The following is a 59,756-nucleotide window of genomic DNA, read 5'->3' as shown; positions in this document are numbered from 1 at the left end:
ACTTTTTGCCGCACCACGCTCTGCAGCAGGTGTCCCTCCACTATGTTAAAGATTAGGGATTTTATAAACACATTTTTTTGGATGGTTCGTTGTAGATGCCTTGTATATGCTCACCTAATATTTAAATAACATTCAATAATCTTTATTAAATGCAACTGAACTCTTAAGTTGAACGTAAAATATTGTCTATTGAATGTAACCTTAACCCTAATGTTAACCTATTGCTATTGTTTTAACCGTACCTCTGAATCAACCCTGAATTCTAATCCTAACCCTACCCTTGACCTTAAGTCTGAATAAATCCTAAATCCTTATTCTAACCCTAACCTTAACCTTAACATTCAATCAACCCATGGTTAAGCTTAGGGTTAAGGTTAGGATTTAGGGTTGATTTGAGGGTAAGGTTAGGGTCAGGGTTGGGATTTAGGGTTGATTTGATGGTAAGGTTAAGGTCAGGGTTGGGATTTAGGGTGGATTTGAGGGTAAGGTTAAGGTCAGGGTTGGGATTTAGGGTTGATTTGAGGGTAAGGTTAGGGTCAGGGTTGGGATTTAGGGTTGATTTGATGGTAAGGTTAAGGTCAGGGTTAGGATTTAGGGTTGATTCGAGGGTAATGTTAAGGTCAGGGTTGGGATTTAGGGTGGATTTGAGGGTAAGGTTAAGGTCAGGGTTGGGATTTAGGGTTGATTTGAGGGTAAGGTTAGGGTTAGAGCTCCAGACCTCTGCTTCTATTCACCACCAAACCCCACTCTGAATGACTTTGTTTAAATATAGATTATTTAATAATGCAGAAATGTTGAAAACCACTGAGATTCAAGTCAAATATTTAGATTTAACTAAAAGAATAACTATTAAAAGCAAGGATATGTGCCAGAAGAAATGATGCCAGATGAAAAACCCATTCAAATCCGACATACTAAAATCAGGAAGTCTGGAAGTAAATATAGATGCTAGAGATAAAACACACAAACAGCCCACTAAAAACTACGGATATAGCATTAGCATGTAGCTTGTTAGAATCTCACAGGGTTCTAGTAGTTTGTTTCATGCAGCAGTCCAAAGGATGCTAACGCTACTTCCAACATCATGGGCAATCTGGTTGAGACGGCCGCGCACACAGTCCACCGTGGCGAACACTTCAGTGCCGTTATGCACCGGGAACGACACCCTGAGGCCTACAGTGGCCCACTCGCTCCCTTCAGGCATCTGACCCCCAACCTGCCGGGCAAGAGCTGTCGGCTGTGCTCCCTGGTGCTTAGCTTGCCTGAGCAAGCTGAGCTTGATCATACTGCAAGAGTGAATCAGCCTCAGGTCAAGGGCCACACTAGCTGTGCCCGCCTCCTTGAAGATGAAGTTTTGGTGCGGGCGATGATGCCCAACACCAGCTAGCTCTACTTGCTCCACTGATGGGGATGTCAGACGGAAGAGGAGGGCTTTATTCCGCACCGCGCCGAACGGAAGACCCTTGCTGGAGACGGTGGCTGATACAGAGGAGGATACGACGGAAGGGATCCACACGAGACTGAGCATGCTGATCCCAGAGTCGTCACCAAAGTAGCGGACGTTGCACTGAGCAGGTGCTAGGATTTCGAAGCTGAGCGTGTCCCCGGCATCTACAGGGGCAGCGGCGGACAGGGATATGGATGTGTCCCTGTAGTGCACCCCAGGCTTGAAAACACGAGTCAGCTCGCCACTGCTTCCGTTGTGGTTGATGAATGCCAGCAAGTAGAAGCCCTCAGACACGCAGGCTTGGCCCATTGAGTACACAGCCTGCTGCAGGACGAATTTCACCGTGCCCCTCTCTGTAAAGCGCACCCCACGACTGTCATGGGTCAAACTCACTATGTAGGGGTCAGAGACGGAGGAGGTGCGGAAGGTAGGGCGGTAATTGGTGTGGAAGTGCGCCGAGGCTACCGCCTGAGCCGTCATGGCGACAGCACCTGTGTCATGGGAGAGCCAGAGCAAGCTGAAGGGGGACACTAGGCTGGTCTCCAGGTGCACTTTCTCATTGTCAGGGTTGCAGTGATGGCTGGCGCTCTTCAGAAACAGGGACAGGACATGACCTGGCTCCACAGCAGATGCCGCGCTCACACTGATGCTCTGCAGAGACTTCCCTTCCCTCTGTTCCACACGGACGCCGCTCAGATCCCGCCCACCTTCCTCGCTGGCGTTCAACCTCAGGCACGCCTGGACAAAACTCCGGCAGCCATGCCTCAGTGCAAGGTTTTGGTCCACCCAGACGAGGCCGTGCTGATGGAAAACCAACTGTCCGCTGAAGCTGGAAACCAGGCTCCCGTCACTGTTGCCCTGGAGATGAAGTTCCATGTTGGGAAACTCACCACCTTGAGCCAAAGTAACATCACCAGACCAGGAGGTAGACAGTCCGGTGTCACTTGAAGGACTTGAGGCACACACAGTGTCGCTCATGGCTGTGCAGGAGGAGATCTCATTTTGGGAATCGCACTCAGAACAAGCCTGGCACTCCTGCAACTCCAAACTGTAGAAGTAAGCATGGCCACACATCCCATCACCTGCCTCTTTCAAGGACATTCCTGTACACCTGAACCCACCTGTTTCAGGAAGAGACACAACAGTGCATTCCCTGTTAGAGGCCTCAAGAGGAAGGGTGTAATAATGGAGATGTACTTGACTCACCTGGGGTGTTGAGACACTGGTTTTGAGCTCCACAGAGGTTCTGTATCTCCAGGCATTCGTCCCTGTCCTATCAGACATATGCAATTTTTATAAAGGCAACCCTTGCGAAGACTTTGGACTCTAAATGGACTGTCTTCTGTATGGACAATGTAGCCTCAATGAAATAAAAACACAATGATCACCTGACACATCCTGTCCGCATGAACGGAGCACTGCGACACCAAGAAGAACCCTGGAGGACAGACCGTGCATTTCTCGCAGCGAGGCAACTCTCCAGCGAAATCGCAGTATTCATCACCTCGACAGGACCCACAGTCCGGAAGAGGTCTACCAACTTCCACTACGCTGGCCTCCATGTCCACTTTGTGCATACTGTAAGCCTCCCGTTCGTGGTTTCTCGTCTGGAGCCTGAGGTTCTCCAGGTGGCCCTCAAGCTCTTTGCGTGGGTCCTGAGAGGACATGTGCCTGACGCTGTCTAGGAGCAGGTTGTACTGGGTCTTGACTTGGTCCATCTGCTCAAACATCTGCCGCTGCTGCTCAAGGATTTCCTTTTGCTGGGCCACAAGAGTGCCCTGTTGTTCTGTCAGCCTGCTCTGGAGCTGCCTGATCTCGGTCTGCTGACTCTGGAGCTCCTCCACCAGTTTTTCCTGTCCCTTTGCCAAGCGTAGCTGTAGCACCAGGGCATCCTCAGACGGCACCTCGTTCGAGCCTATACGGAGTCGGGGATGTAAAAGAATGTGGGAGTGTACATTGAGTTGTGTGTATGGAATAGCTGCCCTTGAATGAGTCTGGTGTCCAGAAACCCCCAAATCTGCCCCGTCTTACCTGGCTTGACATCACAGGTGAGCTGGATTCCCAAAGGAGATCCCTCCCGGTCTGGAAAATCCCGGAGCACATGCTCTACTCTGTCCTGTGCCTTTATGACCGTTCCTTGGCCGCCTCTTCCTTTCGACCCCATGGGGCAGCCATCCCCGGGGCATGCACCTTGCCTGGGCTTGACCCGCATACCAAGAGGGGGCAGTCGGCACTCAATGCCCTTGCACCCCGTAGTGCTATTAACAGGCGAGCGGCAGCCTCTCCCCGTGCAGTCTGGAATGAACACCTCTGCCGTCAGCGTCCTCGGGTTTTCCCGCACGCCGCCATGTTGAGGGTGGACAATTGTGTACGGCACCATGGGACGGGCCGGGCACCGCGAGCCTCTGCAGTTTCCAGACTGCGTGCTTCCAGACGTTCCTGCCATACACATGAGGATCAAAACCACCGTGACCGCCATCTGGATCTTCAGGTTTCACGCAGTATTTAGTCCCTGGATGTCCCAAAATCTCCGCTTGCAGTCCACAACTGGGTTACATTATACTACAGTTCACAAAAGAAACACTGTACATCACGTCTGTGTATCAGAGACAGAGCAGTGAGGCTCCGTCCTCACCGTTCTTATGCATCCTGTAGTAAAGTCCATGTGCCACTGGCTTAATTGGCAACAGGTTTTTGGTTCTCCGCGAGCTTCTGCTAGTGTTAACCCATGGCTTTCCCTGGAGTCCCAGGAGCTCTGCATGGTATGGAGCTTTTTTGAGAAGTATGAGCATTTGCTGACTAAACTGGGGGCCAAGCATGAAGATAGCAGTTTGCAACTCCACTGTTGGAGACTTGCACTATAACACTCAACATTTTTTGATGATCTTCTGCAGTAAGGGAAGTATGACTATGTAGGCCTGCAGGTGGGAAATACTGGTGTAAATGGTGAGACCGTTTTGGTCAGTATCACAATGGTGAGTTCCCAATTCTCTATTTCCTCTATTTACTTAATTTGGTTCCACACAGACAGACACCCCCAATTGGACCTCATGAAGGGTTTGGTACTTCGCTGATGAGCTGAGTCAGCTGTCCCAGAGCAGTAAGGTCCTAAAATGGTTCATTTAGGAATTGAGGTGGACCTCCGGAACAGGACTGATGAAGTGACAGAGCGCTTCTCAGTCTAGTACATTTACGGCATTTAGCATTTAGCATTTACTACTAGCTCTACAGTGTTCATGCCAGAGTCCATCTGGTGCTAATAGTAAAGTCTGTAGACAGTTTACCCAGAAGTGTGGTTGTTCTTCCTGCTTCAGATGGAGGAAAGCTGGCACTGAAGCCCTCATTACACTCACTTTTATGATGGTATGTGAATCTTTGAATGTGCTTGTTGACCATTTCCCCAACCCCCAATCTGTATTGTCCAAGGTCTGCAGTTTTTACAAGTTCTCATTATGAAGATCAGGGCATGTTGCACATTTGAGGAAGTATAACATGAATAAAAAGATACTGTGCAATTAATTCATATTTTAAAAAGGCTCAATTAGGGCTTTTTTATGGTTTGCCGAGATTTCTGGAGCATTGCTTATTCTAAAAGTAGCGGGCTGAAATCGTAAAGTCTGCAGACCAAGCTGGATGTAGGAACTCTGCACACTGCACTCATTCTGGTCTAAAGTCAGCCGTTAGGTCCCAAAAAGCAGTGTTTTGCATCCCTGCAAAACATTAGACCCTACAGAGTTTGTTAAAGCACTGGGTTAATGATCACAGGGTTGTGGGTTCAATACCCAGATCTGCTGAACTGCCACTGTTGGGCCCTTAGCCCTATCTCCATTGGGTTTGTGTCATGTACTTTCAGAACATGGAAGCAAAATGGTTCTTTTACCATCATCAGCTACACTTTAAATACTACACTGAATAATGAAGATCTACTCTACATACACTACACAGACAAAAGTATTGGGACACCTGCACATGCATTGTTTCTTCTGAAATCAAGGGCCTTAAAAGACTTTGCTGCTTTTGTTGGAGTAACTACTGTCTCTACTGACCAGGGAAGAAGGCTTTCTACTAGATTTTGGAGGGGCACAGCGGTGAGGATTTGATTGATGCATTCAGGTAAAAAAAAGTGTTGGTGAGGTCAGGATGATGGACGGTCACCAATCCACCTCATCCTCAACTCCCCAACTCATCCAGAAAGTATTGGATGGAGCACCACCATCATTCCAGAGAACACAGTTCTTCCACTGCTCCACAGCTTCTCAATGCTGGGGGGCTTTATACCCCTCTAGCCCACGCCTGGCGTTAGGCAGACATGGTGGCAATAGGTTCATGTTTAACCATTTAAGAGAGTCCTATTCTATTGGCAATACCTCCAGACAGGATGTGTGTGCATTTGCATTTGTATCAGCAATGGGTCAATTAAAGTAGCTCCAAAAATATATGGACAGTGTATATTTAGTTTGTACAGGAGATGCTCCTGAAGGCCTGGGCTAATATTTATGAACGCTTATCAATAACTTTGATATAAATATGAGGTTCTTGTCTGATGCATCACATCATATCACAGGTCTTTTGCACCCCCTTGTGGTCATTACGTGTAATTACACAGGCTAGAGGATTCCACATATTAAGACACATTCATTGGTACCTTACAAAGATCATCCGGTGTCTTCCACCTCCTCAGACTGTAGTTTGACACACTCCATTTCCACCACAATAGTACAGTAACTGGGACACTTCTAATGAAGTATCACCTACAGGAACACTTCTCCGGGCTAGGCCTGCAGGACTGGGGCGCCACCTACTGGTAAGAAGCATAGTATTCATATCAATGCATCAGTGAATCTATACAGCTAGACTAAACTTTACCACGAGGTAGGGGTTTTTAGTAAAGTGGGCAGGGCAGAGACTGGAAGCACAAGGTGGATGTTTCTAATAAAGTGGCCATTGAGTAGAAGCACAATGTGGGTGTTTCCAGTAAGGTGGACAGTAAACAGTGTGTAGAAGCACTGGGTATATAGGGGTTTCTAATAAAGTGGCCAGCAGGTAGGTGGGTTTTGTTCTTGTTTATAATTAGCTTGGTCTGATTTCTTCCTTTGTTACTCCCCATTTCGGTCCTTCCAAACGACCCACCTGTTCGTACCTCCCTCTAGCACTAGCAATGCCCCAGACGCTAGGAGGGTGAAGACTCCGATACATGCGAAGCCAGATCCTGCTCAGAGGAAAGCACACGGGTCTCCAGCTCTGTCGCACCAGCTAACAGACACATGTGTTGAGTGATAAAGGGGAGAGAGCGCCATCTACCCACCCGGAGAGGGCACGGCCAATTGTGCTCTTCCAGACTCCGGTCGCTGATGGCAAAGCGGCATGGCTCGGGATCCGAACTCGCGACCCCCAGGCCATAGCTAAGTAAGTGGTGTATGTGCCCTAAGCCTGGGCATTTGCTCGATCTGTTAACAAAGTACACTGAATTAAACACACCAGCAGCGGGATCTACAGGACAGTGCTTTATTATAAAAAAAGACTGTACAGAAATTGAGAAAACAGACTATATACAAGATGATGAGAGATCAGGTCATTGCAGAGCACCTCGGGGAAGGACATTTAGACTGCACGTCTTATCTGCATGTCTTATAACAAGGCCTTGCAATGACCGACATTGACTGGTCATGGTTCGGACAGTTCTGAGTGAGCTACATTCTCACGCGTTATTTCATCTGAATAAATAAATAGAATCAAAATGAAAACCCTCGCACGGCTAATCCACCTCCGACAGCACCTGAGGCACACAGATGCCTGGACTGCTGCCTCTGTTTCAATACAGTGATCAGAAAGTCAATACTGTGTTTCAATACAGTGATCAGTCCACGTCCTGAACTGCTTTAACGTGACCGGGACAGGTTCAAAAGTGTCCAGACACCCTTTCCAGGGAATGGCCCAGTGCTAGCATACGGGCTAACATCGGTGCAACCTTGCTAGCTTACACTTTATATATCTAAAAATATCAGAATACCACCATAGCAATGTCTGGTGACCGACTGGAGAAGCCTGGAGCTAGCATCAATAAACAATTAGCTAAACTATGCTCCTGCTAGTCTGCCGGCTTCAGACATTGAGCGCTAGCAAAGATTAGCTTGAGCTCAAATCAACAAACTCGGCAGTGCTGCCCTCTAATGGTGTTACTGCACCTGCTGGAACGAGACTGAGACGTGCGATAAAGCACACCGATTAGCCATAGCATTAAAACCACTGACAGGTGAAGTGAGTAAGATTGATGATCTGGCTCCAGAGGCTCCGGTCAAGGGGTGGGATCTACATGCTAGGCAGCAGGTGAGCAGTGAGGTCATAAAGCAGAATCGGAGACACTTGGACAAGAACCAAACTGTGATGTTCTAGACAATGACTGGGTCAGAACATCTCCAGAACACCTCCAAAACATCAGCAAGCAGGTCATGTGGGGTGTTCCTCGTATGCAGTGGTCAGTACCTACTAAAAGTGAGTGCTCCAAGGAAGGACAACCGGTGAATCAGTGACGGGGACATGGGCGCCCAAGATTCGATGGCATTCATGGAGGCCCCATCCACCCAATTTACGTTGGTCTTGGTGCCAGATACCATCGGACACCTTCAGAGGTCTTGTTGAGACCATGCCTCGACGGGCCAGAGCTGTTTTGGACCTAAACTATATTAGGTTTTAATGTTATGGCTGATCAGTGTACAAAATAATAAATAGAAACGAAGATCAACGCAAGAATGCAAACAGTGCCTATCTGGCCTAAGCCTCTAAGCCTTTTGGTGGAGCCGAGTTGATTCGAGCTGAATGCTCCCACGGCCAAGTAGACTCAAATCCCACCAGTTCGGAAAGCAGTCAAGAGTCAGACAAGCAGGTATCTGGATACTTTTGGACACAAAGCATCAGTTAAAGTGACTGAAAATGAGCGTAACCATCCAACGTGACAAATAACGATGTGGTGGGAGCATCATGTGTGTCGTGAAATGGAAGTGACTAGCATGGAATTTTACGTTAGCGGACAGCAGGTCTGGGCGATGTCAAAAAAAAAGATGAGATTTTCGATAATATCAGTCCAACCCCGCCTCATTTTGGGCGTTTGGGAGCTCCTGCTAATTTCACTTCCATTCCTTGTTTTTTTTTTGTTTGTTTTTTTAAATGGTGCACACTGGAGCAACTTGCATGCTTACTGCGCCCCCTGATGGAGAAACCTCACACTGCGACAATGACCCCTATATTTACACTTCAAGTTCATTCATGCGTTTTTCAAAAACATAAATAAATAAAAGGTGTTTCCGGCTTCGGATGCCATTCGGAAATTAATTTACAGCTCATCTGAACCACTGGGACACTGACAATGTTGAAAAATGTGAAAAACTTACCTCAAATTCAAACTGCAGGTGGTAAATTTATACTCCACCGTAGCCAAAACGGCTCATAACTGACCAGAGGCCTTGCTTGTTCTCCGTCAATTCTGCTTCCTAACACTGTGATCATCGCCTCTGATTCACCTCCATCTGGCTACTAATCAATTCCACCGCCCTGTCGCCCAGGCCTAGAGGCCAGCTGTTCATCTGTTGATCGTTCTTCAGCAGTTTGAGTTACAAAAAGGATCCGAGAGGAACACAGCGTTCTCCCATTCAACAGTGTTACCGTCTGATAAACAAAGTCTTAAAGGAACGGCTCGGCAAGGAATCGAACGTAGGCAGTTGACCACTCGCACCAGAACGTGAGCAGCCGACCAGCCAAGACATGTTTGGTGTCCAAATGATGATACTTAGTGCTGGAGCTACAAGGACAATGTTCCAAGCAAACGCTAGAATTCAGAAGTCACCCAAATCTGTTCTGTAAGCACATGCTTCCTCCAGACCACGCCCAGTTCACTCGAACCACATCCAGGTCTTCATTAAGGTGGTGCGGACGTGTCGATGGAAGTTAGGGCGCAGTATCGTCTACTGTGAACAATGAACATCTCATAACAAAACTGAGGGGAGGCCAGGTCAGACCCCAGACCCCACCTTTACTGCCCCACCTTAATGAAGACCTACCTTGCTGTGGTTTCAGTGGGGAAAACAGAATCTTCACACCACAGATCTGGATGACACTTGAGTTCCAGTGTTTGTCAGCACTGTGAGCCTCATAGCTCCATTGCTAAGCTAATTAAGCAAAATCTGGAGCCCTGGAATTCCTTCCTCAGGCCGCAATAAACAAGACTTTGAGGATTTGAGGAGTAATTTCCAAGTGATACTGCACCCGTCCTCTTCCTCCGCCTCCACCTCAGCCTCGCCAAAGCGACCAAGGCAGAACGTCAGTTACAGTGTAGGCAAACCCTGAAGGCAAAATGGAAAAAACAAAAAAAAACAAAACAAAACTAAACTCACAACGATCGCTTTTCTCGTTTTCTAATCGGCTAATCGTCGGCCAGGCGTGACTCACGTGTTAGAAACAACATTCAAAAACACGTCTTCCCGACACAAGGGAAGAGTTTGGCAGTAAGTTACGGAAAGAAATTACGACGAGCACTTCCGAATAAAAACAAGCCCTAGCCGACAAGTTGGCATACTGCAAAGACTGGCCTCGCTACACCGACGAAACACGCACGAAAACACACCCACCCACACACACACACACACACATACACACTAGTTAACGATCTACAGGCAGCTTCGTACAGTACCGTATGTACAAAATATAGAACAAAACAGACCTAGCTAGAAAGAAGCAAAGACGTTCGGCTGCTGTTGGTTCCGCATTCGTCCCTCTGTAATTCGCTCAGTTCTTCGACGCATTGCGCTCGGCAAATACATAAGCATGTCGGCGCCCAGACAAAGTAAACAAACATTCGGTCATATCCTAATGCACTTTGTAATGTTTGTTTGCACCAGCTAGAGGGCGCTAGTCGGCGTAATGCATGATGGACTCCACGTAGTTGCCGGGGAACAGGCCGGTGACGCCGTTGCACACGCCCTCGAACCAGCCGTCGTCGTTTTTCTTGATGATGTAGATGATGGCGCCCTCCATGAACGAAAGCTCATCATCCTTGTCCTTGGTGTAGTCGTAGATCGCCACCACTAAAACGAGAAGGATTATTTACATAATATAAGCGAACATCATAAAGAACACGACTGATCACTGACCCTCAATGCAGCTGATCAGTCCAGACATATTTGCAAACTAAAATTGCTTAAATTCTTCGGAAACCGGAGATGCTAGGCTAACGTTGCTAACAAACACTGGGCTTAGACTGTCACCAATTCTTTCTCTGTCAATGTAGGGCCAAAAAATGCTTCTCAGCTCACTCAAAACACAAAAAACCTAATTCGTTTGACTCAGACAAAGCCCTGTGGTTTAGATCGAGGTGTTTTAGGCTAACTTTAGTCGTTAAACGCAAAAATAAACATTTCCCTTTCCGGTTTTGCAAGAGTCTATTCATCCCAGTCTACTAACTTTTTGTAACCTATTTACGTAGTATTTGAGATTTTTTTTTAAGACAGATTATGTACGAGTATTTACTGATATAAGATTGGTGACAGTCTAAGTCCAGTGTATGTTAGCAACGTAAGCCTAGCATTCCTTTACGTGAGCGTGAGACACAGTTACCCTTCTCTATGTAGGACTTGGGGGCCCAGTGGGGGTCTCCGTCGGCGTAAGGGTCGTTATAATGCACCAGAGCTGCATCCTCTTCTTCGTAATCCACGGGGGGAGGTGGAGGGGGCGGGGCTGCGTCCTCAAACAGGGGCGTGTCCTCAGGGAGCGGTGGCGGGGGAGGGGAGGGGCTGTCCGATACTATAGAAGGAAGAGGATGGTTAGATTCGAGTGTCAGGAGTGATGCAGGTACAAAGGTTCAGGGCACTTCCCATTCACACAGAGGATTTAGCTGTAGGCTCCGGTTATGTGTGTTAGTTTGATTGACAGACTGGCTTTTTGTGTTTGGGTTGGAGTTGGGCGGGACTCTGATGGCTGAATGGCTCAGCTGAATTAGAGCAGATTTTGCTTTTGCGAAAAGTCTGCCCGAAAATAAAAGCTGGTGGCGTGGGGTTGTTTATGTTGGCATGGTAGCAGCACTCATGAGCTTTTCATCAATCCTTATTATATATGTCTAATCCTATATATATATATATATATTTATATATTCAACCCTACACCAGGCTCGTCACGATGCTCACTGCTCTCTTCCACCCCGCCAACAGTCTATTTTCGTTCCTTCTGCCTGCGTTGTTTAAATAGCAACAGTGCTAATGAATATATCTACGCTGATGGGTGCGGGGGTCTCGAAATGAGGGGTGTTCAGGTCAGTTTCTGGAGTACTGCTGTGTATCTCGGCGGGGTAAAACACGTTCGTTGCTATCTTGGCAGTGAATTGTCAACACAGGCACGTGCAGCCCGATGCTCGTACACCCCCCCCACACACATTTTACACCACTGAAATAGCAACCCGCCAAGGTCAGACAGACCACACCTGGCTCTTAAAGGGAACGGCGAGAGACGCACTGATTGGTTTATTACTGTACGTTATGCCCGAAATACACCCATGATTCATTAAGAGCGCTAGGCGAACCTTTTCCGTCGTTACCATAGCAAAGACACACCAACACGCCCCTAAATCAAGCTTAGACTCTCCTCAGATCATTATAATAGGTCCTGAGGTCTGGAACCTCAAGCAAAGGGTCTCAAAGGCAGAGAGGCTCCTGTTTAAATCAGAGGTCAGGTATGAGTGTCCAGCCGTGAAAGTCTCGTAATCTGAACACAGCTGGCAAAGCTGTTGGAGAGCTGTTCACAGGTGCAATGCAGGCGTTGGCAGTGGCCAATAGCGTGAGATTAAAGCAGAAGTATGTGGTGCAGAGTGTGTGTGTGTGTGTGTGTGTGTGTGTCTGCAGCTGTGTGTAGTAGCAAATGCAGAATACTCACTGTTCTCCTGAACTCTGGCCACAAACCCAGTAAGAGGAATCTGGGGTGTGAGCTGCACCATGGGGGGTGGTGGCTGGGGCACAGACACTGTAGCTACATAGAGCAGAAAGAAAACACACACACACACACGCGCACACACACACACACACACACACACACACACACAGATATGGTGGAAAGAGTGAGCATGTGCCGCACACTGAAAGCTGATAGCAGTCAAAGCAAAGGAGCACAAGCATGTCCATCAATATCTGAGAGACATATTGTTCATCGGCTTGATGATTTATAAGGACAAAAGTATTGGGACACCTGCTTCTGAAATCAAGAGCATTAAAAAATGTATCCTGCTTTTGTTGGAGTAACTACATCTACTGTACTGAGAAGAAGACTTTCTACTAGATTTTGAAGGAGCATTATTGCGGTGAGGATTTGATTCCATTGAGGTCAGGATGTTGGACGATGATCACCTCCCCAGAGAGTCCTATAAAGCCCCCCAGCATTGAGCTGTTCTTTGGAATGATGGTGCTCCAACTATGCAACTAAATCTTCACAGCAATGCTCCAGAATCTATTTTTGAATTCCCCTAATTTCAGAAAAATCAATGAATGAGCAGGTGTCCCTATACTTTTGTCCATATAGTCTTGTGTTTGTGTTTGCAAGGCTAGACAAGAAAGTTTAGGCTGTTAGGCTGTCAGCAGAGCTGGATCTTGTTAGGAGTCACTTGAAAACTCTCACCTGTGGTCTGGGGGTATGTTGGACCCCCGTTAAGGTGCGGCTGGGGCACGGAGAACTGGGCAGAGCTGGAGGGGGCTCGGCGGTACGTGCCTGTGGCCGACACCATTGAGGCCGAGGAGGAGGTGGTGGAGGAGTTGTGCCTGGAGATCTGCCGGGAGATGGTACCGAACTGGGACATCGGAACTGGGCCTAGACCCGGACCAGGGGGCACCACTGCAACAGTAAAGAGAGTTAAGGGTCAGGCGAACAGGCTAGCGGCTGGATACAGGCATCATACAGCTACACCTGTGAGGAAAAGGTGAGGTTCAGAGATGGGCACCATAAATCATGGTGGACCACAGTGGATCGTCGGTGCTCTATACAACCCGCCGGAGTCGTGGTTCCCCTCTGGCATGTTATGGCCCGTGGGGCACCACTGTTACGCCGCTATGAGGCTTTCTTGGTACACCGTCACTACAGTAACTCGAGAACATCCCACAAGGTTAGCAGTGGTTTCTGAGATGCTACCAACCTTGACCCACAGTCACAGTCATATCAGAACATTATGACCACCCCTGCTTTGGAATGAACTGGGTCCAGGACATCACAGATGCCACAAGAAGAATGGACCTTTTGAGCACTGAGCGCCTTCCAATGGGATAACAGTGGTGCCTCATGGGCCACTGATGCCAGAGGGGACCGAATCTTCGGCAAGTGGTGCTGTGGACCAGTTAACCTCTGTAATGAACATCTTCCATCACCTGATGCAGTCCATGCAGCCCACGATGTCTCGCTATGAGGGCTGGCTGCAAAGAAAGCCAATTGGCTGCTGTGTTATCATCAATGGGTCTTGTTTTTAGCTTCAATGCTAGCTAGCATCAATCTGTAAAAAAAAAAATGCGCTCCACTTATCCACTGTTCGCAAGCTCACCTGGGGCCATGCTGGGAGGGGAGGGTGTTGGAACGGCCAAAGGAATGCCCATGTTGTTCCCGCTGTTCTCTCGACCACCGCTGCCCCCGCTGCTTCCACTGCAGAGGAAATGAAGAGGGAGTTAATGTGTCAGGGCTATAAAATGCTAACGCTAAATGCTATTTTGTTATGAGGAGCTGTAAAGACGTAAACCAGGGCCCGGGAAAAGTCACCCGTTCACTCAGGCCATATTGACTTCCTCTCTCTTTCACTGTGCTGAATGGGCCCGCGGGGAGACGGAAGACAGCAGTGAATGGAATTCATGGCCGCCACTCGGCCATAACCGAAAGGGGCTTATTGGGGGGGTGCCAAAGCTCTGACAGGCTGTTATGACTGCACGCAGCCACTGTCAGGACTCATCCCTCTGACCCCTCAAGTGCTGGTCTGGCCAAATTGGTCCAGGGTTCTAGGTAAGAAGCTTCTGAGTCCATCAGTGTCTGAAACCCAATCAGCAAGTCTATTAGAAAAATAACTGAACACCTCCACATGGTCTGAGGCAAATATCTGCTGATTTAGGCCTGCAGTTAGCACCATGCTAACTGGTAGGGTATATGGTTACTCTACTAGAGCATCTTATGTTTCCATGGCTACTCTCCAGCTTCACCCTGAAGACATTTTTGATTTTCTGCAGTATAAAAGTGTCCGTTGTCATGGTGAGTGTGTTTGATCGCCTCTTGGTGGCGTAATAGAGCACCGTTTTGAAAAAGATCAACAGTGTCATCAACAACTCACAGTGAGAGCTAGCCCGGCTAAAGTACAGCCTCCAAACATGGTGGAGGTAGTACCAATAAGAAAAACCCCATATTCATTTAAAGCTGATGTTTTGGACCCAGGTGGGTCAGTCAGTAGCGTACTGTAGATGTGATGGTGGGTCAGGAGTGTACTGTAGATGTGATGGATGGTGGGTCAGGAGTGTACTGTAGATGTGATGGATGGCGAGTCAGGAGTGTACTGTAGATGTGATGGTGGGTCAGGAGTGTACTGTAGATGTGATGGATGGTGAGTCAGGAGTGTCCTGTAGATGTGATGGATGGTGAGTCAGGAGTGTACTGTAGATGTGATGGATGGTGGGTCAGGAGTGTACTGTAGATGTGATGGATGGTGAGTCAGGAGTGTACTGTAGATGTGATGGTGGGTCAGGAGTGTACTGTAGATGTGATGGATGGTGAGTCAGGAGTGTACTGTAGATGTGATGGATGGTGGGTCAGGAGTGTACTGTAGATGTGATGGATGGTGAGTCAGGAGTGTACTGTAGATGTGATGGATGGTGAGTCAGGAGTGTACTGTAGATTAATGGATGGTGGGTCAGGAGTCTACTGTAGATGTGATGGATGGTGAGTCAGGAGTGTACTGTAGATGTGATGGATGGTGAGTCAGGAGTGTACTGTAGATTAATGGATGGTGGGTCAGGAGTGTACTGTAGATGTGATGTTGGGTCAGGAGTGTACTGTAGATGTGATGGTGGGTCAGGAGTATACTGTAGATGTGATGGATGGTGGGTCAGGAGTGTACTGTAGATGTGATGGATGGTGGGTCAGGAGTGTACTGTAGATGTGATGGATGGTGAGTCAGGAGTGTACTGTAGATTAATGGATGGTGGGTCAGGAGTGTACTGTAGATGTGATGGATAGTGGGTCAGGAGTGTACTGTAGATGTGATGGTGGGTCAGGAGTATACTGTAGATGTGATGGATGGTGGGTCAGGAGTGTACTGTAGATGTGATGGATGGTGGGTCAGGAGTGTACTGTAGATGTGATGGATAGTGGGTCAGGAGTGTACTGTAGATGTGATGGATGGTGGTCAGGAGTGTACTGTAGATGTGATGGTGGGTCAGGAGTATACTGTAGATGTGATGGATGGTGGGTCAGGAGTGTACTGTAGATGTGATGGATGGTGGGTCAGGAGTGTACTGTAGATGTGATGGTGGGTCAGGAGTGTACTGTAGATGTGATGGTGGGTCAGTCAGAAGTGTACTGTAGATGTGATGGATGGTGGGTCAGGAGTATACTGTAGATGTGATGGATGGTGAGTCAGGAGTATACTGTAGATGTGATGGTGGGTCAGGAGTATACTGTAGATGTGATGGATGGTGAGTCAGTAGTATACTGTAGATGTGATGGTGGGTCAGGAGTATACTGTAGATGTGATGGATGGTGAGTCAGTAGTGTACTGTAGATGTGATGGATGGTGGGTCAGGAGTGTACTGTAAATGTGATGGTGGGTCAGGAGTGTACTGTAGATGTGATGGATGGTGGGTCAGGAGTATACTGTAGATGTGATGGATGGTGAGTCAGTAGTGTACTGTAGATGTGATGGATGGTGGGTCAGGAGTGTACTGTAGATGTGATGGATGGTGAGTCAGGAGTGTACTGTAGATGTGATGGATGGTGGGTCAGGAGTATACTGTAGATGTGATGGTGGGTCAGGAGTGTACTGTAGTACTGTGTAGTGTAAAATAAATGGACTGTGTGTGATACAGTAGCCTCTAGACCCTATGAATTTACCAGACCATTTAGTGACTGGCACAGCACCCCGCTCAGTCTAGTGCAGTTAACCCCTTTTACAGTAATGTGATTAGTTACTGAATTACCTGTGTGTTCTGGGTCTCTGGTTGAGGGAAGCTGTGCGCCCAGGGCTGTTCTGGCCACCCAGCCGAGCTGGACTGGTCATGTAGTCATTAGGCACCACTGGAGGCTTGACGGGCTCCAGAGTCTTGTAGGGTGTGTTTCGTCTGAGACACACACACACACACACACACACACACACACACACACACACACAGTAATTCTGCTAATAATAATTAAAGATGATTTCACTTGCTAAGATCATCATCAATCATCAAGACGACTTACCCCAGGGTGCCTCGCCCTGCCATGGGCGGGCTTGGTGGTTTCTGTGTCGGTGGATTGGTCCTTGATAAAGTCCCTCCCCCTGCTCTAGCAGGCTGGCTGTTCCCTTGCTGGAAAAACATGGAAATAAGAACTAATAAGGAACATGGATCCAGTGGAATAAGGCGCTGCCACTATGACCACTATGACCACTGAGATCGCTGGTTCGAATCCCAGGTCATGCTGCTTTGCCATCAGCAGCCGGAGCCTGAGAGGAGCCTGAGCAGCCGGAGCCTGTGAATTGTTGACGTCTGATGAAATCCGGTATAAATACCTATATTTTTTTAATTTAGCAATAAATGTCAGAAAAAATAAAATTAATTGTAATGTCAGTTTCATGTATTTATTTTTTTTTATATTTAAAAAAAACATACAAATTTTGACAAAACACACCCATCTTTAGTCAGAAAACATATGCTAATAACTGTGTTTTACTAAACTGTACAGGTCAGCCAACACTGTTTTGTATACAGTTGAAACCCGGTAGGCAACGGTAAAAAATACATTTGCTGATCATCTCCAAAATTGGTATACCTGCCCAAAGTAGGAAGCTGAAATAGCCTGCTAAGGGTTTTGGATGCATGTCAATAGAGAGTGCTACGGAATTCCAGTTATTAGGCTCAATTGGGCTGGTAAGTGCTTGGACCCCATGTATTGCCACTTGTAGCTGTATCTGCAATCTTGCAACTGTTACAGGCTAAATGCAGGACCTGGATTTACTCTTATATTAAAGTATTCCATAAATATTATTTACATAATCTACATGTTTAAAGCCAAACAAGCCGGCGGAAAAAAATGAGTCATGTAAGAGTGCACTTACCTTAGCCTTTAGCCACTGATTGCGTGCAGCGAGAAAGAGAAGAGACACATGTTTACTCATTAATTCTACTTAATGAAGACAAGTGAGGGAAGAGGAGGGACACGTAAGGCCTTTTAATTATAAACACAGCATGACCAAGCACCAAGACCTCCATGAGCTACGAGGCAAGAGAGAGAGAGCTTAAAGGCCAGAGTTTATTAGAAGTAAAATAAAGAGATAAACATATAAATGCCACTTCTAATTGTCTGGAAGCCCTGACTGTTTTCCAAAGAGCTGCTTAATTAGACCTTTGTATCTTGGAAACTCTAATTTGTCTGTCCTTTAATTAATAATGCAATCTAATTTCATTTGTATCAGAACACAGATTAACTGTACAGATCATTTTATTACGAGCACTTACAAACAGATGACTGTTTGTGTGAGAATACGAATCCAAGAAGAACCAAAATATAATCGGACCTAGAACAAGGCCCTGAGGTACACCACAGCCAAACCTCACAGTGTTTGCCTGATACTATTCTGGTCCAGTCACACAATCTAACTGAACACAACCATGCTTAGCATTCAGGTTTCCAAATTGGGAAACAACCCCACCATGCGTAATAACGCGTGTTTATATGTAGTGACATGTAGCTACACCAGTCTGTAGTCATGTGCAGAACTGTCTGTACGAATTGTAGCCCAGGCAAGCATGCCACTCGGCTGTGACTGGCAGCCAGAGCCACGTTTGACGAGCACCGGGTCAAGCGCTTTAATGATATATTCATGGTCCGAGGGGAACCCCTAAAGAGCTTTTCCCGGCCGGAGGGTAAACAGGTCAGTGTGCACCACCACAAGCCTGACGAAGCATTCAAATGAGGCCTGGAACTCACTGCTAGCATAGGGGCTTGGGGCGAGGTGGATTACTGGACTGGACTGCAGAATCTAAAGTAGGTCTACTCGATTAGAGTACAGAGATTAAACAGACAAAGGAAATCCCATTAAATATATTAAAATGACATCACTCTCTCGCCACAAATAAACCCTCACACCGATACACTCTGCACCCTAAATATCCACACTGGACCAGATTCCAGAGGTTTAATGGTGACCATGCTATGCTATGGTGTTGTTGGTAGACATTAATTAAAGAACACACTGCCAAATGAATATAATATCATATAATAAAATCTGTGATATTAGACATGTTGGACATGTGGGCAAGGATGACTGACTTTTTGTGGAATCTGGTTTAATGTCAGAATAAGCTGTGATGAGTTTCATTAATCTGGACTTTTATTCATTTAGAAAAGATGGGTTTACTAAATGGTTTAAGGGCTGATTTAAAGACTGGTTTAAGGACTGGTTTGAAGTCTGGTTTAAGGATTGGTTAAGGAATGTGTTAAGGACTGGTTTACGGACTGGTTTAAGGACTGGTTTAAGGATTGGTTAAGGAATGTGTTAAGGATTGGTTAAGGATTGGTTTAAGGACTGGTTTAAGGACTGGTTTAAGGATTGGTTTAAGGATTGGTTTAAGGATTGGTTAAGGACTGGTTTAAGGATTGGTTAAGGACTGGTTTAAGGACTGGTTTAAGGATTGGTTTAAGGATTGGTTTAAGGATTGGTTTAAGGACTGGTTAAGGGCTGGTTTGAAAAAGTAAATCAGAAATCCTCCTAAAGAATCAATACTGGCCCAGTTTTCACACTTTCTTTCTCTCTCTCCCCCTCCGTCCCTCCCTCCCTCTACTAACTCTTTTAGACCGCACTGTTGTACTCACTTTAACACCGTGGCCCACGTCGTCCAGCAGGGTGTAATCGATGGGCTTCCGGATGTAGCGCACTGGCCGCTCCATGTTGCCGGGGGCAATGATCTTGTGGGTTCGGGACGTGTTCTTGTTGGTGGTCAGAATCCCAATTTCTCGTCTGGCGACTTTCTCTTTGTGGATGTCCACAGTCTGAAAGAGAGGAAGATTTCTATAAAAAACATAATGCAGAAACCAAACCCCTTCCCAGACTCCTCTGCATCTCCAACTCTCTTTCTGAAGGCCTCAGAGAGCTCCCTGGATCTAACCATCACTCACTAACCATCAAGAGCAGACCAGACTAAACATCTGAGGTTTAAATAAGACACTAAGACTCCTCCAAAAAATCCTCTCGAACCATGTTCACCCACCACTCACTCAGAACAGTCGACCATTCCCCAACATCAGGGTTACAAGCAACGTATTTAAGGGCCCTGAGTGGTCCAGCAGAATTAGGTACAGTCACCAGGACCGGAGTTTGAATCCCGGTCATGCTGCTAGCCATCGGCAGCCGGGGGGACCTGAGAGAGCCCAACTGGTCTTGCTCTCCCCACAGCCCTCCAGTGTGGCACTGTATGCGTGGCGTCTGCTGTCTACTGGCTGCTTTCCTCAGAGCTCGTTGGTTGACCAGTTCAGAGAATCCCTAGAGTGGCCTTACTCTCTTCAGGGTGGGTAGATGCCACTTTTCCCCCCTCATCACTCCAATGCAGTGCTGGCCGCACTGGCGTCTGCTGGCCTCTACTATCTACTGGCTGCTTTCCTCTGGGCGTGTTAGTTGCCCAGTCACGTTGCATCAGCGGCAGGAGCTTGGAAAAAGAGGCACTGGCTGGTTGTGCAAGCATCTGAGGAGGTGTGTGTTGGTGTCCTCCAGTATTTTTCTTTTTTTATTATATATATTTTTCCTTAATTATTATTTTATTATTTTATCTCCTATTATTTTAGCTTCTCTGCACATTTCTACATTTAATAACCGCAGATAGAACCGCAGATAGACAGATGTTAGGAACGGGTGTAGAAAGTTGGAGTCGCAGATGTACAAGGTTTATATAATATATATATATATATATATATATATATATATATATATATATATATATATACACATATATATATATATAAACGCCACCAGGCTGCCACTTCTCCATTTAGCCTCGCTAACAGCACCATAGTTTCAACAGCCGCTCCTCCACAGGTCTCTATGGCTAGTGATCGCAGGTGGCACTTCCTGCATTACGAAATGTGACGCTGTGTAAAAATAGTCGGCTCAGATGTGTGTGCAGAGGGGACACAGGAAACAGGTTGACCACGCGCCACTGTGGGCAGAATTTCAACTGGGCTCTGAGCTCCTGCAGAGGGTTCAGTAATACAAACCCTGGGTGATGTGTGGAGGAACTGCACCATATGGACATGTTACTAGCCTTGTTATTACACTGCTGGGGTAGACAGTGGCTTATTAGGCTGATGGCTTCTGCTTTGAGCTAGAAGGCCGGACCCCAAAATGGAGCTAGGGCTCTGAGTTAAAGGGAGGAAACGGGGTTAAGGTGGTGAGGCGCAGGACGTTTTTCATGCACACAGAAGGTAGAGGTGGCCAGATTTAGAGCCCTACCTCTGAAGTAGACAAGGAAACGAACACAGTACTAGTGTCTGAACAGTGTCCTCTCCACCCCAGACCTGATTTAGAGAACTGCTTCCTCAATACCGAAGCCCTTTCAGCCGTCTCCCAGATTAGGCAGCGCACCACCATTCCCAGCTGCCCAGCTCGCAGCTCACCAGCTCACATGACAGTGTAGCACGAATACAAACCGCAAGTAAACTCATGAGAAATAAGAAACTTATTCAAAGACGAAACCCCAGAAAACAGCCTCGAGGCTTCTGGAGAAGAACCGTCCGGTCTGTTGTGGCGGTGTTGGCATGGTGACGGCGGCAGGCTGACCTGAGAGATGTGGTTGATGGAGGACTCCATCCGGCGCAGCTGCGAGGCCTGAATGTCCAGCAGCTGCAGCACATTGTTGGCTAAGGCATTGATCTGGTAGGCCACGCTGGCCAGAGACTGGGTGGTGTAGGCTTTGGTCTCCTCCAGGGCTTTCTTCTTATCCTGAGCCTGAGAGTAAAGAGAGAGATAGAGAGAGAGAGAGATATCCCTGTTTATCCACCCATGGGACCAGGAAATGTCAAGAAAACCGTAAGGAACCAAAGAGGAAATGACATCAACATAAATGACGCTAGAAGAAACGTTCTGAAGCTGTTTGAACTTCTGAAACTGAACCAAACCAAACTGAACTGGTATTTTTAGGCAGTGTCGGGTTTAGGCCTACTTTCAATACGTTCAAGGTGGAGGGATACTTCTGTTGAATGTAATGGGTTAAATGGGTAACATGTAAACAAGGAGTTTGGGGGGTTTGGTGTGTTTGGTGGGACCCAGTCGGAGCTGGAGTTCTACTACAGTGGAGGTGAAGGGAAGCAGACGTCTGAAGCTCTAATAAAAGCTCCTCACAGAAAGTTCTTCACCTAATGGTGATGAAGACGCTGCCTGATGCCTGAGACACTGTTCTACCAGAGTTCTGAGAAGAGCTCGGCTCTAGAACCTGCTTTTAAAATCAGATCAAACTGGATTAGTTAAGATTCTCTATTCACTATTTTACCACCACCACCATCATCATCATCCTCATCATCATTCCATATAAAACTCAGAAGACGTGTGTAGGAATACTGGTGGGTTTGGATAGGAAATAAATTATGGGCTATATTTGTGTTGTAGTCATGGCGACCATTACCACTGTAAAGAAAAGAGTTGGTAAGTTTCTCTGTGATCTCTCTTTTAGTCCTGGTTCTGGACGAATCAGAGTCTACAGAACCATCACAGCAGCCGAATGAAGAGCCATCAAAGCTTTTAGGTCTATATTTAGTCTTTTCAGCTTTTTTTGATGGAAGACCAAAATGCTTCACACAGAGAAACTGTCAGCAAGTCCAGTATCTCCTGGTCCACAGGACACAGAGCAGAACTCTCTTCCACAAAGCATCACAAAGCAGAATGACCAGTCCAATAGGGTCAATACTGAAGAACAACGTCCATCTAATGAACCTTCAACAGACTTCAGACATGGCATATTGCGATGGATGGGAATAGGGCTGATAACGTTTCAGAAGCCAACCAAGCCAAATGTTTGTGGACACCCCTTCTAATGAATGTATTCAGCTTCTTTAAGTTGCACCCATTGCTGACACAGATGTGCAAATGCACACACACAGCTTGTCTAGAAGTACTGCCAATAGAATAGGACTGTCTGGAGCAGATAAACATGAACCTATTGGCACCAAGGTGCCCAACGCCAGGCATGGGCTAGAGGGGGGTATATAAAGCCCCCCAGCATTGAGCTGTGGAGCAGTGGAAGAACTGTGTTCTCTGGAATGATGGTGGTGGAGCTCCATCCAGTACTTTTAGGATGAGTTGTGGATGATGAGGTGGGGTGGTAATTTTTGTCCAACATCATGACCTCACTAAAGATCTTGTTGGTATTTGCAATCAAATCCTCACTCCAAGAAAAGCAGAAGAAACTCTTCTTTTTAATACCCTTGATTTCAGAAGAAACAATGAAGGAGCAGGTGTCCCAATACTTTTGTCTTTATAGTGTTTTTATGTTAATCCCAAGCTAAAACATTCCGCTACTTATGTTCATATATATATATATATATATATATATATATATATATATATAAAAATAAAATGAGTAGTAGTAAGTAGTAGTAAGTAGTTTGGTACCAGTTATATATGTAATATTATGTAATATCATATCTGTATAAACTGCAACTTAATAATTAAATGACAGCCTTAATTAGTAATAATAATAATAATAATAATATATAAATTACAATAATAACAAAATAATAAATATATTAATATTATAAATAATAATAATTTGAGTGGTGGCATTATTAACATTATTAGTATTATTAATAATAATAACAATAATATGATAATTACAATACTACCACTTGAATTCTTAACCAATTAGGTTTTCATAAATATATGTTTGTGTGTAATAAGCATCTACTGATATATATTTAGATATAGAAAAGCCAAAAATTAACATTAAGGGTTTAGTTAATAAATATAAAAAAATAAATATAAAAACTATTTTAAACATTTCTAAAACATAGAAACAGGAAACCTGGATCAACTTTACAGAGAAACAGAACCTTTATTAGCAGAAGCTCTGAACGCAGTGAGCAAGACGATATTCTGCGATTTTTAAAATCATAATTTAGGAAAATTGTCAGTATAGAAACCATAGAAACCATCATAAACAGTGATAAACAATCAGAACAGCAGGATCTGCAGACAGCGTGTACAACACTGCCATCTGGTGGTCTGGGTTTAAACGCAACACTACATGAACCCCTGTCTGCCACCAATCTTTACATCAAAGCTATTTATTAATATTAATAATCAATACTGTGTTTTTGAGAATCTGTACGGTACTGCAGAACAGAATATCACAATATTTCAAGCCTAGCACTTGCTAAAAACCCTCTCCGGCTTGAGAAAGTTAAGTCTGATTCAGGGAATTCAGATGGAAATTAATGGACAACAGACTGGGGGCGGGACTTATTAGCCATCTTGCTTGCATCTTTTGGCTATGCTAGCTGGGTTTAGTTTTAGCTAGCTTCTCTGACTGAAGTGAAACTGTGTGTGATGGGGGGGGGGGGGAACACATCGCTTTGTTGAAGCTGCCTGAGAGGAAGAAACCACCTCACCATCGGTGTGGGCAATGCTTATATTAGCGCTGGCCGAGATTAGCATCTCCCAGTTCAGAGAGATCTAAACTAGACACTAGGACACTTCCTCATTCTTTGCTTCATCTGAAATCAAAGGGTCTAAAAGCGTTGATCCTGCTTCTGTTGGAGTAACTGTCTCTACTGCCCAGGGAAGAAAATCTTCTACTAGACTTTGGAGGAGGAACACTGCTGTGAGGATTTGATTGCATTTAGTGAAAAAGAGAGTCGATGATCACCACCCCACCTCATCCTCCCCAACTCATCCCATCCATAAGTACTGGATGGAGCTCCACCACCATCATCCCAGAGAACACAGTTCCTCCACTGCTCCACAGCTTCTCAATGCTGGGGGGCTTTATACCCCTCTATAGCCCACGCCTGGCATTAGGCAGCATGGTGCCAGTAGGTTCATCAATGTTGATCTGCTCCAGAGAGTCCTATTCTCTTGGCATTGGTACTTCTGTAAAAGGACTAGACAAGCTGTGTGTGTGTGTGCATTGCACATCTGTGTCAGCAATGGGTGTAAGTTAGGGGTGTCCACAAACATTTGGCCATAGAGTGATTCTGATTGCGTAATGGGAATGATTCTGAGACAGTGGGAGGAGGACGAGGTCACAGGTAAGCCTCCTTCGGCTGGTTCCAATCCAGACGGGTGTAATCCACATTACGACACGGCTGGGCATCCTCGACAGCGAAACCCTGGCCGCGGATCGGTGATGACACAGCTTTGCCAGCAGATCACATTATGTATGGAAGGCCTGTGGTTATGCATGCTCTCTCTCTCTCTCTCTCTCTTTCTCGCTCATATATATATTATATATAAAAATATAGGGTTTCCTTCCTGCACCCCTTCCATTAAAATTACACTACTGATGGTTCCCTCTGATGGTACTTCCACATCAGCTGTGGTGAGAGCTACCTGCTACCATAATGGTATTTTAGGACTGTTGGAGTCTTCATTACTCGCTAGGACGGCCTGACCTGGTCATGTTGGTCAGCTTTTCCACTTGTAGATGATTTAGTGGACAGTGGAACAGCGGCTGATCTTTAACTGTTCTGAGATCTGTTTAAACCCCTTGCATCTACAGACTCCTCTGCATCTCCAACCCTCTTCCTGAAGGCCTCAGAGAGCTCTCTGGATCTGGATCTGGCCATGATGGTGATCTTCTTCATTCCTCACTTCAACCATCAATCAGAAGCAGACCAGACTAAACATCTGAGGTTCAAATAAGACTCCAGACTCCTCCAGAATAATCATCTCCAACCATGTTCTGATCATCTGCAGCTGATTCTAATCTAAATTTCTATTAATTCCATTTTATAAATGATGATTATATATGTGTGTGTGTGTGTGTGTGTGTGCTCTGTGAGTTTGCATTTACAGGCTTTGCAATCATTCCCAGCCAAATCTGCCATCCCTCTGCATTCCCAATAGTCCACAAAGGCAAATAAATCCCATGGGTGCAAATCAATCATGCATCATGCATAGAAATGTGAGCATCACCGATGAGCCGAATCATCTGCTCATATCTGTCTCAGAGGTGGTTCTAAAGCCAAGGCTCGTTTGCAATGCACAGACGAGCTCGTGCTATGACTTGCAGCACCGATCCCCAGCTGCTGCATGCAAATGGAGCGTGCCTATCACAGCCACCCTATTGCATTCACGTGAAAAAAAACCCCGATTGTAACCAATACATCACCAATGCAATCACCCTCTTCACCCCCTTTCAATTATTTCTGCACCCTCTGCGTGAATGCATTGCAGAAATGACAGACACACCCTCCGGGTGGCTTTGTAGCTGCTGTATGTGAGTGTGTGTGTGTGTGTGTGTGTAGAGAGAGGCGGACTGACTCAGTGCATGCAGGCTGAGGGCTAAGGGTGTTACTCCACCATCCCGAATTTTAAAGCTCGAGCGTGACTATTTCGATGAAAGCACACCCTAAGATCACACATTTGGCCCAAAATGTGCTGCACGTTGCTCCTCGCGCGCGCGTGATGAAGAAGCCCACATCAAATTACAAACAGCAGCGATCTGTGTTACACGGACAATAACCGAGCACACACACATACACACACATACACACACACACGCACGCACGCACGCGCGCGGACAAACACACACAAAATGGCCCCATTTCATACCTGCACATAATTGTTCTCGCAGTATTCCGCGACCCTCGAGAGGTTCTGGTAGCTCTCCAGCAGGGCTCTCTTCCCGGCCGGGATTTCTTCCTCCAGCAGCATTTGCAGCTCTGCCATCTTTACATCCCTCCGTCTCTGCTCCTCTCTCTCCTCCTCCTCCTCCTCCTCCTCCTGCTTTCATTTACAGACCGGCCGGACTCCCCAGCCTCCTGCTCAGCGCTGCACTCCGCGACCTGCGCTCTGGTTGGCTCTCGGACACGGATCGGTCGCGTCCGTCCAATAGGAGAAGAGGGCGCAGGAAACAACGAGGAGAAAAGCAACGCTGTGATTCCACGCATTTTTTTATTCTTTATTATTGGAATTATGTTGATTTTTAATTGCTAACATAGCTATATTGTAAACTGAAGTCTAAGAACTATGTAAGCAAATACAAAAATATATAATAAAAATACATATCAGTAAAATATAAGCATAATAAAACTGTAAACTGAAGCCAGCTATTTTTATACGATTTAATACCTTTGACAAATTATTTGTTTTTGTAATTAAGTTTTTTAATTTTTGTAATTAAGAAATATATAGCTTTTGCATAGCTGTTTCACGTAGCTGGCTTCATTTTACAATTGCTTACTTTTATATATAATATTTTATATTCCTACTTTTTATATACTTTATATTGCTTACTTTTATATATTTATATATAATACCTTATATTCTAAGACTTCAAAAAGTTATTATTATTTTTCTGTTCTTTTTTTGTAGTAAAATCTATTTTAACTTTACAGCTTTGTTATTTTGTACTATACACCTATAAACAGACTTTGTCTTTATGTTTCTTTTTATTTATTATTGTTATTTAAAATCCACTAACAGTTAAAATGGTGTTTAAATAGAAGAGATATAAGATTGGATGCAAAAAAGTTAATTAATTATTTTAATTAAAAATAATAATAATTATATTGTTTTACATTTATAAGCTGGTCCAAATGTGAGCTCCTTATTTGCACATTATTTATTTATTATAGTATATTATTTAGTATATACTATATATATATAATATAATATAATATATTAGATATATTTATATTTCGTCTAGTAAATTATATTTTTATAGTATATATAGTTTTGTTCCGATAAACTAAGCGATAATCTAATTACTACTACTATCATCGTTAACTAACATATTAGTAACATTTCTTTAAAAATGTAAATCGGACCTGAAAGCTGTATCAGCCTACTGTAATCTGGATTTGTCAGACCGCACAGCCTTGTGGGTCTTGTAGGAAAGACACTCCCCGTCTTCTCTTACGCTAAGGACAGTTACTGTAGATGTAAACTACATTTCCCATGAGGACTAGCGCTTTAACGCAAGTAACGCAAGTTCCACAGACCGGCTTTGCTTTAAATGGGCCGTGCGCAGGTACTGGGTCGTGTTTAATGTCGTTTAAAACTTTCGTTTAAAACTTTTAAACATTAAATCTGAAGTTTGTGATCGCTAGAGCGATGTGCAAGCGTTCCCCCACCTCGCTCAGCACAGTAACACAGTAATTACGGCTGCATGATCACAGCAGGGGCGCCTCGCAGCTCTAATCTGCTGTAATGCAGGTCACTGGAAACTGCAGGCTGATGGAAGTCACTGTGTTTTACCGAGCCTGAGTTCATTAGTGTACCTTCTTCCTTTCAGAGGAGTGCTCAGCAATGGCGGAGGACAGGTCCACTGACGAGAGAAGGTTTGAAGCAGCTGTAAAAGTGATGAGGAGTTTGCCTGAAGATGGTAAGACCTCCATACAAAGTATGTGACAATAGACTAGGACAAGCCTTGAGCTGAGGTAACCATATACCCATTGGCCTAATGCCTAATGCCTAATGCCAGGCCTGGGCTATAGAGGGGTATAAAGCCCCCCAACATTGAGCTGTAGAAGGACCGTGCTCTCTGGAATGATGGACCGTGCTCCTTCTAATAATTTTGAGATTGGTGATCATCCAACATCCAGATCAATCACATCGGCACTCACAGCAATGCTCCTCCAAAATCTACTCTTTTAAATACCCCTGATTTCAGAAGAAACAACGAACGAGCAGGTGTCCCAATACTTTTGTCCGTGTAGTGTAACTTAGTAGGACTTCGGGCCTAAGTTGTCTGGCTGAATGGGACTTCCATGGTGTGTTGATTGTGTTGGAGCTGAGCTGGGTCGGTGGTTCAGTAGCTCTCTCTCTCTCTGCTCTGCAGGTACGTTCGAGCCGTCTGACGAAATGCTGGCGATGTTTTACAGTTACTACAAGCAAGCGACCGTAGGGCCGTGCAACACCACCAAACCCAACGGATGGGACACGATTGGTAAAGCCAAATGGTAATTTTTCCGCAGTAGATCACTCATTATTAATATATTAAACAATGACAACCCTTATTCTTACATATACCACTTTAGCCATAACATTAAAACCACTTGAACTCAGACAAGAACCAAATGTCTGAGAAGAACCAAACTGTGATGTTCTAGACGACTGGGTCGGAACAGAACATCTCCACAACATCAGGCAGGTCTTGTGGGGTGTTCCCGGTTTGCAGTGGTCAGTACCTACCAAATGTCCTCCAAGGAAGGACAACCTGAACTCAGGTGAACTCAAGGCTCACTGATGCTCATGGAGGTCCCACCTCACAACTCACAGGACCTGCTGCTGGAAGGACTTGCTGATAATGCTGGTCTGGGTGCCAGACGCCACAGGACACCTCCACAGAGGTCTTGTGGAGTCCATGCCTTGACGGTCAGGGCTGTTTTGGTGGCACAAGGGGGGCCTTTAATGTTATGGTTGATCAGGGTTTCCTGACACTGTACGACCCTCTGTTGGTAGGAGGACGATGAAGTTGTAGTTAGTTGCCCTGAAAGGTACGTAACTGGGCTTTGTGCACAGGGAGGCATGGAAAGCGCTGGGAGAAATGACCAAGGAGCAAGCCATGAAGGAGTACGTGCAGGAGATCCAGCTGGTAAGAAGCTTGGTCTAGCTTTGGGTTGCTGTACTGTACCATTTTTGCTGAGTCCAGAACTGAGCTGCTCTGCTGTATCATTGTAGATACTGGAGACGATACCGGTTACAGAAGAAGTGGGCGAGTTGCTGGACGAGCTGGACCCGTTTTACGAAGTAGTGGACAACGAGGATGAGGACGTCACCAGCAAACCCGCAATACTGGCTATCGGTGCTCGATCAGAAACACTTTGTTTGAATTCGCTCATAAGAGGTCTTAAGCTGGAATGATGAGCGTCTGTTTAGTTTATAACACTGTTATGAAGCTGAATGCAATCAAATCCTCACAGCAATAGTTCTCCAAAATCTAGTATAAAGCCTTCTTCTCTGAACTGTAAAGATAGTTTCTCCAGCAAAAGCAGGAGAAAATCTTTTGAATCCCCTTGATTTCAGAAGAAATGAGAAATGAATGAGTAAGTGTCCAAATACTTTTGTCCATGTAGCGTTTCTATTGGACAGCCCTTGTCATTGGAGCTAAATGAGAAATCCAGCTTTGTGTAATGGCAAGTTATTGTGCGCACTAGGGTGAAACTGTTGGGTTGCTTTGGTATCCCAGGTGGTTGTTAGGCTGTTACTATGCAGTTGCTATAGTGATTTAGCGATATAGGCGGTTGCTAACTGTGGCTGAAGAAGGGTCTCCTCATGTGGTGCTGGTGTGTGTTGGTGTCTGCAGAAGCAGGGATAAGTGATGAAGAACCAGAGGACGATGAGGATGGGGGCAGCTTTGATGAAGATGGAGAGGATGACGGGGAGCTGGAGGACGACAGTGAAGGTACAAAACTAACCACCCAGGTTGCTATAGCGTTGCTAAAATGTCCCTAGGTGGTTGCTGTGGTATGCCAGGTTGTTGCTAGGTTGTTGCTATGCAGTAGCTACAGTGCTATAGTGTTACTAAAATGTGTGTTACTAGGTGGTTGCTATGGTACCCCAGGTGGTTGCTGAGTTGTTGCTAAAATGTCCCTAGGTGGTTGCTAGGGTATGCCTAGGTGGTTGCTAGGTTGTTGATATAGTGTTGCTAAAATGTTCCTAGGTGGTTGCTATGGTATTCTAGGTGGTTGCTAGGTTGTTGCTATGCAGTTACTATGGGTTTGCTAAAATGTCCCTAATTGGTTGTTAGGTTGTTGTTATGCAGTTGCTTGGGTCTATAGTGTTGCTAAAATATTCCTAGGCGGTTGCTCTGGTATCCCAACATGCTGCTATGCATTTGCTGTAGTGCTATACTGTTGTTAAACATGTTCATAGGTGGTTGCTAGGTTGTTGTTGTTCCTAAGTAGTTGCTGTGGTGTCCTAGTTGGTTGTTGCTAAAATGTTGCTATGGGAACATTGCTAAAATGTTCCCAGGTGGTTGCTATGGTATACCAGGTGGTAGGTAGGGAAGGTGCCACAATATGTCAAGTAGTTGCCAAGGTGTTCCAGGTGGTTGCTATAGCAGCTGCTGTAATATTTCAAGCGTTGTGACGTCCCAGTGAAGGTGGCCTTCAAATGAAGACTTAATCATTTACAGTGAACGTAAAGGAACCTGTGTTGTGTTCCAGATGTTCTAGATATGATCAGGTCTGCGGGAGCGAGGAAGGCCAAGAGAGAATCCTCCACGCTGTTTAACGGCAGTGCAGAGGTTTCCTCTCTGACCAACGGCACACACAGCTCCCTCAACACGGAGGAGGAAGAGGAGGAGCTGGCCTGCAGCCAAGAAAACAGCCTGGACTCTCCCGACGGCCATCCCTGCACTGACTACATCAGCGGTACTGACCTGGACCAGGACCCCTGGGGGTAGTGATACTGTGGTAACGGTAGATAAGCACGTGGGGGAGGGATTTCAGGAACATCTTATTGTACTGTTCTGAGGATGGCCTTTTGACCCTTCTTTGGGGCGGGGCTTTTTTTTTTCTTTTTTTCTCGATTAAGTTAAAGGCGAAGTTTGGGTCAAAAATTTTAATTCACATAATCGATCGCTGACCACAGATGCAGTCGGTCAGCTAAGACATGTTTGGTATCTGACGAGCTTCTTTAGTTTAGAATGGTAGAAGCTAGGTTGCTAATGTTGCTAACAAATAATGTTGTTATATTGTCACCAATTTTATCTCGGTAAATTTAGATTCATAAATCAACATAATTATTAAAGAACAAATCATTTTTAGATTCATAAATCAACATAATTATTAAAGAACAAATCATTTTTAGATTCATAAATCAACATAATTATTAAAGAACAAATCATTTTAAAATAATTATTAAAGAACAGCATGGATAGCAAAAACTGGACCTCTGTGGCTTGGAGCCCCAGAGACCATAACCGGCCTCGTTCTGTCGAGGTGGGTAGGATGACCCCACCCCCAATATTCCACAATATGTGCCCTTTAAGACCACTCAAATGACATCAGTGATAATGCTGTATTCCCTTCCAGATGAAGCCAGTGAGCAGAAGCAGCAGAGTGATGACCCTGACTGTGACATTTACAGCGACTCAGTGGAACATCCAGCGCCCGTAGAGGTACCACCACCCTTCACTGTAGCCACCCTTTCTAAATTGTCACCCTTATTGACCTTCGTGTGGCTATTAAGGCTTGCTGCTTAGCTCCCTACTCCAAATGTCGTCCATCAGCCAAGTCACGTCCGTCCAGATGAGGCTAATGTTGCTAACAAGCAATGAATGCTTATGTACACCAATTAGCACAGTGCCAACTGTCTGCCTAAATCGTCATACACTCTCCTCAAACCGCGTGAAGGTGTTCAGTGATCTCCAATAGACGTGATTTTCTGACACTGTATGAAAATAGGGCTGTCAATCTACATGGCCAAAAGTTTGTAGACACCCTCTGTCTAATGATATTTTTAAAATTGCGAGTTACTGCCCTTTACCGCAGTAACAGCTTCTGATTGTGTCTGAAGGCTTTACACTAAATGTTTGTACATTGCTGTCAAAAGGATTTGATTGCACACAGCCACAGAACAGCATCGGAGATTCCACTCACGCACATTCCAAAGGTATTGGACGAAGCTCCAGCCTTTCAGAGAACCCGTCTAGTCTCTCGCTCTGGGAGGGCATGGGCATGGGGGGGCTTTGTGCTCAAGGCTGCTCGAGAGCGTCCTGTTCAATTGGTCAAATGGACATTATACTAGCAAAGCAGCTGAATTCATCAATAAGGAGGGGTGTCCACAAACTTTTGGACACATTGAGTGTTAAAGCAGTGCATTGTAAGATATCTGTATGATCTGATTAAGGTCAAGGGTCACCTGAAAGCTGTCGTAATATATATATATATATATAAACAAGGGTCTTGTGAGGGTTTATGAGTGTGTGTGATGGTTTATGTCGCTTCCTGCAGGGTTCAGGGGTTTCCAAGGGCCTCTTGGCAGAGTCCGGGGCGTTTGGAGCCAGAAGGCCGGAGGAGCCCAGAGGAAGCCAGGATGGAAAGCGGCAGGGGTTTCTTTTCCCCGTCCCAGTGGCAGCTGGACCAGTCCAGTCTGAAAGAAGCTCAGTGGACAGGGGACGAGGTGGGGGAGGAGGGGGATGGGGGGCTTTACTTTGTTATTGACATCTACAGGGACACACTTCCGCACACTGCAATGCCCAATTACTGTTGTTTACTGTTTAATAACTGACCACATACAGTACCAGTCAAAAGTTTGGATGCAGCTACAGTATGTGAGTATACCCCATACACATAGCCTTAATAGCCTATATTACCCAATTAGCTCCTTTCAGCTTAACCTACAACTCAGGCCTACTGAAACCCCTCCTCCAGCCACGACATCCTAACTACGGTGGATACCCGTGTGTTTCCAGGGTCCTCTTTTAAAATAAATAAATAAATAAAAATGGTCACCCTAGGATTTGTATGTTTAAGACGATGATGATCAGCATGCATTCAACCAAGCGTGTCCAAACTTTTGACTGGTACTGTACTGTTATTATCTCCTTAAAGTTCCTCTCCGCCTGTTTCAGAACGTCACCTCGTCGTTTCTCAGACCTGTGACCCTGTCGGGGCAACACCGAGCGGCCTTTGCGTCCCGCAGGCCGCGGAGACGGGCCCAGGGCATAACAAGCGCAGTGTGAACGCGCAGATTGCCTCGGCGTTGTCACGGCTACAGAAGGACATGAAGAACGTCCTGCAGAGACTGAACACACTGGAAGCTCTGACTGCAGCTCAGGTGAGCGGGAAAAGGTCTGCTTCTTCAGTTAAGCGCTGGAGCTGCGAGGCTAATGCAGCTAATGGACGTTAATGTACACCAATTAGCATCTCTAATAGACTTGCTTACGGGGCTTTATACGCCTCTACAGCCTACGCCTGACATTAGGCAGCATAGTGCCAATAGGTTCATGTTGGTTTATCTGCTCCAGAGCTAAATGCATTCATTAGAAAAGCTGTCCACAAACTTTTGGACATATAGTGTAAGAACATACTGTTTGCTCCATGTTCAAGAACCAGTATTAGGGAAAAGCCTTGCTGGTTGTGTTTTCTTTTTAAGCAGTAGACGTTCAGGTTCAGGTTAAACTGACGTTCTCTATGTTCTTCTCAGGACGAAAGCTTCCCTCCTGAGCGTGATCTTCGTTCAGCTTCAGGGAACAAGGTAGGTCTCAAAATGAAGATGTTTAGAGATTAGATGTTTCAGGTGCAGATGTTTTGTAGAGTAGATGTTGGTCATGTAGGTGATTGGAGATAATATGTTTGGGGTTGGGTTGTCTGGGGGATACTTGCTTGGAGTTTAGACGTTAGGGGATTAGATGCTTAATGTTTAGATGTTTACATTGTTAGTTTTTAGACGTTGTTGGGGTTTGTTTTGAGAAAAGATGTTTGGAGTTGGAGATATTTTATGTTTAGATGTTCAGGGGTGAAATGTTTTAGGTTTAGATGTTCAGGGGTGAAATGTTTTAGGTTTAGATGTTTGGAGTTTAGATGTTTGAGCTTTAGATGTTTGGGGTTACATGTTTTAGGTTTAGATGTTTGGAGATTAGATGTTTCAGGTTTAGATGTTTGGGGTTTAGATGTTTGGAGATTAGATGTTTGGAGATTAGATGTTTGGGGTTTAGATGTTTGAGCTTTAGATGTTTGGGGGTTACATGTTTTAGGTTTAAGTGTTTGGAGATTAGATGTTTGAGGTTTAGCTGTTTGGAGATTAGATGTTTGGGGTTTAGATGTTCAGTGGTTAAATGTTTTAGGTTTAGATGTTTGGAGTTTAGATGTTCGGGGGTTAAATGTTTTAGGTTAGATGTTTGGAGTTTAGATGTTCGGGGGTTAAATGTTTTAGGTTAGATGTTACAGCAGCTCAAAAACACAAACCAAAATGTCACCAAATGTTAGAACCTTATTTAACACTAATCACGTCTTCACTCCTTAATCTGTTTAACTTGACAGCAGTTTCACTGGTGGCCCCTAGACACGTCTCCTATTGCGGTGGCGCTGGCTCTTATCTGGCCTTTTGCGGTGAACTGGCTGGTGCAGCTTTATCTTCAGAGGAAGAGAAGGTCAGGGTTTCACATGTTCACTGATCTGTGTGAAAGCAGCAGTCAGTAAAGCTCTCGCTTTCAGTCTGAGATTCAGGGACGTTTTCCTCACCCAGGCTGCATTTTGGCTTTCAGGAGGATAAAATGAAGCCCTGCTGGGAACATATCCATAATCAGGTGGAACCATCTGCAACACTAAAGCCCCTTTCTACAGTATTCAGAGAATCACACGGCCTTCTCCTGGACGCCCCCCAAGTCCAGCCAGCACAGCGGGGAGGATGTGTTCAACTCCATCATCATCAGCAGCAGCAGCAGCAGCAGTTCACCTGATTTACCATCATTAAGCCCTGATTTACCACCAAACCAGGTGTTGATCTGAGGAGAACTCTAAATAATACTAGACTCCATGAGAGAGGAGAACTTTGAGAGGAGATGTTCTAATGATGAACACAGTGATGGAGAACCACCACCACTTTCTGTAGGAGTGTTATTATTAGTGTTTATTCTAATATTAGTGTCCAGATAAGCTTTTATATATATGTATAAATATAAATATATATATATATACACACTCATTTATATAATTTAGCTAATAGACACTTGGCTGGGCTAATGACAAATTGTAAATGTATTGATATGTTTGTGCTTACTTTACTTTTACCACAGATTATGTAATTTATTCAGATTCATTTACTTTGATAGACATAACATACAGTTGAAGATAAGTGTAAATAAGTGTAATAGTAAAATTACTGTTTATCCTGAATAAAGTATTTTGTGGAACATTTTGTGACTTTTTTGTAAATGTACTCACCCTGTTGTAGATGTAGGATACTACTGAGCGCTCCTGTAGACAACAGTCAATAATATTCAATAATCAAATCAAAAATATAATCAAATGACACAGAATTTCTTCCCTAAACTCCCAACTTTGCAGTAATTCTTCTAAATTTCTGGTTTGTTGCAGAATCAGAACTGTTTACAGTGGTGGTGATGAGAACCAGACGTCTGAACAGCTCCCTCACAGAAAGTTATTAGTCCAAATAGTTATGAATTCACTGTCTAATGTCTCAGACACCGCTTTGCAATATTACTAGGTATGGTTTAGAAAAATGGCAGAAGACTACATTTAGGGTTTTGTGTGGCAAAATACTCCCCTTCCTCCCAAAAAATTAAAACAATTATTTTGAACATATTTGTTTTTCAGATTTACCATTAAATTACCATTACAGTCCATATCAAACTCAGAAGACACGTGTAAATTGAGAACCTTTAAATGCGGACCCCTTCGTCCGCAATCGTGTTTCATCACGGTGGGATTTGGCAGAGGCGCAATAACAGGAGGAAACACGCCGAGGCGCGTTCCAATCTGCGCACAAGTGGACTACAGCGTCTAGCTAGTGTCCACTTGGTGTTTCAGAACGCTTGGTTTGAGCAGAATTCTAGCGGCCGTTGCCAATGTGGCGAAGTGGGTGTAGGTGCGCACTAGTTAGTGTAGGACACAGTGTAGAACACTAGGCGCGAATTGGAACACATTCGCATTTTTAAACGTTGGTGTTTAACGGCCTGTGTTCCAATTTGACTTTAGGTATCTAGCGGATACTCACTATATTTTACGGGACTTAGTTTTAGTTTATCGACAAAATATAACCAGATGTAATAAACTGTGCTGATGTCAGAAAGCCTTAAATGGAATAATTTTGCATTATATTTTCGCGTGGGGGGACTGAAAGATTTGCACTAGTTTAGGTAGCTAGCTAGTATACTCAAGTAGTCGCAAGTACGCGAATTGGAACGCGGCCTGAATGGGAAACCATGGAGGAAGAAAACCGAGGGGTTGATTCGAGCTGGATTAAACAGCATCCAGTAGTGAGTTTTACTTACTAAACTTTTCTAACTGGCTTTTCTGGGAGGTTTAGTCACAATTAGCTGCCTGGTATTTATTAGTAGTCTTCATAAACATCATGTCTGCGTCCTTAGGGGTCTCTCGTCTCAGCCTAAACTGAGTGTTACACAGTTAAGATACGTATCTGATACCCAGTGCACCCTTTACCAGTCCTACCCTTAAATACAACCTTAAACTAAAAGGGGAATTATGTGTAAAACATTCACAGCAACAGTAGTCACGAATGTCAGATGGTCAGTTCTGCAGCCCTTTGTTATGTCTGGGGTCCTGTAGGCCCCTAGAGCCTCTTTAAAACACACTTACCATTTTCTGTAGCTTGATATATGCAAAAATTCATGAGATCTGCTAGTACCTCTAAAGAAATGCGCAGGAAAGCATCTCAGAAGCAACACCACCCCGTCCAGCCTTGATGAGGATGGGCTCCAACATCAGAAGATGTCCAGCAGATTCCACCTCTGTCAGCCAAGAACAGAAAGCTGAGGCTGCAGTGGCTCAGCACGGGCTCACCAAGCGGACAGGTGAAGACTGGAGAAACGAAGCCATGGATCTGGATTTCTTCTGTGGATCATCACACAGATTGCAGGGTCTGAATTTGGCACCAACAGCATGAACTCATGAACCCAATCTGGCTAGTGTCAGCAGTGCAGATGGTTTTCTTCGCCCACTTTTGAGACCAGAATGTCAAAGGACATGCCATGAAGAACTGAGGCTGCTTTGTTAGATGCATGTCCTTGAAATGGGATCTGGGCCATTGTTTACTAGGTCCTAAGACCTCACAGAGCTTTAGACGATGGTATGACTTGATGATGTGTCTCTATTGGCTAATAATCGCCAATTCTTTTTTAGTACCAAGACCTGATGAATCTGGATGTGGGCGACAGCGCTCAGGTCTACGCGGCATTCCTGGTTTACCTGAACTTGACAGAAGGTAAGAGATGACCAAACTGTTCTCCAATACCGTGACCGTACTTTCACTGCACATGGCGTACATCGGGATGCCGTCGTGGCTTTGGTGTGTTGCAGTCCGGCACTGGCAGGACGTGGTGGGAGTCGCGAGCTCTGAGCTGCAGGCGGTTCTGCTGGAAGGCCGCGAAAAGGAAGACGAGTCGGTGCAGGTGGTCTATCCGGTGCCCACACACAGAACGGTCAGCCACAAAGAGTAAGTGGGCAAGGTTCGGGTCACGGCTGTGATGCTCATCCTGGGCTATTCAGGTTCATTTGAAGGTGAATAGCTGCCTCATCCAAACACTGTCTGTTCTTCTCAGTTTAAGGTGCATCCTGGACCGAGGAAAACCAATGCTGCTGTGTGCGGTGGCCTCGGACTCCACTCTGGTGTACCAACGGTTGTGTGACGGCCTGCTGACCCCCGACCCCCCCGTGGACATCCAGGACCAGGGCCGGCGACAGCACCGCAAGAGAAGACTCCAAACGTGATGATTTGAAGAACATCATCACCGTCCAAGATGAACTGACTGAAGATTTTGACTGAAGGACTTATTCAATGTTGGATTTCAAAGGCAGCCTTCCCATAGTGGAAAATACTGGAACTGTGATCATATTTATAGAAACTGCAAGATACTATATTGCCTACATTTAACGCCTTCAGACATAATGTTAATCTGGCAATCATTCTTCACATTGTGTCACAAATTAACAACGAATTGATCAATGGAAATGTCCCAAAACTTTTTTTTTTTAGGTTTTGAGAGGCTGTGACGGTGTACAGTATTAAAAACAGTGATGGATCAATAACATGGCATGGTTTAAGATTGGCCTGTATTATTGAGAGCAAATTAACTTGGATTGGGTTGGATTATGGAAACACCTTGATTCATAACTAAACCCACAGACACACTCATCTAGAATCCTGATCACAGTTAATACATGTGCAGTTCAATCTCACATGGTAGATAACAGACTGGCTTTGCTAAACTGGCCCGAAGTGTGAGTGAATGGGTTTATGTGGTACCCTGTGATAGGCTGACATCCTGTCCAGGGAGCATCCCTGCCTTGCACCCGAACAGCCTAGGTAGACTCCAGTCCGATTACGACCCTGACCAGGAAGAAGCCGATGAGAAGATAGATGGATGTGTGTCCAGGGGGTGTTTTACAAAGCAGAACTTCTCAGTTTAACCAGATAACTTGAGCCAGACCCAAAGTCAAGCCTGTCCAGAAGTAAAACCGCAGGGCACACATGGCGCAGTCCTTGACTTTGGGCCCGAAGTTTCTTGATAACCAAAGACATTGCGCCTCATTCACCAATGTCTTCCTAAGAATTTTCTTAAACTTGTTCTTAAGTAAAAGTCCTAACAGAAGGTCTACATCTACATCTACTTATAATGATGGATTGCATGGTCTCCCTACATTAAACATATTCCAGATGAGATGATGTTGGTAAGGGTCAGAATCTTCATGAAAACTGCTTAATCTTGGGTTTTGAGAAAAAAAAAAAAAAAAAAAATCTTATAATAAGATCTTATAAGAGGATAAGGCCCAATGTCAGTGGAGACTAGGTGCCATCAGTGCAGACCGGAGGGAATAAGCAAAGCTCCTCGATATTGAATATTTCTTCATTTTGGCAATAGTGTTGAACAGACAGTATTGGGCACTTGTATCATACACATCGTATGAGTTCATAAAAGGAAAGCAAACAAAACATGGCAGACAATTTTCTTGTCCAGTCGCTACTTATGTTTTTACATCTTCACTAGAACCTGGCCGACGTGTTTGACAAACCTTGGACAAACGACTCCAAACCAGTTCCTAAATTTAAATGGAAGTCAATGCAACGAGATTTTAGAGTAATTCTAGCGTAAGATCATCTGGCAAATCGGCTCCATTGATGCATCGGCTTCAAAAATATGTATTTAAAAATCATCCAGGCTCTAGTTTTGGGGAAAATTAAATGGCGTGAATAAATAGCTGTGTGAAACAGGGGCATTTAGATGGGATTTCTTATATCCTAATAGTCAGTTTCTTTGATTAGCTCAGATTAAAGACTGGCCTGCAAGTTAGCCACCGGAGATTCTGTCCAGCAGAATGACCTAAAAGTGAATTTTGATTTTTTTAAATCACCATTGAATGTGTTTTAAGCCCTGCAGACCAAGCCCTGGACTTGATCAAGCCTCACCTTGGGTGGAAGAGGCTCCAGCTTGAGTGAATGTTAGCCACCTAGCTAGCTATTTAGCTATCTGGCTATCTTTCTAGCTTCCACAGAGGAGGTAGCTAGCTAGCTCACATTAATGCTCAGTGAAATGGTTAAGATTAGGGTTTTGGTTTTTATTGTAAGTTAGCTGCTAAAAAACGTCCCCTCAAAAAATATTTTAACAGAATTATGTTTAGATACACAATTAGCTAGTGTTACATTCCCCACTACGTTAGCTATGTAGCTAGCTAACACGTACACACCTACAGAGTGATTTAGCTAGCTGTGCTAACTTCTTGTAGCTATTAAAAGATGCGTATGGGTGTCCCGAGAACCAGTTTTCGATTAATATAATTATTATACAGATATTGTGTGAAGCACATGATAGAGAAGGCAGAGATAGCATGGCTGTAGCTAGGCTAACTGCTCGAGCTGACCTTAGCCAAGTCCCATAACAGTAAAATGTATCCAAATAGAGCCTAATTTTGATTTATTTATGATAGCTAATATGTTGGCATATTCATCCCAACATGAGGACAACATATTAGCATGTTAGCTCATCTGAGGAGGCAGCCCTTAGACAGCCTTAGCTATCTGACAGGAAAACTAGCCATTTTCCTCAGCTGTTTTTTGAATAATAATAATAATTATTATTATTATTATTATTATTAATTCTTCTGTGTGCTGATAAACTGTTGTTGTGCTACTGATATTCTTTGCCTCCTAACACCAGTGTAATCACCTAAAAAATAAATTAGCCTCATGTTCTGCAGTTCAGCATTTCCCCTCAGGTTAGCCAAATATCTCTTGCTTTTAAAGGTTCTTGAATATTAAAATTATCCGGAATACTCGCTTCTTTTGACTATAGTCTTTTAATTTCAATGTATTTGCACTATAAAAGCTTTGCCTGGAGTTAAAATAACATATCCTGACCAACATCTTAGCTAGCTTGCTAACATAGAGGTAGCTCCCTAACTAGTTTAGCTAACTTGCACCCAAAGTGGAGCTGCGTTCCTTTCCCCAGGTGTTCCTAAGTGCCTTCGTATTTCCTACACACTAATCACATGAAATTAGCCAAGGGAACTTCTGTCGGCTGAATGACTTAGTTGGGAATGCCCTGCAACGTAATCACGTCCAGGACACCGCCATCTTCGGCAGTTCCTCTGCTTTCTATGGTAGCTAGCAAACTAACGAACTGTAGCCGTGTATGATCTTGTATGTAATATGGAGTTAAATGTGATTTTATGGACGTACAGCAGGTTTTTGTCAGGTTTACATTGGGTTGTACTGCTCATGATGAGCGCTAGCTGATTTAACACCCTAAGACACATGATGTCTGATGGGTAAACTTTGCTGTCTTCTTCCTGTGTGGAGATAAACCATTCATTACTACTCCCTACGCCGTTAGAAGTTCCCTTCGAACTGAACCATTTCACTCCCTGTGGTCCAGAACCTCACTTAAATTGTCTAAATTCCCTGTGCAGTCCACTTCAACGGGTTCTGGTCTTCAGGGCTGCAGCTAAAGGTCACTCAATAGGTCAGTACTTTTAGGTACTCATCTGCTGGACAAACGTTCCGGCAGGTTACTTGGGTTTCACCTTTCGCTGACTGCCAATCCTACATTGGAAATCCAGCCTTGTACTATCAAACCGTTGGTGCACTACAGAAACACGAACATATGTATTTGAAACTACATGACGTCATAATGATGCTTTATAACTGGTCCCACTACACACAGTTATCCTAAATACTACTGTCCATCAGTCAGTCGTTCAGCTGTGCACGAGTCCATCGGAGCGTTCCCCCAAGTCCTGAAGAAGCTAACCGAGAGTGTCAGCCCCTAACAGTCAGAAATAACAGCACTACAGTCCTGAGCAGTGTTACACTTCGTAAATAAAAAAAAAATACCTGGAAAAAGCAATAAAAAAAAAATGGTGTAGCACTTGTTTAACAAACTCAAAAACGAACAAAAAATACTTTGCCAACATTAAAAAAAAAAAAGACAAGACAAGACTCCTGGAATGTTAGGAATAGTCCATAGGATTTCTGTCCATTCGCTCTTTAAAGTCCAATCTAAAAATGGGGCTAGCACTTCATTAAACACGAGTAACCAATCTATCTCACTTTCATTCCCGTTTTCGTTCTCAAAAGACGTGGGTCATCTAAGAGGCTACGTAACGTCCCTGTGTCCTGGCTTCCAACTTCCAAAAAGCAGGCGGAAACAATTCCAGGCCAGTCTGTGCAATGGCTCCCTCCGATTCCTTTCGAGTCTATGAGCTGGAGAAGGCTTATTTATGGGCTGGGGCAGCTGTAAGGCAGGGGCGATAAAGGACAGTCCTTCGGAAATCCGGTCCGTGTCCCGGGTTCGTTCGACATGCCAACCGTTCACACCTTTCCTCGCCAGATGTCTTCAAAGACTCAAACGCCAAACTGTGAACCCCAGCGGCCGAGCCGTGTTCAATGTAAACAGGGGTGAGTTACGGGGTTGAATCGTGTTGAAAACGCGTGGTGCTCTGAGGGGGCAGGAAGACGAGGAAAGGGGTGGCGTGAGGAACTCCGGGGCAGGGCGGGTTCTCCTCTGGGCCGATGCGGAGACGAACCGCGCTATGTGACGTCCTCCTCTTCAGAGCAGTAGTCCCGACCCTGGAAAATACAGCGGGAGAAAACGACTTTTTAACTAAAGGTCACTTAAGTTACGTACGGCCTGCCACCGGCTAGAACATTGGACAACTCAACACCCAGAGAGTTGACCACTAACTGGTAATTAGCTGTTGCGGTGCACCATCGTACCCATCCATAAAGAGCGGGAGAGGTTGGCTGTGGCATCACCAGTGAATAAACTCACCATCTCATACCCATAACACTTAGACAGTTGCGCCACTCAGGAGCCCAGCTTGTGTTCACTACCCTGCCTCCCCTCCTTCTGTTTAATTTCCATTACATTCCTGTGTAATACTGCCATTGTGCTGTTGCAGATCTGTAACGTGAGATCAGTGCAAATAGATGTGGCCTCACCTTCTCGATTTTCTCGTCCAGCATCCTGAAGAACTCCTGCTGGCTCTCTGAGGAGTGGATGCTAAAACAGAGGAAAGGAAACTTAGCACGAGCTCCTTCAGCTCAGCTACAGCACTGCAGAGAGTGGAGGGTCAGCTACACTCACCTTATCTTATTAGTGTTTCCACTGACATCTTTGTGTTTGCCTTTGTGCAAAAATGTGCTCTTCTCCTAAAACACAAAAGTGAAGTGAGTCACGAGCAGGGGTGGAGCTCTCTGATCTCTCAACCTTTACTCAGGAAAAGATTCGACAGTCTGCATTAAAGCTCAGAGTTTGCAATTCAGTTTTATTTTTAGAACAATACACAAAACAGGCAAATGTGACTGGAGAGTGGGTTTATGGGAGGTGTATAAGAGGAGAGTGGGTATATGGGAGAGGTTTAGGAGGAGAGTGGGTATAGGAGGCGACATAGGAGGCGACAGTGGGTATAGGTTGAGAGAAGTGGTACAGGAGGTGTATAGGAGGCGGTGTATAGGAGGCGAGAGTTGGTGTAAGAGGTGTATTCGAAGGGGGAGTGAGTATACAGGAGGCAAGAGCGGTTACACAGTAGACAAGAGTGGGTATATGGGAGATGTATAGGGGGCAAGGGTGGGTATAAGAGGTTTACTGGTAGGTGATATGAGGAGGCGACTAGGAATAGGAGCAGAGAGTTGGTGCAGGAGGCGAGCGTGGGTGTATAGAAGGTGTATAGGTGGCGAGAGTGGGTATATGGGAGATGTATAGGTGGCGAGAGTGGGTATAAGAGGTTTACTGGTAGGTGATATGAGGAGGCAGAGAGTTGGTGCAGGAGGCGAGCGTGGGTGTATAGAAGGTGTATAGGTGGCGAGAGTGGGTATATGGGAGATGTAGAGGGGAGAGTGCGTATGGGAAGTGAGAGTCGGTGTACAGGAGGCGATACAGATGGCAAGAGTGGGTATTTGTGTGTGTGTGTGTGTGTGTGTGTGTGTGTGTGTCGTTACCAGGTTCTCCTGGTTGCGCGTGTTCATTCGCTCCTCCTCTCCATGAGCAAACTTCACCTTCTCAACTCCTTTCATTTTGTACTCATCTGAGGAGAAAACACAATTTCCTCCATTCCCTGCACAGCCTTCATCAGCACGGCAGCGCTAGCAGTGCTAACGTTGCTAAATACACTTCACAGGATTCAACAACTCTTTGATGTTCCATTAAGGCTAATTAGCGTTCTGTTGGTTTTCTAAAAAAAATAAAAATCTCTGCATCAAGTGGGGTCAGTTTTTTTCTGTTACTCAGAACAGGGGGAAAAACAGTCTATACTGGTTCGAGACAGTTTTTATATATCCTGATGACCACTAACTACTGACCACTGACCACTGACCACTGACCCACCACGACGATCTAAACCAAATCACTACATCTGAAATTAGCGTGACTTAAGGCTTCTTTATTCAAACGTTGCTAATTAAATTTGAACATGAGCATCACCTTCAGTCCCTAACCCTAACAGTCAGGACTCACCAGAGAAGGCGTCTCCATTGCTGTATGCTTTGCCCCGCCCCTCCTCGTCTCCGGGTACAGCTGATAACGGCTTGGCCGAGGTGCAGCCCATCGCCTCACTGCCTCGCCGCCACCTCCGGCATCGTACTGCGTACAGCACCTGGAAAAGACAGAAAGCACCATAGTTAGCCATTTTGGTGAAAAGCTCCACCCACCTTAAAAACACATCATCAGAAGGCGTTTTTCTAGGCTTCAAACTAGGAGATCTCACTCTAGAGGCTCCAGCATCCCACCGTCGGAGAAGAGTGGCCATGTTTACAGCACATGCAGAGATGGGAAGTGTTGTTCTTGTGGCAGGACTCCCCACTTTAACCTCCAGTACTGCTTATCCTTGAGGAACTGTTGGAGGTTCTTTAATTTGAAACTGTGGAGGAACCACTTGAGGAACCTTGAAAAGTATTTTGTTTTGAAGAAATCAATTCCTTGAAGGTTCCTCACAGCTTCAAACGGAAGAACCTCCATCAGTTCCTCAAGGATCAAAGACAACAGTTCCAGAGAGAACCATATTTCTTACCCGATTTAACATTTCCTCTTATTAAACTATGTAGTTCAACAAGGGTTCCACTGTTCCCTTTTTCTGCACTATACAGAACCATTCTTGGCTGCATCCCAATACTTGCACAAAGCCTGATCTGTATCTCACAGCCTCGGTAAACACTGACAGAGCTGACTAGCAGATGGATCCACATGGGTACCAGATCCGATTAAAATAAGGCAAGCAGAACACAACCATGACGACAGACTGGCTGTGTCCCTGTAACCCAAAAAAAAAAAAAAAGGTTCTTCAAGTGTTATTTAGTGAAGGGAGTCGAGGGGCCCAGTGTAACATAACGAATTCTTCTCCATGACGGGAAAGCTTGTATAGATGATTCTATAAAGAACCTTTAGAGTCCCACAACCCTTTTAGTTTAGAGTATAGCCCTATTGTTGGGAGACTGTGAGTTATTAGTGATTCCACTAATAAAAGTCCAATAAAACTGTGGAAGAAGGTGATAGGTTTGCAGTTAGCACCATGCTAACGAGGGATGTGGGTGAGTATCAATATACTGAAGTATCACGATATTCTGTAATGCAGTACTGTATCGTTTCTCAAATGTAAAGATTGGTGGCAGACCACTAGAGGGCAGTGTTGTCTTCAGATCCCACTTTTTAAAAATATATAAAATAAAACAAATAAACTACAGCCAAACCACAGCCCACAACAAACCACGTCTGACAGTTTTCCTAAAATTTGAAGAAAAAAAAAAAAATTAGTAATAGAGACAATAATATTTTTTCCTGTACTGCTCCTTTAATGCTGGACTCTTAGTGGTCAGTACTGACCCCTCTGTAATGTATGTAGTGATGTTTAACTCATCAGCTCTTGCCCAATCCAAAGACAATATGAGGGTGTACGAGGGCGTGTTCCACCTACGAGCGCCTCCTGGCAGAACTGTGGTCAGGGTTGGTGAGGTCATCACCTCTGCTATTGTCTAAACTCGAGTCTCAGTAAGAGGCAGGATGTTACACAGCCTTTCTGAGCAGCACCGCACAGGACAATTCACAGCACACCACTAAACTTCGGCCTATTTTTGGAAAAAATAAGCGGCTCAGGTCTCGCAGTATTCGCTGACACGCGAGGCTGATCGCCGAAATCCGGCTGATGTTCAAACAAAACTGTGGCCTAGGACTTCAGTTCCTGCTCCGATTTCAAACCCTGTGCAGAAGAGGCCATCATTAAAGGGGCAGTTCAGCAAAAACACCTTAAACATGCCCACAGCACCACTCCTATCTAGAACATGGTGTTGAAGCCTGAACTGACAGACCCATATGAATGCACCGTATGGACAAAAGTATTGGGACATCTGCTCATTCATTATTTCTTCTGAAATTAAGGGGATTAAACAGCTGATCCTGCTTTTGCTGGAGTAACTGTCTCTACTGTCCAGGAAAAAAGACTTACTACTAGATTTTGGAGGAGCATAGCTGTGAGGATTGGATTGCATTCAGTCACAACTCCCCAACTCATCACAGAAGTACTGGATGGGGCTCCACCATCCATCACTCCAGAGAACACAGTTCCTTCTACTGCTCCACAGCTCAATGCTGGGGGGGGGGGCTTTAGACCCCTCTAGCCCAGGATGGTGTATGCCATCATGTTTAGAATACTGATCAATATATTAACACTTTTTCTAATAATAATAATACTAAAAATAAAAGCACAACTTTGCAAAAAAGGTCATAATTTAGGCACGAAACTGTAGCTAATCCCATCCCACCTTCAAGACGCATCATCAGTGGAGGGTTTTTCCAGTCTTCGAACCAGAAAATGTGGCTTTGGAGGCTAAAGCGCGGCACGCATTCATGTTTACAGCAAACGTAGCGAGCGATGGGTTTGATAGCGTAACTCTTCGCATCAGTTGGGGCTCCCCTTTAATGTCACCATGAAAACGATCTACAATTCACACTGATGGCATCTGTCCGTCAGTGACACGGGTAGGAGAATGCAGCGGCCACAGGGTTGTGGGTTCGATACCCGGGCTTGGCAAGCTGCCACTATTGGGCCCTTCACCTTGGACTCTGCAGCAACAGCTGTCCACCGCTCCAGGCACGTTTCCTCACTACCATGCATGTACAGATGTGTTAACGGCGGAGGGCAAATTCCCCCAGTGTCCGAAACTAACGGTGAATATGGTTGTCTTGTCTCGCTTGTCTAGTGCTACTGGTCTTACTGGTGTGTTGTGTGATTGGCTGACCCTCCAGCGCTCTTAAGTCGTTGAACTGTACAAGACTATAAAATATAACACCAGTAAAAGCTCTTAAACTGGAGCGCACCCACTGCCCTGTCCATGCAGTGCTTGCCCCATTAAGGGCCTGGTTGTGACCTTTAGAGCTTCTGGATCTGGAGTTTTGAAGGATGGTCTTGTTGGACCACAAGGAGGAGGTCCCACATCTGTATCCAGCTGCCCAGCATCGTTGAGCCAGTTTAGGGGCTCAGTGTTCCCATCTACAGCTGAAGCCCCTGAATCCGGATTGCCCTGTTTGTGTTTACACTGCCTACAAAGCGAATCCATGGCCTAGCCAGGAAACGCTCCGAGCCAGACCAATAGAAAACGAAAGAAAAACACAAGTATGAGTGTGTTTCTGAGCAAAACACACTCCAACCCTTCTTTTGTAGCCCCTGATACACACACACACACACTTCCTCGGCTAAGTGTGTTAGCGCTATACGGACACAGCAGTCTGCAGAGGAACTAGGAAAGGCGGCGCTAATCTGGACAAACAACAATGGAAACGGGCAGCAGAGCAGCTAATTAGGCGAATTGCTCGTATTACATACAAACAGGCGCACATGTTAGATGGACTAGCCCGTATTTGGGGCATCCTGAGCAGCTAATGCGTGTCTTACCTTTGTAAAAACGTGATGTTTGTGGTGGTGCTGGTCAGCGGTCAGCTATGGAAAGCGGGAGCTTCGTGTCCTGCATGGGAATCGCAGCCAGACATTAGCAATCGAGCTGCGGAACAAAGGCACGGGAGGTGTGCTATTTCACCCCGAAAACAGCCGCTCTCCGCTGAACAGCAGCGTCGGGGTTATTATATTTAATAAAGCAACGTTTTTATTAATAAAGCAGAAAGCGTTGGCTGATTTCAGTGTCTTCATCGAATTTTTCGCTCCACCTTAAACGGAGCAGCAGTTACTGTCTGTGCGTAGCTGGAGAATGTACATGTGTGTAATGGAGCGGCTGCCGCATTTAAGGTGGAACGGAACAAGAAAATAAATGTACAGCTTCAATGTTTTTGGGTTTAATCTCACCCTTTGATTTAAAAAAGATAAAGAAAGTAAACGTTAAATGTTAAATCGTTAAAGGTTAAAGGCCTACGTCACCGAGTGCTGCAAAAATCAAAACAAAAGCAGTCGGAGTCTATTAAATGCAACACACGTTTTTTAACCACCCGTATTCCAGGAGAAGTAGCCGGACTCCCTGCAGTTTTATAATATTTATAATAAATTGCAGTTAAAAGCTATTGTTATGATTAAGCCACTGTAGGCGTTTGCTGGATTTCCTGTTGGTGGGGTCAGCGGTTTCTGCAGCTGCTATCAATGAACCAATCACCGCACAGGAGGCGGGGCCTGTCGGAATACCAGTGGGTTTGGCGATGACGTTTTACAATTTTATAATCACGGTATTTTTTAATAGTTGGCACGGTTATGATATAACGATATTTCATAAGAGCAACAAAAAAATGTAACCATTATTTAACCATATTTAGTGTTTTCATAATGACTTAATAACACAGTGTAAAGGAATGCCAAAGGTTTCATATGTGAGCTGTACAATAATCATATAACAAAATAATACTATCACTACTACTAATAACAAATATTATTAATATTTTCGAAGGTCTAAGTCTTTGGTAATCAAGGTGGTTAAAATAAATAAATAAATAAAATAATAAAAAAAAAAGGCTAGCCACCCAAATCATACCCTATACTAGGCTAGGGCATAGGAACCAGCCTGGCCAGGATGGTCATGCTGGTAGACCAGCTGAACCATCAAACTCAAACAAAAGAGCTAAACTGGTCAAATAGCTTGAGCTAGCTCCCAATTTAGCTTACTCTCACACCAAAGCCAAGAGACTCACACTACTCACTCTAAACACACTTCATTTGTTTCCTATTTTCAACAGATTTATTTATTTGGCAGGAGGTTAGAGTGAGTTGCGAGAGTTGGCCGCCCTGTAAAAACATCCAAATCATGAAATATAAACTTTGATTTGATTTGGATGCTTTTACTAAGCTACAGACTCTCACACACGGGTTGAGAGATTATCACAGTATTTACGGTATGGTAAAATCTACATAAATGATATCTGTGTATTTCCCACCACTGCAGGAAAGAAGACACTGGAGGTTTCTTTCCATTTCCAACTTTATTTTTTTGTGTTAGCAGACATACCTGACAGCCAAACAGCTGCAGGGACATTAATGAGAAGAAATCCAGAATAAAATGAAAGCTTTTTTACATACCTGTACAGTTTCTATTACAAAACAGTGGACTTGATCAATGATAATGTACTAAAAAAATCCTCCTCAGTGGAAAATAAATATACAAGATACTTTTTATATCTCAACACCAGCGTGCCATCAGCCTCTCTTTTTACGATTAGCAATCTCAGGGGGTTGCAATGTTTAACTGCATTTTTTTCCTCTCAGCAAGAACGCCTTCATTCAGTCCGTGGTGTATCTGCCTCGTCTTTCACATCGCTCTGCTGAGTGTGGATCCAGAGTGGCTTCTGAGTCCGTCTTTGGCTCTCATGATGAACGACTTAGGTCACATGAATCCAGCAGCCCATCAAACCACGAGATCAAAATCATCACGCTGGAGGAGAATGAATAGATAAATAAATAAATAGATGAATGTATCTATTCATCTTGTTAGTTACAAACCACAAAATGTGCTTAAAAATTAAATTATACATATATATATTTTCTTTTTTTTTTTTTTTTATCTGTACCTGTTTACACCTGTAGCTGCTTCTATACACTGTGTAAATAATTCTGGATGAACTGACCAATAGAAACGCTCCAAATTACTTGGAATAAAAAAAATAAAATGACTTTTTTTATTGTCAATATTTTACATTGACTTCCATTAAAATTTTAGATTTTTTTTAAACGTCTCCTATAAAGTCAGTAATGATTTCAATGTTTTTTTTTTATTTTTTATTTACATGTTTTTCCACTGGACATTGACAATATCGCAGCTGTCCATTTAAAAACATGCATCTCCAAAACATCAATATGGGAGTGATAAGGGGAGAGAGCGCTATCCACCCACCCAGAGAGCGCATGGCAAATTGTGCTCTCTCAGGCTCCGGCTGCTGATGGCGAAGCAGCATGACCCAGGATTCGAACCAGCGATCCTCGGGCCATAGTATCAGTGTGTTAGTCTGCGTCAGAGCCGCTCTGAGCCCATCATCCCCAGTTAGTGTTCAATCATGTAAATGTAATTGTTTGCCAAATGATTCCATTAATCTGCTAATTAGGTGTTTCAATCTGCTGAACGAAGTGCTCGGAAGTGTTCGATGTGGAGTTTGCTATGAAGCTTGTACTGAAAGGCCAGACAGCACATTAGCATGACATCTGTATGCAGAACCTCGAGAGTCTGTACCTCCTCGTTGTAATTCATGACATGCTGTTTGATCTTGGAGGAGTCCACCCAGGTCACGAAATCCTCCATATTTCTGTAGAGATGAAGATGATGAAGTAAACCAGACAACAACTCTCAACAACTTGGCCGATATTGAAGATCTCTGATCAATAAAATATGAAACAGCTATAAACAGTAGGGATGCATTGATATGGCAATTGTGGGCTGATGCCTCTTTTTGTACAAATCTGGAGGCAAAATCCAACTGGAACAGCTTCTAAAATGCATTAGTAAAAGGTTACAAGTGCAGTAAAAACGACACAGTCCAGTTCAGGGAGGTAGCCATTCAGCTCTTTCTGCAACTTTCTGATACCAATATGGTTTGGATATCATCTTGCATTCCAAGTATTCAACGTCTTCCATTACTTGGGAAATTCTCGCATGTACAGAAAGCTAAATTCACATGGTTTAACACATGGTGGAGCTTAACGTGTCTTTGAGGAAGACCAGGCTTGAGTTCGCCCTCCCTGGCTGAGAGTGGGATAGTTGGATAAAACCAAACCGGGGGGAGAAAATTGTGAAGGAAGCAGAACTAACCTTGTGACAAGAAAAGCAGGGTCTGTGATGACCTCTGGCCCAACACGAACATCTGCCAATCAGTGAAGGAACTGCAGTAACAGAACTGCTGGATTAATCATGTAAAAACAAGCTTCTGGTGAATATGGGGTTTGTTTTGTGCAGTGCTTCTTCTAGCACTGCACATTAGGCATTAGGCATGGTTCCAATAGGTTCATATAGTTTATCTGCTCCAGAGAGTGCTATTCTATTGGCAGTACTTCCCAATACTACAGGGACTAGACAAGCTGTCTGTGTGCTAGTGCACATCTGTGGCAGCAATTGGTGCAACTTAAAGTAGCCAATGAGTTTATTAGAAGAGGTGTCCACCTCATTTGGACATTAACATACATTTATTATACTTCAATTAAACAGCAGCAGGGTATGTGTAGCAGCGTTCACACTGGTTCTAACGAACCGCATTATCAGATCTGGATTAACCCTGCTAAACCACTGGATTCTATTCTGTTAAGTGAATAAAAAAAAAAGTGAATTAATAGAAATTGTATTTTAAACATCAAATCGTACCTTGATGTAAAACCATGAAATCTGGTTGAAAAAAATCTGTTTTAATTTAGAATTCAGTTTCAAATGCTGTGATACAGATTGTAATTCACATTCAAATTCAGATTTCTAACGACTTTATTCTTCATATGAACTTCTTATTAAAGTTAAGCCTGTGTTTGGTCCGTATTGTGTTCATACTTCAATTAAACCGGATTGTTTAGAACTGTTAGCAGCACTTCATTCAATCAAATGGGAGCGTTCTCACTGGTTTAAACAATCTGAACTAACAGAGGAACCATCACACCAGGGATTGCTCAAACCAAAATCGTCTAGGTCTAAACCAGCCCTCCAAAACAATCATGAAGGATACGTCCTTGCTCGATGAAAGTGATGGCGGTCTTCAGGTTCTGAGCCATACGCAGCTTCAGCATGATGGTGGGCAGCCGCCTCCTGCAGGTCAGAGGAAAAATATGTAAACGTCAACAATGTAGTTTTATGGTAGAGTACCACTGATTTTTGCCCCATGTTCTCTTTCCCTGCACTGGAGAACCGAGCAGAACATGAACTCTCTCACTCACCTACAGAAACAGGACGCGCTGACGGCATTTGCGAGGGACAGGTTCTGTTTGGTGGGGATCAAGCCAGCGCTGTAACTGTAGAGAGAAACAGCGCATCAGACCACACCTCAAATCTTAAGAAAGGACATTGTATCTCAGCTGATCATCATCTACGTCAATATGTACGGTCGTGTTCTCCGAGGAGGTTCTCAAACGTACAGCTTCTCCAGCAGCTGGGAGGTGCTCTGAGCTCGGAAACCGTCCTTTTCATCCAAGTCGCGGATTTTCTGGGTCAGTTCTCTGATGTTGCGACTGAGTTTGTTGTACCTGAGGAAACACGTTCAAAACAGAATAGTGAGCACCATTCAGACAGAACTAGTTTTAGGTAAAAGGTCTATGACAGAACTGGAAGTCTGGCTCTGATGTGGTCGTATTAAATCGGATCATCACTATATGCTACACTGAACTATGCTTTTGTGTTCTGGTGGCTACTGTAAGACATCGGTGCTCGGAGGAGGACCTGCATCTACAACAACCAACAAGATCAGATTAGACCAGTTTCAGCATCACTCCACTGGGGGTCTGTCCTTGAGAATCTATTATTAATGATCACTATTCTATAGAGAGATGTTTTTTATTGGACAACAACAATATTAACCCACTACTTTAGAGAACTCCTGCAGGCCTAAAGCGTCCTTCAACCATAATTAAGGAGGATTCATCATGGCAAATATACGAGTACATTACTTTTAATACACATCTAATGTTTTTGCTGTCATGTTTTCCGGAGAAGGGAATGATCTTCTGGACTTTTCTTGTAATGTACCGATATTTCATTTCAAACACTTTTAAAGAAAATGTTTACAGCTAAGGCTGAAATCCAGGTTTTAATTCTCCAGTCCACCTTAAACAGTGCAGCAAAGTCAGTTAGCTAGTGCAATAACAATAAGGTGGAATTAAAATAAGAAATTAAATAAGAAGTTACTGTATTATTTTATTTCAGATGAGGAAAAAAAAAATAACTACAGATTTTTTTAAGTAGCCTAAGATAGATAAATAAAAACCTAGCTACATATCCTGATCTTACCGAAAATATTTTCCCATAAGAGTTTTTAACACTTCCACTCTTAATATCCTAAATATATTCTTTAAAAATAAAATTGACCCAAATTAACTGCTTAATAAACAGTCCAGCAGGGTCAGCCACATTATAAACAGTTACTCAGGGGAAGCTCCTCACTTGGTGTAATCCTCCCTCTTCTCGATGTGGTATTTCCTCAGGATTTTCACCTCGTGCAGGTTGTTGTCCACCTCCCAGTTAATGAAGTCGACTTTCTTCAGGAGCTTCTGCTCGTGGAATTTCAGCTTTCGGACCATTTTATCGATTAAACCACAGAAAGCCTTTAAATGTTTAGTTATTTAAACTCCTGGCTGAGTAAAGCGCGTAAATGTAAAATGTAAAGGTGAAAAGTTTAATAAAAGAAGCTGAAATTCCGCCGTTTCTGCTGTTTCTGCTGTTTCTGCGGATCTGAATGTGGAGCCACTCAGAGACACATGGCTGACTGCAGGAGGGGCGCACAGTAAACACTGCTGCTCGGACACAGCGCCCCCAGCAGACCGGGATGAACACCGACACTCTGAGACTGCTGTTGTCATGTAAACAATATCTTTCTCTCTTCCTTCATTCCTTTATTATTTTCTTTTCTATTATTTTATTCATTTTTGTATTAATGAAATAAATAAATATTATTTTTCTTTTATTCTTTGCATTTTCTTTCTTTCCTTCCTCTGCTCTTTTTTAGTTGTTTCCCTTTTCTTTCATCTTTCTTTCATCATTTCCTTCATTGTTTTTTGTTTAGTTTTTTTCTTTTTCAATTATCTTTCTGTCTTTTGTTCTTTTTTTAGTTTTTTTCTTTTATCTTTCCTTTGTTTTTATATATATTTTTTATATATTATTTTTTTCTTTCATATTTCTTTCTTTTGTTCTTTTTTACTTTTTTATTTATCCTTTTTCTTTTGTTCTTTTTTAGTTATTTCCTTTTTCTTTTATTCTTTCCTTCATTCTGTTTTGTTGTTTTCTTTTTCATGAATCTTTCTTTTGTTCTTTTTCCTTTTTTGCTTTCATCTTTCTTTCTTTCCTTTGTTTTTGTAGTTTTCTTTTTCTTTCATCTTTCTTACTTTAGTTCTTTTTTAGTTTTTTTTCTTTCATCTTTCTTTCCTTTGTTTTGATTTTTTTCTTTCTTGTTTATGTATTTAGTTTCTTTCTTTCCATTTCTTTTTCTTTCTTTCTTTCTCTCTTTCTATTCTTTCTTTTTTATTTTTTGAGTTTTATATTTTTCTTTCATCTTTCTTTCCTTTGTTTTGAGATTTTTTTCTTTTCTTTTTTCTTTCTATTTCTTTTTCTTTCTCTCTTTCTATTCTATCTTTTGTTTCTTTCCTTCTTTCTTTCACTCCTTTTCTCTCTCTCTCCTGGTGTTGACTCGTGAGTAACGCTGCTGAGTTCAGACTCTGTACAGGGGTGTGTTGTACAGCTCAGGCTGTTGAATGTCTGAAATGTTCAGAGCTGTTTTCAATCAAAACACAAACTTTCAGTCAAACCTGTTTTTATTATTTTCTTAAAACCGCCCTCACCTTCGGCTCTGAGCTCTTTATTATGTAGAGTACCTTCAAACTGGAGCGCCAGAGTGAGCAGGAGAACCTGTTCCTGATGTTTCAGCAACGAGCTGAACCTGCTCCTCTAAAAAGAGTAGACCTGAGGGTCAAACTCGCTTCCACCACCTACAGCACTCGTTCAGCAGCCGATACTTCAGACCTGTGTGTTTCTGACTTACTGCCCTCTCCCTGAGAACTTCAGAGATGTTCTCCTGGATTCAGATCTGATGTCTGTGAAGAACCAGCACTGAAGAACACTCTCACTGTCATGGTCATGAAACCAGTTTGAGATGATTGTGCTTTGGGATATGGAGCATCATCACGCTGGATGGGTGTAGCTGTTGGTCAACTGTGGTCATGAAGGGATGCGCATGGTCAGCAACAATACTCGAGTAGGCTGTGGCCTTCAAGCAATGACTGATTGGGAAGAATGAGCTCAAGAAAACATTCCCCACACCACCTTAACCCCACCTCCACCAGCCTGGACGGTTCACACAAGGCAGGTTGGGTTCATGGATTTGTGCTGTTGGTGCCAAATTTTGACCCTACCATCTGACCCTCAGCAGAAATCAAGCTCCAGCAGGTCAGGCTACATTTCTCCAGTCTTCAGCTCCCGCCCAGTGTTGGCATGTAGATGGACCCAACAGAGCTGAGCAAGTCTGGCATGATTCCACCTCATATTACTGAAACACAGATGTGGAAAATGGGAAGTTGGTTGATCTCACACTGCTGGCATTCTGCATTTTCTAATCCTGAGTGGGGAATGAGAAAGACCAGTGCCTTGTCCAGCACCATGTGCCAAAACAGACCTCAGACAGTGCACCCCGCCCTTGCCTCTAACACATCTAAGACATGTGAGTGTATCTGACAAACCGCATCAGTCCAGACTGATGAAGAGTCCTGTAAGTGATTCCACACTGACTGATATGACACTCTCTCAATCCTTCTTCTCTACAGTAAATTCTAATGGAACCTTCAAAGCATTCACACTTTCATCTTACTCTCCCAATAAACTCAGCTCATCATCAGGATGTGACACTGATTTTTAGTTCTAGTAAAACTAATATCCAGAACTAATGTATAACAAAGCTATTATCCAGTATGAAATTCTAATAAAATGAATATCCAGTATGAAGTTTTAATTAAATGAGTATCCAGTATGAAGTTCTAATGAAATAAATATCCAGTATGAAGTTCCAATAAAAGGAATATCCAGTATGAAGTTCTAATGAAATGAATATCCAGTATGAAGTTCTAATAGAACAGATATCCAGTATGAAGTTCTAATAAAAGAAATATCCAGTATGAAGTTTAAATGAAATGAATATCCAGTATGAAGTTCTAATGAAATAAAAAAACCAGTATGAAGTTCTAATAAAACAAATATCCAGTATGAAGTTCTAATAAAATGAGTATCCAGTATGAAGTTTTAATGAAATGAATATCCAGTATGAAGTTCTAATAAAACAAATATCCAGTATGAAGTTCTAATAAAATGAGTATCCAGTATGAAGTTTTAATGAAATGAATATCCAGTATGAAGTTCTAATAAAACAAATATCCAGTATGAAGTTCTAATAAAATTAATATCCAGTATGAAGTTTTAATGAAATGAATATCCAGTATGAAGTTCTAGTGAAATAAATATCCAGTATGAAGTCCCAATAAAATGAATATCCAGTATGAAGTTCTAATGAAATGAGTATCCAGTATGAAGTTCTAATTAACTTAATATCCAACAAGATGTTCTAATGAAATTAATATCCAGTATGAAGTTCTAATGAAATGAGTATCCAGTATGAAGTTCTAATAAAATGAGTATCCAGTATGAAGTTCTAATTAACTTAACATCCAATATGTATTAATATATTATTATCTTTTAAAATGTATACCCTGAATAGAGTTCTAATGACTTTACTATCCAGTATGGCACTGTCCTATAGTAAACCATAATACTTACTGTACTGTTATTTATTTAAGTCTTCTTAAAGGGACACGGAAGGAATTTTGTATTGAACACACTCTGAAAAAAAGGTTCTTCTGTCAACAGCAGTACCTTTTTAGGTGCTACAAAGAACCCTTTTCAGAGAGTTACATGTAGGATCATCTACTAAAATATTTACCTTCATGGTAATGAGGCAAAGACCCATTTACAGATCCACGGGATTCTTTTAGTGATCATGGTTCTACAATGATCCACTGCTTTTATTAAAGAACCTTTTCATTAAAGAGTGTACGACTTTAGTTCTAGACTAGTTATGTTAGTTATAGTGTATATTTTGGTTTATCTATATAATTTATAACTGAATGAAACATGTTTGAATGGCAGTGTAAGGGCAGCTGCCCGGCATGATGTCCATGTGGCAGGATGGGAGTGGGTGGAGAAAGGGAACTCCTCCTAAGCTGGCTTGGGCCTGTAGGTCTGCACCCTGTACACACAGAGAGGGATTGTTCAGCCTTCTCGCTCCCCCCATCCCAAATAAAAAAAGAGCAGTGAGTCGACCTTCCAGCATAAGGCAGTCAGTGTGTGCTGGGACTCTGCTCTTTCCGTCCGATTGAGGCCAGCCTAGACCCCTCATCCCCCCCTCCCAAAACCCACCACTAGCCTCTCTGACTGACTGACAGACGGACGGACATCACGGCATTCCTGATCCAGCACATAACCTAGGGCAGGGCAGGGCAGTACAACTATAAAGTCTATAGTGAAGGCCTTCCTTGAACACAGAGCAAACACCTAAAAGTGGTGGTGTGTAAACAGCGCAATCCATGAAATCAGCTTCAGGCCGGCTGGGCGGTTGCACCAACTCCAGCATATCCTCCTCAGGCTGACGGGCAGGTAGTGTGCTTTAGTGGGTGTGGCTGATGACAGATGACTGGAAGCACTGCTGAGCTGACGGCGCAGAGCTGAGGGCAGGTCTTAAGAACAGGTCCTTCAAGAGCTTTTACGTGAACATGAGGGGAAGGAAGCTGAGGAGGTGAGGTCTGTATGAGGAAAAGGTGTTGGGCTCTACAGTGGAGCTTCTTCTAAGATGAAGACAATGATGATGATGGTGAGTGGTTTACCTTCATTACCTTTACACCAGAGTGATTTACAGGTAGGGGAATGTAGAGTTGGGAGTCTTGCTCAAGGGCTGTTATTGGTAATCTGTGGGCCAGCTGGTCCAGTCGGTGAATCAAAGCATAGCATATCATTGGGGGGGGGCATCTGTGGGCTTCAGAGCTGTGGATTTCCTTCATTTTCCTAAAAGCTGGGAGGCTGGGAGATCGGGATCTGACCTGACTCTATTAAGCTGCCATTACTTTAACACATGCATGAATTAATACAGGGCTGTCTGCATACTTTCAGCAACTGTACAAGGCTAGCTTCACCTCAGGGGTATTTGCCATGGGGTTTGGGAGGGTTGAAGTCCATCCAATAAATACATTTAGCCTCACAACTCCTTCAAAAATAAACGTTCGTAATAATTAATGTTCATTTGGTGATGAAACATGACCAAAATTCAGGTTTTACTGATATAATAAATGCTATCATAAATACATTTAGCAGTATCGCTAACACTGAAATTAGCATCTCCATTTTAGCTGGTTTTAACTTTTTGACACAAGTTAAATCAGCCAGTTATTCTTTATATTCTGTGCAAATTCATGGTAGAGTAACAGAGTTGCCTCAAAATGACTTGAAGTTCCACTGAAAGTTAAGTATCCCTTCCCTTCTCGTGTTAAGCTTCTATTTTGAAGATCGCTACAAGGTTTTCCCATGTTAGCAACGATCTACTAAAACAAATATCAATATGTTAATGAGCTATTTTGCCAATTCCTCTAGATCTACAAAACCTGGTGATGCCTAGAGTGCGAAACAAGAGTTTAAAAGTTCTGAATTCACACTAAAGTTTCCTCAGCGCTTCGTTTTCCACCATTTACATGGTGCTTTTTTCTGAATTCCCCCCCCCCCCCCCACGTTGCATGTGTGCAGAAAACCGTGGGTAACCGAGGCCTGGTAAGGATACATCAGCAGCGTCCTCCAAATCGGACAGCCTTTTCTTAACGTAGCAAGATTTCTCAAGTCGTGTAGGCTTTGGAACGCAGCTAGAACGTGCGGTGGCTGTAGAAGTGAAAATGTGCTGATGTGAAATTACTGGTGAAATCCTGGCTGGGCTGGCTGTTACTATGACCAGAGGATCGCTGGTTCAAATCCCGGCCATCGGCAGGCAGGGCCTTGAGTGAGCACAATTGGCCATACTCTCACCAGGGTAGGTAGATGGCGCTCTTTTCCCACATCACGCTGCAACTGGCGTCTACTGGCCGATGCATTGGAGCCGGGTATATTGCGTCTCCCTCCAGGCGTGTTGGTTGGAGAGACGTTGGCTGGCTGCACATCCCAGAACAGGTCCTGGAAAAAGAGACCTGTATGGTCACTCTGCACAACAAGCTTGATATATCCAGCTAAAAGAGTGTGTGGAAGCTAAGCTACGCCACAAAACAGAGACTGAATATATGACTTTACTGAAATTGAGGCTAAAACCAGTTAATATTAGCATTAGCATTATCTGTAGTTGTTCAACACAGCGCTGCTAGAGCTTAACACACCGAGACTCTGCACTCCTGGACACTGATGGCTGTGGTAAAACCTGCTATAGAACCAGCAACCACCTGAGAGCTCGAACCGCTCAGCTACTAGCAGCTACTACAGAAGCTGGGAAAGGCCGCAACAAGTGACATATGCTCTTCAGCTTCACTGACTCTCACTGTGTTG

General features: G+C 44.1%; 5 protein-coding genes across 9 annotated transcripts; 2 read left to right on the top strand and 3 right to left on the bottom strand.

Moving 5' to 3' along the window:
• Positions 1–6,938: 6,938 nt before the first annotated feature.
• On the bottom strand, positions 6,939–26,620 carry abi1b (abl-interactor 1b). Of its 2 annotated transcripts, XM_072688429.1 has the most exons (11): positions 26,454–26,620; positions 21,468–21,635; positions 19,511–19,687; positions 17,754–17,768; positions 16,898–17,004; positions 16,636–16,776; positions 14,007–14,104; positions 13,097–13,309; positions 12,362–12,454; positions 11,054–11,239; positions 6,939–10,524 (listed from the first exon to the last, which is right to left on the bottom strand). In XM_072688429.1, exons 1-11 carry the CDS (start codon positions 26,568–26,570, stop codon positions 10,349–10,351), a joined length of 1,491 nt encoding a protein of 496 aa, XP_072544530.1. In that variant the 5' UTR covers positions 26,571–26,620; the 3' UTR covers positions 6,939–10,348. The 2 variants fall into 2 exon arrangements, with proteins under 2 accessions (XP_072544530.1, XP_072544531.1); XM_072688430.1 differs by lacking the exon at positions 17,754–17,768.
• Positions 26,467–35,582, top strand: acbd5b (acyl-CoA binding domain containing 5b). Of its 3 annotated transcripts, none has more exons than XM_072688433.1 (13): positions 26,467–26,777; positions 28,138–28,227; positions 28,684–28,804; positions 29,367–29,439; positions 29,526–29,649; positions 30,151–30,249; positions 31,013–31,219; positions 31,883–31,968; positions 32,804–32,972; positions 33,424–33,629; positions 33,999–34,049; positions 34,835–34,944; positions 35,059–35,582. In XM_072688433.1, the coding sequence occupies exons 2-13, from the start codon at positions 28,152–28,154 to the stop codon at positions 35,069–35,071; spliced, it is 1,335 nt and encodes a 444-aa protein (XP_072544534.1). In that variant the 5' UTR covers positions 26,467–26,777; positions 28,138–28,151; the 3' UTR covers positions 35,072–35,582. The 3 variants fall into 3 exon arrangements, with proteins under 3 accessions (XP_072544534.1, XP_072544533.1, XP_072544532.1); XM_072688432.1 differs by lacking the exon at positions 26,467–26,777 and adding an exon at positions 27,671–27,873 and having other exon boundaries at positions 34,838–34,944; XM_072688431.1 differs by lacking the exon at positions 26,467–26,777 and adding an exon at positions 27,672–27,873.
• Positions 35,583–36,682: 1,100 nt separating this feature from the next.
• On the top strand, positions 36,683–38,586 carry tsen15 (TSEN15 tRNA splicing endonuclease subunit). The gene is made up of 4 exons (XM_072687024.1): positions 36,683–36,792; positions 37,676–37,757; positions 37,853–37,988; positions 38,095–38,586. Exons 1-4 carry the CDS (start codon positions 36,739–36,741, stop codon positions 38,261–38,263), a joined length of 441 nt encoding a protein of 146 aa, XP_072543125.1. The 5' UTR covers positions 36,683–36,738; the 3' UTR covers positions 38,264–38,586.
• Positions 38,587–39,383: 797 nt separating this feature from the next.
• On the bottom strand, positions 39,384–48,578 carry LOC140562633 (uncharacterized protein C1orf21 homolog). 2 transcript variants are annotated; one of them, XM_072688428.1, is made up of 7 exons: positions 48,462–48,578; positions 47,930–47,999; positions 44,503–44,641; positions 43,989–44,074; positions 43,135–43,199; positions 42,990–43,050; positions 39,384–42,617 (listed from the first exon to the last, which is right to left on the bottom strand). In XM_072688428.1, exons 3-7 carry the CDS (start codon positions 44,591–44,593, stop codon positions 42,579–42,581), a joined length of 342 nt encoding a protein of 113 aa, XP_072544529.1. In that variant the 5' UTR covers positions 44,594–44,641; positions 47,930–47,999; positions 48,462–48,578; the 3' UTR covers positions 39,384–42,578. The 2 variants fall into 2 exon arrangements, with proteins under 2 accessions (XP_072544529.1, XP_072544528.1); XM_072688427.1 differs by lacking the exon at positions 48,462–48,578 and having other exon boundaries at positions 47,930–48,392.
• An 855-nt stretch (positions 48,579–49,433) lies between these two features.
• imp3 (IMP U3 small nucleolar ribonucleoprotein 3) lies at positions 49,434–53,904 on the bottom strand. Its single transcript, XM_072687023.1, has 7 exons — positions 53,592–53,904; positions 52,571–52,678; positions 52,373–52,447; positions 52,165–52,244; positions 51,270–51,321; positions 50,694–50,766; positions 49,434–49,901 (listed from the first exon to the last, which is right to left on the bottom strand). Exons 1-7 carry the CDS (start codon positions 53,726–53,728, stop codon positions 49,875–49,877), a joined length of 552 nt encoding a protein of 183 aa, XP_072543124.1. The 5' UTR covers positions 53,729–53,904; the 3' UTR covers positions 49,434–49,874.
• Positions 53,905–59,756: the final 5,852 nt, after the last annotated feature.

This window comes from Salminus brasiliensis, chromosome 9 (genome assembly GCF_030463535.1).
Source record: "Salminus brasiliensis chromosome 9, fSalBra1.hap2, whole genome shotgun sequence".
Classification (NCBI taxonomy): Eukaryota; Metazoa; Chordata; class Actinopteri; order Characiformes; family Bryconidae; genus Salminus; species Salminus brasiliensis.
Note: the sequence above shows the minus strand (reverse complement) of the source record. Positions and strands in the feature narration are given on the sequence as shown.

Bases quoted from the DNA above. Each gene is read 5' to 3' on its own strand.
- abi1b (XM_072688429.1), bottom strand. From the start codon at position 26,570: ATGGCAGAGCTGCAAATGCTGCTGGAGGAAGAAATCCCGGCCGGGAAG. The intron at 21,636-26,453 runs GTATGAAATGGG...CTTTACTCTCAG, and splicing joins GCGAGAACAATTATGTGCAG to GCTCAGGATAAGAAGAAAGC. The intron at 16,777-16,897 runs GTAAGTCGTCTT...TGTGTGTCTCAG, and splicing joins GCAGGGCGAGGCACCCTGGG to ACGAAACACACCCTACAAGA.
- acbd5b (XM_072688431.1), top strand. From the start codon at position 27,801: ATGAGGACTAGCGCTTTAACGCAAGTAACGCAAGTTCCACAGACCGGC. The intron at 28,805-29,366 runs GTAATTTTTCCG...CTTTGTGCACAG, and splicing joins ACGATTGGTAAAGCCAAATG to GGAGGCATGGAAAGCGCTGG. The intron at 31,969-32,803 runs GTACCACCACCC...CGCTTCCTGCAG, and splicing joins AACATCCAGCGCCCGTAGAG to GGTTCAGGGGTTTCCAAGGG.
- tsen15 (XM_072687024.1), top strand. From the start codon at position 36,739: ATGGAGGAAGAAAACCGAGGGGTTGATTCGAGCTGGATTAAACAGCAT. The intron at 36,793-37,675 runs GTGAGTTTTACT...ATTCTTTTTTAG, and splicing joins GGATTAAACAGCATCCAGTA to TACCAAGACCTGATGAATCT. The intron at 37,989-38,094 runs GTAAGTGGGCAA...TGTTCTTCTCAG, and splicing joins AGAACGGTCAGCCACAAAGA to TTTAAGGTGCATCCTGGACC.
- LOC140562633 (XM_072688428.1), bottom strand. From the start codon at position 44,593: ATGGGCTGCACCTCGGCCAAGCCGTTATCAGCTGTACCCGGAGACGAG. The intron at 44,075-44,502 runs GTGAGTCCTGAC...TTTTCTCCTCAG, and splicing joins CAATGGAGACGCCTTCTCTG to ATGAGTACAAAATGAAAGGA. The intron at 43,051-43,134 runs GTGAGTGTAGCT...CCTCTGTTTTAG, and splicing joins GGAAACACTAATAAGATAAG to CATCCACTCCTCAGAGAGCC.
- imp3 (XM_072687023.1), bottom strand. From the start codon at position 53,728: ATGGTCCGAAAGCTGAAATTCCACGAGCAGAAGCTCCTGAAGAAAGTC. The intron at 52,245-52,372 runs GTGAGTGAGAGA...TCTGACCTGCAG, and splicing joins AGCGCGTCCTGTTTCTGTAG to GAGGCGGCTGCCCACCATCA. The intron at 51,322-52,164 runs GTATCCTTCATG...ACTGATTGGCAG, and splicing joins CACTTTCATCGAGCAAGGAC to ATGTTCGTGTTGGGCCAGAG.